Source organism: Coregonus clupeaformis, chromosome 6 (assembly GCF_020615455.1).
Source record: "Coregonus clupeaformis isolate EN_2021a chromosome 6, ASM2061545v1, whole genome shotgun sequence".
Taxonomy (NCBI): Eukaryota; Metazoa; Chordata; class Actinopteri; order Salmoniformes; family Salmonidae; genus Coregonus; species Coregonus clupeaformis.
Genome location: NC_059197.1, coordinates 3491470 through 3552417, shown reverse-complemented (window position 1 = coordinate 3552417; position 60948 = coordinate 3491470). Strand labels below are relative to the sequence as shown.

At 43.9% G+C, this 60948-nt stretch overlaps 2 protein-coding genes and 1 non-coding gene across 3 annotated transcripts; 2 read left to right on the top strand and 1 right to left on the bottom strand.

The window, feature by feature from the left end:
- Positions 1-734: 734 nt before the first annotated feature.
- trnae-uuc lies at positions 735-809 on the top strand. Its single transcript has one exon. It is a non-coding gene; the product is annotated as a tRNA-Glu (tRNA).
- Positions 810-4700: 3891 nt separating this feature from the next.
- Positions 4701-15318, top strand: LOC121568436 (guanylate cyclase soluble subunit beta-2-like). The gene is made up of 14 exons (XM_041878975.1): positions 4701-4789; positions 6669-6763; positions 7204-7364; positions 7631-7730; positions 7883-8112; positions 8666-8788; positions 10792-11008; positions 11215-11535; positions 12290-12438; positions 12621-12767; positions 13128-13282; positions 13592-13800; positions 14142-14273; positions 14537-15318. The coding sequence occupies exons 1-14, from the start codon at positions 4701-4703 to the stop codon at positions 14728-14730; spliced, it is 2322 nt and encodes a 773-aa protein (XP_041734909.1). The 3' UTR covers positions 14731-15318.
- A 946-nt stretch (positions 15319-16264) lies between these two features.
- On the bottom strand, positions 16265-18301 carry LOC121568226. The gene is made up of 3 exons (XM_041878780.2): positions 17904-18301; positions 17478-17736; positions 16265-17362 (listed from the first exon to the last, which is right to left on the bottom strand). The coding sequence occupies exons 1-3, from the start codon at positions 18229-18231 to the stop codon at positions 17248-17250; spliced, it is 702 nt and encodes a 233-aa protein (XP_041734714.1). The 5' UTR covers positions 18232-18301; the 3' UTR covers positions 16265-17247.
- Between the last annotated feature and the right edge of the window lie 42647 nt (positions 18302-60948).

Genomic DNA, 60948 nt, shown 5'->3' with positions numbered 1-60948 from the left:
CCATCTCTGTACCCCACACATACAAGTATCTGTAAGGTCCCACAATCGAGCAGTGAATTTCAAACACAGATTCAACCACAAAGACCAGGGAGGTTTTTTAATGCCTCGCAAAGAAAGGCACCGATTGATAGATGTGTAAAAAAATTAATAAAATAAAAAACTTTGAGCATGGTGAACTTATTAATTAGGCTTTGGATGGTGTATCAATAAACCCAGTCACTACAAAGATACAGGCGTCCTTCCTAACTCAGTTGCCGGAGAGGAAGGAAACTGCTCAGGGGTTTCACCACGAGGCCAATGGTGCCTTTAAAACAGTTACAGAGTTTAATGGAGGTGATATGAGAAACTGAAGATGGATCAACAACATTGTAGTTACTCGACAATACTAACCTAAATGACAGAGTGGAAAGAAGGAAGTCTGTACAGAATAAAATATATTCCAAAACATGCATCCTGTATGTAACAAGTAACTAAGTAATACTGCAAAAAAAATTGATTTAATAAAAGGAAACATTCAGCCAACGCATGGTAAGGAATCAAATATCTCAATACATTATTTCACTGAACTATCCTATTACATTTAAAGAGTTACTACCTGAAGGCCCAGTAAAGGTGCCGCCAAACAAAGACGTGTGAAAATAGTCTGAAGCACTGGAAGCATTTAAACATCATACATGTAACATTTCTACGTTTAAATCATACATGTACAATTTTTATAAAAATCCACTATATAGTCCCCTGTAGCTCAGTTGGTAGAGCATGGCGCTTTCAACGCCAGGGTTGTGGGTTCGTTTCCCACGGGGGGCCAGTATGAAAATGTATGCACTCACTAACTGTAAGTTGCTCTGGAAAAGAGCGTCTGCTAAATGACTAAAATGTAAATGTAGAAAAACGGGCGGTCTGGCCATCTCCCTGTTTTATGATTAGTTCATGTTTGTGAGGTTGACAACATTCACAGTACAACACTTCGTTAAAACAAAAATATAAACATAACATGTAAAGTGTTGGTACATGTTTCATGAGCTGAAACAAAAGATCCCAGTCATTTTCCATACTCATAAAAAGCTTATTCCTCTCAAATGTTGTGCACAAATTTGTGTACATCCCTTTTAGTGAGCATTTCTCATTTGCCAAGATAATCCATCCACCTGACAGATGTGGCATATCAAGAATCTGATTAAACAGCATGATCATTGCACAGGTCCACCTTGTGCTGGGGACAATAAAAGGCCACTTTTGTTCAGTATATTTCCTTTAACACCCTGTGTTGTGTACTTATTCTTTTAACATTGATAATTTCTAAGCTATTTTGAGACCTTAAGGAGCATCAGGTAGGCAGGCCTACTGCTGGAATGTCTACCAATGGCATGTCCATCCTTTGGTTAAAAAATATACTGGTCACTCAAAACATTTATAAAGTATTTATAAAGCATAAATAGCCCACACTTTAGATGAGGCCACGCAAAAATACTTAACTAATGATTAGTAAATAGTTTATAAGGACCTATATTAAAAATCTGAATGGAGTAATGATTAGTAATGATGAATAAAATATTTACTAGTCCATTATAAATGTTTTATTACGTGGAGTTACTATAAATTGCTACCCAATTGAGTACCTTACTGTGATTGTTTTGATTTAAAAGGGCCAAAAAGAAACAAAAATAGCTTCTTAGCAAAGAGCAATTTCTCATCAAGAATTTTGCTAGCTAGGACTATCTGGGAGTGGTCTGAGTGGGGAGGGGAAAACTGAAAACTGGTAGAGAGGTTTGGAAATCTCTTTCTTATTGGTCTATTAACGAATTTACCGCTTGGCGATGTCACCAGGCAGGCCAAAGTTCCATCCCACCAAAACAGGCTGAAATTTCAGGTGGTCTTTTCAAACAGCTCTTACACTAAAAAGGCATTATCATAATTGAACTGTTTCACAGATTTATTCCAACCTCATAGTGTGGAAATATATACAGTATAATATATACTTCACTGGGCCTTTAAGAATATCATTATTTTGTTGTTCTGTGTGTGTGTGTGTGTGTGTGTGTGTGTGTGTGTGTGTGTGTGTGTGTGTGTGTGTGTGTGTGTGTGTGTGTGTGTGTGTGTGTGTGTGTGTGTGTGTGCATGCGTATGTGTGTGTGTGTGTGTGTTGGCGGTGGTGGGAAGGGGGTAATGAGGTGGGATCATGTAGATTAATCTAATGATAGCCTATTGATATTGTGCATTATATTGAAATCACACTCAACCATGATACCGGGGCCCTCTGTCCACCAACATGATTTTCTGACAACAACATCGACGTGAAGATATGCCTTTTTAACTTTTCATTAAAAGTCACTTATGAACTTTTTTTGTTGCTGTTTGTACTACACTGTTAGTGAGCATTTCTCCTTTGCCAAGATAATCCATACACCTGACAGGTGTGGCATATCAAGAAGCTTATTAAACAGCATGATCATTACACAGGTGTACCTTGTGCTGGGGACAATAAAATGCCACTCTAAAATGTGCCGTTTTGTCACACAACAAAATGCAACAGATGTCTCAAGTTTTGAGGGAACATACAATTGGCATGCTGACTGCAAGAATGTTAACCAGAGCTGTTGCTAGATAATTGAATGTTAATTTCTCTTCCATAAGCTGCCTCCAAAGTCGTTTTAGAGAATTTGGCAGTACATCCAAACGGCCTCAGAACCGCAGACCACGTGTAACCACGCCAGCCCAGGACATCCGGCTTCTACACCTGCAGGATCGTCTGAGACCAGCTACCCTGACAGCTGATGAAACTACGGGTTTGCACAACCAAAGAATTTCTGCACAAACTGTCAGAAACCATCTCAGGGAAGCTCATCTGCGTGCTCATCGTCCTCACCAGGGTCTTGACCTGACTGCAGTTCGGCATCATAACCAACTAAAGTGGGCAAATGCTCACCTTCGATGAACACTGGCACGTTGGAGAAGTGTGCTCTTCATGGATTCATCCCGTTTTCAACTGTACCGGGCAGATGGCAGACAGCTTGTATGGCATTGTGTGGGCGAGCTGTTTGCTGATGTCAACGTTGTGAACAGAGTGCCCCATGGTGGCGGTAGGGTAATGGTATGGGCAGGAATAAGCTATGGACAACGAATACAATTGCATTTTATCGATGGCAATTTGAAAGCACAGAGATACCGTGAGGAGATCCTGAGGCCCATTGTCATGCCATTCATCCGCCGCCATCACCTCATGTTTCAGCATGATAATGCACGGCCCCATGTCTCAAGGATCTGTACACAATTCCTGGAAGCTGAAAATGTCCCAGTTCTTCCATGGCCTGCATACTCACCAGACATGTCACCCATTGAGCATGTTTGGGATGCTCTGGATCGACGAGTACGACAGTCTGTTCCAGTTCCCTCCAATATCTAGCAACTTCGCACAGCCATTGAAGAGGACTGGGACAACATTCCACAGGCCACAATCAACAGCCTGATCAACTCTATGCAAAGGAGATGTGTCGCTCTGCATGAGGCAAATGGTGGTCCCACCAGATACTGAATGGTTTTCTGATCCATGCCCCTACCTTTTTTTAAGGTATATGTGAACAATGCATATGTGTATTCACGGTCATGTGAAATCCACAGATTAGGGCCTAATGAATTTATTTAAATTGACTGATTTCCTTATATGAACTGTAACTCAGTAACGTCTTTGAAATTGATGCATGTTGTGTTTATATTTTTGTTCAGTATATTTGATTGTTTGCATTTATTGTCTTTAAAAAAATATATATTATTTGTTATTATAATTATTCTTGCTTTTTGTGTGTGTGTGTGTGTGTGAAAAGTTTGTGATGCTAAATGTTTTTATCTATCTGCCTAGGGACTACAGATTAAAACTAGGCAGCTGGCTAAATCCAGCACATTTACAGAAATGTTCATTCATAATGTAGGCCTAAATTGTCCCTGTCAAATAAATAAATGAGTCGTTTTATTTCAAATATGTAATCTAAACCATTTGTTGGACGTCACATTGGTAGCCTAATGTGAATTAGACCTTCTGCACCTAGATGCCCCTGCGTGTACGGAGTTGAGATCAGCACATCTATCGCCAGAACAGCGCCTTTAACACTCCTCGGGACCGCACCGCGCACCAACGCTCACATCGCCAACAGCTGGAGATTGGTGAACGGCTTTCTTCAGTCACTATTCGATGCGCAGCGGCAGAAGTGATGGAATAAGGAGCTGAAGCTTTTGTGTATATACAGGATATAGGCCGAGGCATATCACTTTAATGAAATATATTCAGGCAGGCTGTCGACGGAGATAATGTTGTGCGTTAGAGTATGTGGTCCCGATGTCTCCAGAGATGTGTTTCAACTTGGGGTCGTGTTCGTGCAAGGATAAATTTGGAATAAAGGTTTGTTAACAAAGTGTCGGCAGAATCCATACCAAAAGAGATGGTAAGTTGTGTTTGTCGACCCATAAATTAACTCATAATGATAGATTGTCTAAACTGATATGTTACAGTATAGGCAAGCATATGTTATATAGGCTACTGGACTGAATTAATCGAAACTATGATTCAATGTGTTTCCAGAAGTAGGCCTACTCATTAGGCTTATTAGGCTACTTTGACGATTCAATAGGCTATGTCACTCTTACATATATAAATATAGCCTATCTTCAATGAATGGCATCAAAACAGAAATGCTGCTGAGTTTACAATGCTCTCTCTGCAGTATGGATTTATCAACACCTGTTTGAAGTCGCTGGTTGTTGACAAGTTTGGCGAGGAGACATGGATGAAGCTCAGGTAACAATGTTATTAATTAACAGCGGACTCACTAACATCATATTAGACTACATGGATGTCTCTTGATAATTGAATAATTGTAATAATATGTTGCGTAATTCCAGAAGGTGGCGTTAAAGGCTAGCGTTGAGCTCGGCCGCTCTCGCAGCGTGGACCTACAGTGGGGGAAAAAAGTATTTAGTCAGCCACCAATTGTGCAAGTTCTCCCACTTAAAAAGATGAGAGAGGCCTGTAATTTTCATCATAGGTACACGTCAACTATGACAGACAAATTGAGAAAAAAAATCCAGAAAATCACATTGTAGGATTTTTTATTAATTTATTTGCAAATTATGGTGGAAAATAAGTATTTGGTCACCTACAAACAAGCAAGATTTCTGGCTCTCACAGACCTGTAACTTCTTCTTTAAGAGGCTCCTCTGTCCTCCACTCGTTACCTGTATTAATGGCACCTGTTTGAACTTGTTATCAGTATAAAAGACACCTGTCCACAACCTCAAACAGTCACACTCCAAACTCCACTATGGCCAAGACCAAAGAGCTGTCAAAGGACACCAGAAACAAAATTGTAGACCTGCACCAGGCTGGGAAGACTGAATCTGCAATAGGTAAGCAGCTTGGTTTGAAGAAATCAAATGTGGGAGCAATTATTAGGAAATGGAAGACATACAAGACCACTGATAATCTCCCTCGATCTGGGGCTCCACGCAAGATCTCACACCGTGGGGTCAAAATGATCACAAGAACGGTGAGCAAAAATCCCAGAACCACACGGGGGGACCTAGTGAATGACCTGCAGAGAGCTGGGACCAAAGTAACAAAGCCTACCATCAGTAACACACTACGCCGCCAGGGACTCAAATCCTGCAGTGCAGGACGTGTCCCCCTGCTTAAGCCAGTACATGTCCAGGCCCGTCTGAAGTTTGCTAGAGTGCATTTGGATGATCCAGAAGAGGATTGGGAGAATGTCATATGGTCAGATGAAACCAAAATAGAACTTTTTGGTAAAAACTCAACTCGTCGTGTTTGGAGGACAAAGAATGCTGAGTTGCATCCAAAGAACACCATACCTACTGTGAAGCATGGGGGTGGAAACATCATGCTTTGGGGCTGTTTTTCTGCAAAGGGACCAGGACGACTGATCCGTGTAAAGGAAAGAATGAATGGGGCCATGTATCGTGAGATTTTGAGTGAAAACCTCCTTCCATCAGCAAGGGCATTGAAGATGAAACGTGGCTGGGGCTTTCAGCATGACAATGATCCCAAACACACCGCCCGGGCAACGAAGGAGTGGCTTCGTAAGAAGCATTTCAAGGTCCTAGAGTGGCCTAGCCAGTCTCCAGATCTCAACCCCATAGAAAATCTTTGGAGGGAGTTGAAAGTCAGTGTTGCCCAGCGACAGCCCCAAAACATCACTGCTCTAGAGGAGATCTGCATGGAGGAATGGGCCAAAATACCAGCAACAGTGTGTGAAAACCTTGTGAAGACTTACAGAAAACGTTTGACCTGTGTCATTGCCAACAAAGGGTATATAACAAAGTATTGAGAAACTTTTGTTATTGACCAAATACTTATTTTCCACCATAATTTGCAAATCAATTCATTAAAAATCCTACAATGTGATTTTCTGGATTTTTTTTCCTCATTTTGTCTGTCATAGTTGACGTGTACCTATGATGAAAATTACAGGCCTCTCTCGTCTTTTTAAGTGGGAGAACTTGCACAATTGGTGGCTGACTAAATACTTTTTCCCCCCACTGTATAGGCTAGCTAATTGATGGATTCATTCACTGCTTTCTGTTTATTGGTCATCAATGGGATGTGTAACCTGCTGAAATTAGCTCATCATCATCATCATCATCATCATAATTATATGCAGAGATGAGGCCGGGGTTCAAGATACCTTCTTGACATATGAAGTGTACAAAGACGACATCACCATGCAACTGGTGGCTGCGGCCTGCAAGCTACTGGGTAGGCTAATTTACCATTCTTTGATAAATAACCTGCGACATCATATATCAATGTAGCTCTGGACCAGGTCGCGCACTAACAATCTGCACCGGAGCTAATATCAATGCTGAGAGGTGTTATAATAGGGTACAATTCCATGCCAATCACGGTTACTTCCAGATTATGAATTATAATTCAAATCATGGATTGAGAAATAGCTACGAAAAGTTAGGAATCATTTTAGAATAGTGAATTTCTTGCACTGCATGGCTTGAGTTTAAATGGAATATTGAAACTCTGTTGCTGAGAGGCAAAATACATGACCAAAATGATGATACAAATTAAATGTATAAATATTACAAGATAGATCAAAATGTGTTTAGTGTGATTTTTTACGTAAAGGCGTACATGTTGGTATTAGCCGATGTATTCATTAGGACTACTTTCTTTTATTTTCGAAGATGTTAAACCAGAGGTGGTGTTGAGACAATTTGGGGAATACTTCTTTGACTTTTGTAAACGATCTGGATACGACCACATGTTACGGACTCTAGGAGGGAACCTATTCGAGTTTATCGAGAATCTGGATGCACTGCACAGCTACCTCGCCCTTTCTTACAAGGTATAATGTGTGTGTGTGTGGGGTGTGTGTGTGGGGGGGGGTTCAAAGGATTGGGTTAAGAACGCTGGCACGGTGCCCTGGTTAGTAGGCCTAGTCTTCTTCTGACAACAGCACTGATAAGGCCTATATTATATAACAAATCCGTAGCCTACTCTATTGATATAGGTCTAGATGTGATAATCGATCTATAAATAGTTGACAATGGATACATGTCATATTTTGGACAGAAAAAAATTGTGTCAAATGATTTGGAAATATGCTTGCAGGAGATGAATGCGCCGTCATTTCGAGCGGAGAGGAACGGTGACGGTACAATGTTTCTTCACTATTACTCCGACCGCCGAGGCCTATGCCAAATTGTCCCCGGTAATTATTCCTGAATGCTGATAGATACAATTATTGACGTTAAGAACAAATTTGTTAACAACTTAATACACTCAATATAGTGAGATGTTAGCGTGCGTAAAAGTAGGGCCTTTGTGCATAAAAGTGAAACGACTGTTTCCCCATTTCCACAGGTATCATTGAAGCTGTAGCAAAAGACTTCTTCAACAGCGAGATAACGATGGAAATCGTCAACCAAATAGAGGAAGTAGAAAGGACAGGAAAGAAGGAGCATGTAGTCTTCCTCGTCACTCAGAAACCGACATTTTCGAATGCAGTTTGCAGTAACAAGCTGTCACAGACGCCGCCATGTTTGCCCAGAGGCCCCAGGCGCAATGCAATGCACTGGAACCCAAACAAGGAGGTAAAATCCGTGTCAGTACAGCAGATGACCCTCAAATCATTGGGTGCGTCACAAATGGCACCCTATTCCCTTGATAGTAAACCACTTTTGACCAGGGCCCATAGGTAATAGGGTGCTATTTGTGGGGACACATACATAGGCTACAGAAACAAGCAGATGCCATCTCTGATGATCTCCAAATAATTGTCCCAAAACTATCTCAATAACCCAACACAACACAGCCAATTTTCCATATGGTTTGAAGGTGAACCTTTTTATGCAATTTAACCATAACATGAATTTCCTCCAATGTGTCCCTCGCCCCATCCATCAGGACATACAGAAATCATTGCAGAGGAAACATCAATCTCAGGGATTTTCCATGTGTAGGAACCACTGGGAGACTGTGAGGGGGTTGGTCCAACTTGGGAAGGGTAAAGCCCAAACATCTCTTATCATTCCTTTTCTAATGGATTGGCTCATTCTGCCTCAGATATCGATAAAGCCAGTCAATTCCATCTTCCTTGTCTTGATATCTCTAATCTTGATATCCTTGTCTTGGTATCACTAATAGATGTTTACTTCACTTATAGGCAAACTCTTGAGAGGATTTGAGCCAGTCTACCCGAAGAACCTTTGCATCGACCTGAAGACATTTTGCAATGCCTTTCCCTTCCATATAGTGTTCGATGAGGAGGTACAAAAATATTATCTCCCAGATTCCCTCTTGGTATTGAGTGCACTGTAAAAAAATAAATACTATTTGGATCAACCTAAAAAAAAAAAGTCAACTGGTTACAAGTACATTTGTTAGGTTTTGTCAGAAGCGTAGAGAAGAGTAGGCAGGAGGCAGTTGCAGGTTTAGAACTACTGAATTTATTAAAGCACCATAGCTTAAAGCGGGACGAAACCCACAGTGCAAAATATAAAGTACTCAGGAAATAGTAGGCGAGATTCCTCTCAGGAAAACAAGCAACATACTGTATACAATGACCGACAAAGACAAATGACAGAGGAAGCATATATATACAGTGATAGAGTGGGGATTGGAACCAGGTGTGTGTAATGATGACGAGACAAGTCCGGGGTTGATGAGTGAAGGGCGTTTGCCAGCAGCAGGTTCGGCAGTAGCTAGAAGGCCGGCGACGCCGAATGCCTGAGCTGGACAGGAAGGGGAGCCAAAGCGAAGGCTGGTGTGACAGGTTTCTCAATTGAAAAAAACGACACTTGTTGAAACCAAATATATCATTCAATGCCAACTGTTATACTGCATTATTAACAAACCCTTATTTCAAGTTGCAATTTATTTCTTTCAACACTTAACAAACTTTTCCCCTTTGGTTAAGCAGATTAAATAACATAAATACAAACTAATATATATGGCTACAACCCAATTTTTTATTATGTACCAAGTTGATTTTTCACTTTGGAGTTACCTATCCACATTTCTTCAATTGGGTTACAAGCAATTACATCAGTTTCCAGTTAATCAAGATATTAAGTTGGTCCTGAAAATGAAATAATGACTCCAAACACTTTCTTTACATTAGAATTTCACATGAACTGGTTACCAATATTGTAACCAAATGGTGACCATCTCATCAATTGAAACATTTCCAGGCTCTTTAGAATCACAGTACTTACAGAGATATCATTTAAAGAGAAATGTCAAAATTGTTCAACTTCATATTCATCATCTCCAGCACCACCCCAACATATGTGAAAATGGCACATTTGTATGTTTTGTAGTAAAAAAAGATAGAGGAAGATAAGTGTTTCCAATGACATCATCAGTGTGCATCATGCGATTTTAACCAATCATGAGTAGGCATTGCCTACTAATTGCCTATTAATTGTCTACTAATTGGTTGATGATGTCATTGGAAACACTTACCTTCTTCTATCTTTTTTACTACCAAACATAGAAATGCGCCATTTTCACACATGTTGATGTTGGGGTGGTGCTGGAGATGATGAATATGAAGTTGAAATTGTTTTACATTTCCCTTTAAGATTCAGTGCTGGCAGTGAACATATAATCATAAAAAAACAGAACACATTACCTGGAATGACATTCACTCTCACAGGTGGCCAAAAATAACAAACTGAAAAGTAGGCCATGCCTCCAACTCTTCTGATAGGCTGCCACTGCTACATTGCACCCACCGCTATGCAATGCAAATGCACATGTGATGTTGAAAGCAATTTAGAAGCTTTCATTCAATAAAAAAAATCACATCGATCTGTCAAATTCTTTATTTGATTCATACATATTGAATAGAATAGGTTGAAGGAACCAAAGTGTAATTATGGATCATACCAATCAAAAAAAGCACTTCCGATGAACAACAGCGCCGTCCCACTTTTTACAGTGTGCTTTAGTAATGACAGATAAGCACTGGGATGGTTTCCCGGACACAGATTAGGCCTAGTCATGGACTAAAAAGCATTCTCAATGGAGAATCTAAATTAGAAGTGCTTCTTAGTCCAGGACTAGGCTTAATCTGTGTCCAGCAACTGGCCCTTTGTGTAGATATGGTGAATTGTAATCTTCATACATGGAGTGAGGCTGCTGAAGTGCACTACTTTTGACCAGAGCCCTATTGACCCTCGTTAAAAGTAGTGCACTACAGTATATAAGGAATAGGGTGCCATTTGGGACGCAACCTGAATCTCTGCTCCCTGGTCCAACCCCTGCAGCTGATGGTGAGACAGGCGGGGGTGAACATCCAGAAGATCGTCCCCGGGCTTCAGACCACGAGCATTCACCTGGACCAGTACTTCAGTATCGTCCACCCCGAGGTCACCTTCACCATCTCCAGCATCAGGAAGTTCATCAACAGCCACTTTGTCCTGCAGACGCGACGCGACATGATGCCCGAAGCCTGGAGGGATAGACCCATGCTGGAGCTCAGAGGTGGAATGAATGTACAGATGAATGAATGAATGAACGGTTGAAGTAATGAAAGAATGGATGGGTGAACGGATGAATGCATGATGAATAAAGGAAGGAAGAAATACATGAATGGTTATTTGTTGTTGTGTCATGCCACTTATGCAACCTATCCCACTATAACCATTTGACAGAAACACCCCCCGTACCCCTTACTCCCCTGTTCCCAGGCCAGATGTTGTGGATGGAGTCTCTGCAGTGCATGCTGTACCAGGCCTCCCCTTTGCTGCGGAGCCTCCACGAGCTGGAGGAGCGGCGCATGCACATCTCTGACATCGCCCCTCATGACGTCACGCGGGACCTCATCCTGCTCAACCAGCAGCGGCTGGCTGAGATGGAGCTCTCCAACCAGCTGGAGAGGAAGAAGGAGGAGCTCCGACACCTGTCCCAGCATCTGGAGGAGGAGAGGACCAAGACGGAGAACCTGCTGTACGCCATGCTGCCCAAACACGTGGCCAACCAGCTGAAGGAGGGGAAGAGAGTGGAAGCAGGTGAATGACACAGGGAGAGGAGAGGTGGCGAGAGTAGAATAGAAGAGAGGAAAGGTGCGGAGAGGCGAGTTGAGGAAAGGAGAGGTGGGGAGAGGAGATGAGAGTAGGGGAGAGAAGGGGAGGGGAGGTGAGGAGAAGAGGGGAGAAGATTAGAGGAATAAAGAGGAGTGGAAAGGAAAGAATTGGTGAGAGGATTGGTGGTGTGTGAAATGCCCTAGTGGGGCCAAAAACTTGTCTGCCAATACCAGTATACAGTAGCCTATGCCTCCCTTGCTCTGACACACAACAGACAGTAGAGATGTACAGAATGGAATTGGGATTTTTGAAGGATATTTCCCTGCCTTGCTGCAGTGTATTACATATTTAATGAAGGCATGAACTACAGATTTAGACAGCACCACAACAGAGCCAGCGGCTCCCAGACACATCTGTCTTTGAAGCACAGAACACAGACAGACAGACAAACAAACAGATAGACACAGACAGACGGACACAGAGAGCCAGAAAGACGAACACGCACGCACGACGCACACGCACACAATTCTTGTGCATGAACAGCACACACACATGCGTGCACACACACACACAAAATTAGTTGATATGAATCAACAGGCCAGCTACATAGTGGATAAGTATTAAGCAGAATAACTTGTTTTCACTATTGTTCTCGACATTGCAAAAGGACTCAAACAGTGCTATATTTATGGAAATGGCCATATGGTCGGTGGTGGTTGTGGTTCTGTTTGCTCTAAAGGAGAGTTCAAGGAGTGCACCATCCTCTTCAGTGACGTGGTCACCTTCACCAACATCTGCTCGGAGTGTGAGCCCATCCAGATCGTCAACATGCTCAACTCCATGTACCTCAAGTTTGACCGGCTCACCACAGTACACACAGTTTACAAGGTAACAAAATATTACATTTGTCAGATAGGCTAAACATAATAAATATAACATATTTATCATTCATAATTTAAACATTATTCTACATATCCATATATTCATTCATCTGGACCAGGCAGCCTGGAATAGCTATTCCAGTACTTATCTCACCAATATCAATCTGCCTGTGGTTGTGTCTGCATCAGGTGGAGACCATAGGTGATGCCTACATGGTGGTAGGTGGCGTGCCCATCCCAGTGTCCAGCCATGCTGAGAGGGTGGCCAACTTTTCCCTGGGCATGATCATAGCAGCTAGGGAGGTTATCAACCCCATCACAGGGGGGCCTATCCAGGTGAGACCCACAGATCGCTGGTGTATTTGAATGCTGAATTGATTCTTCCCTATATTTTTGTAACAGCATTGTTCCATTGATCCAAATCCAAAGGGTTGTATTTCCCCGCCCTTGTCTTTCTTTTTGAGCTGATCTTTCTCAGTTCTCCTGCTAGTTTATAATCACAATACAATACCTCTCTCTGTGTCTGAGGCTGGTCTAGTGGGTAACTCAGCCGTTAGCAGCACATAAATGTCAACCCCCAGCGTGGATATGAATCCTTCCACTACTCAATGCTCATTTCCACCTATTTCTGTCTCAATAAAGTAAAAATATCCCACAAAATATATTTAAAAAACAACCAATACCTCTCTGCTGTAGATCCGGGTGGGTGTACACAGCGGGCCGGTTCTAGCTGGTGTGGTGGGGGAGAAGATGCCTCGGTACTGCCTGTTTGGAGACACAGTAAACACGGCGTCTCGCATGGAGAGCCACGGCCTCCCCAACAAGATCCACCTCAGCCCCAGTGTTTACCTGTAAGACCTCAGCTCATGTCACATGACTGAACTGCAGGAAATCAAATCAATCAAGCAATCGATCAAGAATGCAAGCAAGCAATTTTATTTATAAAGCCCTTTTTATATCAACTGTTGTCAAAAAGTGCTTGATGATTGGTTGATTGGTTGGTTGGTTGGTTGGTTAGTTGGTTGGTTGATGGATTGATTTATTAATTGAGTGCTTGGTTGGTTGAGCCCATAGGGCTCTGGTCAAAAGTAGTGCACTATATAAGGAAAACGGTGCCATTTGGGATGCAGGCTTTGTTTTCATATGTCTTCCTCCTCCAGGATTCTGAAAGACAAGGGCTTCATGCTCCAAGAGCGAGGGGAGATCGATGTGAAGGGGAAGGGCAGGATGTCCACCTACTTCCTGAAAGGGAACCTGAACGCCACGGAGCACCAGATCATGGGCCGCTCAGTTAAGGAGGCCGACTCGGGCCGTGCGTCTGTCCAGTCGGCACGGGACTGCAGCACAGAGGCAGCCCTGTATAGACCGGGTAAACAAGGTTCTCCTGTCTGTCTGTCTGTCTGCCTCTCAACTACTCTCTTTAAAAATACACACCTTTATAAATATACAGTACACCTGAGGAACTTTCTTAGACGTGTGTCTCACCTTGTTGCATCTTATTTGTGTGTCTAATTCTTTGACTTTGAGGGAGCTCAGCCTAGTGTGCATTATCTCACCAGGTTTTCTGTTCCCCGATATTTATGGCGCATTTAGCCATAATCACCACAGAGACAAACACTAACCCCATTCTAGTTTCCCTCACTTGGCTGTGGTCGATTATTAATGCCTCACTCTAACGCTAGACCTCTTTGTTGGAATCTAATCCCACAGCCATCCAGAGGGTGCAGAGTGAGGACAGGAACCCCGCAGTGCCCATGGAGTATGGAGACAGCCTGACCGACCCGCCGCCCTCAGTTCAGCTCACTGACCCCCAGCCACAAGCCAGAGCCAAGGGCCTCACAGGTGCCTCCTCCTGTTTCTTTTATTCCATCATTCTTTCTTTCTTTCATTCTTTCTTTTTATTTAATGATATTCTTGAATATGTACATTTTATTTAAGTATTATATTCTTAATATCTTATATTCTTCATCTTATTCTAAGATGATCTTTAAGTCATAGGTAAAAGACTGCTCCTCCATTTCTTTTAGATTTCTCCTATTGGTTACCTCCATTACCTCCCACTCAGCCTGCAGTATTGACTCTCGGGAGGTGTGTGTGTTTCACAGGTAAACCTCGGGACTCAGAGAGCTACGGCAGTCTTCACAGTGACACCAAGTCAGTGGAGGGAGGTGTCCCCAACCCAGACCACCAGCTGACCGTAGCAACCTTGTCCCAGAGTCCCAGTCCCATAGAGGCTGAGGCTCCTCCTTCCACTCACAGGAACAAACACATCCGGACCAGTTTCTGTGTGGTCCTCTGAACTGTTGAAATACTATCCAGACCAGTCACTGTAGCCCCGTTTATACCTGGTGCTAACACATACTTTATCCTGATCTTGTCCTCATTCTGATTGTGCCCACATTTTCGCCGTTGCATCTACACATGATAAGAGACACATATTAAAATGTGTCTCTTATCCTTGTGACCAGATTTCCTGGTCCCTCCTGGTATGCAAATTATTTGACAGATATTATTTCAAAATAATATTTTTTTGGTTCATTTTAAGACACATTGATAAATCAATGGTGCCAACTGTCAATGATTTTAGAGGGCGGGATAGTGATGATTTAATATGTTTTACTGTCCAGATCCGCCTACACTAAGATATCCAGACACAATGCATCCCTAACTACCTCCGGAGATTGTCAGGAACATCAGATCACAATTAGATCACAATACATCTTCTAATCGTCTACACCTGTCTAAAAAGGTGGGCACAATTCGAATGTGGACAAGATCAGGCAAAGGACGCATGTTAGCACCAGGTATAAACTGAGCTTAAGTGACCCACCCATTCAATTGGACCACAACCGCTGGAATATAGGAAAATAAATTAAAGTGGACTCTCTCTGCTGATGAGCCTATACTCCGTGAGCCTACAGTGTTTTATAAACATAGAAATTACAGTGTCTATGGTCATCTTGATAATGTTAGCATTTTATGTGATCTCTCCCACGGAGCACTGCCATCTATGTGATATGTAGAAGTCAACTGTAACCAGACTGGTACCTCTGGTCCAGGGCATTAGTGTGCGTAGGTAACTCATTGTCGTTGTGCGATGGGACCAGAGCTACCAGACTGCAGGGTGAATGTATACCAGACCTGTGTTCAAATAATATTTAGGGTATTTCAATTACTTTCAAAGACATTTCAAAGTAAGTATTTGGATATTGTTTATTTCAAAACACAAGTAGTTGAATATTGGAATGAATCTGGAAATACAATTGGAAAGTATTGGCATGTATTTTAAAAATATTCAAATACACAGATATTGAAATACTCCAATTATTTGAACCCAAGTCTGTTTTGTCCTAGGGGTTTTTTAAATAATGCATTTGGAAATTTGTATTTGAAAATAGTTTAGGCTATTTATGGGACGTTATTTGAAAATACTTTCAAATACTTCAAATAGAAGTAGCTGATTTGGCCATATAAAAAAAAAATACTAAAATACACAGAAAATAAGTATTTAAATAACAAATACTTATATATGTATTCGAACACAGGTCTGACGTAAACATATGCGTAGGCCTATATATGTATATAGATTTATATATACACATATATATATATATATATATTTATATTTATATATATATATATATATATATATATATATATATATATATATATATATATATATATATATAGAATATATATGAGTAATGGACATACTAAGGTTGTCCATTTACATACATATAATTTGTATTTCCTGATGAAGTATTTGACAGTCCTCTGCCAATATTATATTGTCTATGGAGTTTGAATGCGTAAAAAAATTAATGTAGCCTCCTATTAATGTTTTTTTGAATGGTTGAAGACTGTTTAAGCCTAAAATATTAAAATACCCAAGCAATAAGATAACATTTAATATTATGAAAAAGTCAATAATGTGTGTAAATATTATATCTAGAAAAAAAATGCACAAACCTTAACATAACATTTATAATAAGACTGAAATACTTAATCAAGACAAAATGATATATCAAGTTAGACAAAATAAGTAAGTAGCTTATTGACTATTTCCAAATGATATATTGTATGATATAGGCCTACTGTTCATTTCAGCAGAACCAAATCAGATAAAATGAACTTGCAATTAATTTACTTAATTTACTGTACATGAATGCCAAGGAAAAGAAGGGACAATATTAATTTGAGAGAATAAAATAACATCTGTAATAAGGAACACCCTTGTTCTAATTAATTTGTTTTCTCTCTGTCTTGACCCAATACAAAATATTGATAGGCCAATTTATTTTTTCTCAAAGCCACCCTACAGTACATGGTGTGCATTAAGAAAAACAGGTGAATAAGTGATTACCCTGAAATTCACCAAGAGGCTGCATGCCCATTGCGTTGAAAAAAAAGAGACCACACTGTCACTAAAACGATCGTCACCTGCAGCGTTCTCAAGGTTCCGATTGACATGATGGGCTGCAGGGCTGGACATCTGATCCGTGGAGGGAGTGTTGTGTTGGTGTTGCAACAGAGGGAGGGCTGGCGGCTTATCACTGATGACCGGGCGTTGGATCACCTCGGCCGGATGGAAACTACACCTGTAACCGGAGTCCCCGTGTGTGGAGTTCGGGTCAGGTTCGATAAAATCAATCTTCTGGCTGACCTAAAAAACAATGTAGCTGACATACTGACCTAGATACTGTTTGTGTGATAGGCCTATTTATGTAGGCCTAACTCCCTGCTCTTCACAGATTGATGGGCTATAGAATAGATATTGTCCCGCCAAAGAGTCCATCTGTCGCCATCCATCTTCACCTCACGAATCTGTCTCCGCAATCGCATCCAGATCTGTCAGATGGTTGGCCAGAACTGGTCGGTTGGTGTAGATGTTATCCACGGGCAGAAGAAATGTGACCGTCTTTACCTTGGTCCTGCAAAATAATATGGAATTAATAGCAACCTAAGCGATATTCTACATTTAGTTTTAAATTAGGTTATCTAAAAGTTCTGGTGAGGTTGGATGAGAAGGCCCACTGGGCCACTCACCTGTTTTTGTGCACATATTCTTGGAGCAAGAACCTATTGGTTAACGTCTTTGCAGTGGTGCTGATCTCGTCTCGCGTGGAATTCCCGAAGATGGATGGGGCCCTTCCGTGGACTTCCTCATGAAGTCGACCCCAACTTGAGTTGCTTCCCTTCGCAACCTCTCCATCCTTCGACACCCTATCTTCGCTCTCACTCTTCCTGATCACACTTGGCATGTTGGAGGCGATTGAGTATCTCCGGACGGTCATTACAATGTTCTCTGTGAAATCAATAAACAAAGTTGATCAGATTATTTTGTTCAAACTAGGCCTAGCTTTAAATAGCCTAATTTCAAACAATGTTGATACGTTAAAATTGTTTGCTTTATCTTGCTGTTAAAAACGAAAAATGCAGTTACAACATAATAGCCTAATAGTGCGACTTTACCCTTGTACTGCTGCTCGAGTGCGGGCGCGGACGCATTCCGTCTCAGGTTCATGTGGGATGGGTTGTCGTCAGCCCCGGTCCTGGGCTGGCCTGCCGGTGAATACGGATTCGGTTCCCCTGGCTCAGTCCCAATCGTCGGCTGACCGAATTCCCCCCGTAGCACACTGTTCTCCGTCTCGAGCTTCTTGATTTCGTTGCGCATCTCCATGATCACTTGCGCGAGGCTCCGGCTGCTCTCCATGGTGCTGGAATTCCGCTGCCAGAACCACGGCTTCCCATACAACCGCGACTCGTGCAAGAGGAGCTCGCTTTGCTGCGGTTTTAACATGCTGCCTGGTCTAGCTCTCTGCAGGTCTCTGTCTGCGTCTCTCAATCTCAATCTAGATCTTTTCCAAAGAAGATTATGTCGCCTTTCACCACTTATACAGCTGAAAGGGCTCGGGTGATCAGGCATTTGGACACAAGCAATGTTTTATTAATTGGCGCGCGGTGTCGTATTTCAGGAAAAGCATGCTGCGGAATGAACAATGGACAAGGAGGTGAAATCCTTGGTCCGAACATTTCAGCAAAGCAGGTAGGCTATAATAACATGTAATAAAGTTGTCTTGAATTAAACGTAGGCTAGGCCATTGTGTGAATCTGATAATGAGGCAGATTACAATTGTACCCTGGGGTAAATGATCCAGCATCCAGGACCCACAACACCTAAAATATTCATTAGATCTGTCAACAAATAGCAAAGATTAATCTAGGGTGGCAAAACAAACTGCAGACACGTTATAGTTGCTCTCATTTATTGTATGAAACGCATCAATAAAAATGTGTCATAAATGGACGAGAATGTTCTATTAGGCTACTATAGGTTTTGATGGGTTTAGGTCGAATGACATCAGGTTAACTTATCTTTTACCAGAGAGACTGCAGCCACCAGGACCAGACGAAACATTACACGTTTACACACTGCAGCACGTGCACAGCAATGTAGACACATGCTCATGTGACATCGCTCACAACAGGTCAGATTGGTTGTCACAGTTTGGTTGCGTCCCATTGTGATAATAAATATGAAACAAAAAATACATGGTTATCACTCACATTCATTAATAGTCTAAAAAGTAGCCCAGACTGTTGTCTCTTCCCAATTATATATGACATATGAATTGTCATTTTTTAAAAACTCTTTTATATATTCCTTGACTCCCTATTCGCCAGTCTCTAATTAACTATCTGCTACGTGACTTCTTAATTTGTTTGTACATCACTGATGAAGGCATAAGGCCGAAACGTATGCTCTGTTTATTTTGGTTTTTATCAGCACCTTGCACTTTCACTTTTTGTATTCTTTTGAGCATGGATTAAATTAATTATATTATTTTTTCATTTCGCCCCTCCTTGGGTTATTCCTCTTCATGGTTTTGAGTGCTAGTACTTTTTAAACTCTACATGTCTGTAACAAAGCCATTTTGTGGGGAAAAACTCATTCCGATTGGCTGGGCCTGGCTACCCTGTGGGTGGGCCTGGCTCCAAGTGGGTGGGTCTATGCCCTCCCAGGCCCAGTCATGTGAAATCTATAAATTAGGGTCTAATTTATTTATTTCAATTGACTGATTTCCTTATATGAACTGTAACTCAGTACAATTGTTGAAATTGTTGCATGTTGCGTCTATATGTTTTGTTCAGCATATTTGCTATTTTCTCATCCAATGTGAGAAAAGTGCACTGATCTTTAATTGCATGGTCCCAGCCATTAACAGGTAGCGGTAGCGGTGCGTGGATAAATTCACTGGGGAAGCCAGAAAAAAAAGCCATATTATAACCTATGTGGTGTGATAATTGCGTTGTTTGCTCTATAACCTGTTAATTCATATGCCTTGCGACCGTGATATATAGGCCTAAGGCCGAGACAATAAGAAGACACAGCGGCAGAATAAATTCAACCACACCTTTGTTTTATCACAAAACCAGATAGCAACCTCTGTCCGGTTTAGTCCACAAAGCATATTGCATGTAACATACATTAGCATTCTACTAGCTACATACTGAACTTCCATCCTCTCATGCCAAGGGCACAACAATTTATGAATTAATGGTTGGATCAGAATCGCCATTATAATCATTGACCAGTACGGAGAATTAAGTAAAACCGCAAGTCCAAATCTGTATCTCCATCCATGGCTAATTTAGGAAAGGGACAACTTTAGCTAGCTAGCAAGCCACCGGAGGACAACAACAACACAACGAGATGCAACAATTCAAGTTGTTTCTGTCAATGATGTATGCTCTCAATACTTTTTGATAGGAGTGACGCCAAAATCCAAGCTGGCTTCCCATGACACTTTGTTTTGGTGCACCAGGACCATTCACAGTTGAGCTCGCTCAGTTTAGCTCAATGCTGATTGGCAATTTTTTAAATACTTTTTCTTTATCAAGGGAGGCCAAATGCTTACTGGCTTCCCTTGCATTCCATTCAATGCTACTGGCGGCAACAATGTCATACTCGTTTGGACCAGACAGCATCAGATAGATGGCCTACATGTACAGATAGAAGGGCGCTGTTTTGCTCGCTCAAATGCTTTCTCCAGTAAAATACATTCAGCCTCTTGAGAATTGAAGGAAAATTATGTATTTATTATTTGTTTCTTGGAATATCTTTGGGGGAAGCCTGGCTTCCCTTGGCATCCATGAATACACGCCACTGGTGAGAGGATTGTTTTTTGTTGTAGGTTACATTTTTCTTTGAAACAGATCGACAGGTCAATATTGGGGGTTTCTAATCTTACTACCACTATTGTCAGCTTCCTGCTTCTCCTGTTTGTCTCCTGGCCTCTAGAGGTCAGCTGTGTTCCCCTCTGCCTTTGTTCTTCCTCATGTGTCCTCATTAGTTTGATCCAGGTCACCTGTGCCTTGTTTTCCCTTTAGTATTTTAGCTGTGTGTTTTCCCCTTGTTTCTCACTTGGTTATTGCGTCCTGACTATGTGTCTCCTGCTTTGTCCCACCGTGTCAGTCCTAGTAAGTTGTTCGAAGTTATCTTTAGTTTGTTTTTCTCCCCTCGTGGAGTTGTTTTGTTTTGCCTCCTGTTTTGGAACATTAAATCTACTTGCCTGGAGTATTGCCTTGGGTGTTTCATTTGGGTCCTACAACATCTCCTCTGTGGCTAAGGGGTAGTACCCCCAGCTCTACACATCTGAGACCGGAGTTCTAGCCCGGCTTGTGACAGAATAACCAAGACAATCATGGACCCAGAAACACTCAGTTCCCAGGACCTGTTGGCGGTGATCACTCGACATGAGGCTTCTTTCCAGCGCCATGAAGCCGTTCTCAGCCGACAAGAGGAGCTGATGGCTAGTCATTCTCAACTCTTGGCCGAAATGATGAGTGCCCTTCGCCAGCTCTTTGAACGCCTCCCTGGTCCTCTCCCTTCCCCCAGGTCACCCCCAGTGACGACAGGCCTTCTCGGTTGGCGGAGCCCCGACTACCACCTCCCAAGCCCTTTTCTGGGGATCCAAGCTCTTGCCAGGGTTTCCTCACCCAATGCTCCCTCACCTTCGAGCTCCAACCCTCAAGTTTTCCCACAGACCGTTCCAAGATTGCCTACATCATTACCCTTCTTTCAGAAAAGGCGCTCGCCTGGGCTTCTGCGGTGTGGCAGTCCCAGGAGGCCTGTTGTGACTCCCACGCTGCATTTGTAGAAGAGTTCAAGCGGGTGTTCGATCATCCTGTCAGTGGGCGGGAGGCTTCCAAGCGCCTACTGTCTCTCCGTCAGGGCCCCCGAAGCACGGCAGATTTTGCCATTGATTTCCGGACCATAGCAGCAAGGAGCGGATGGAATGATGAAGCGCTGAGGGTCTGCTTTCAGGGAGGGTTATCTGAGCCCCTTCAAGATGAGTTAGCCACCCGAGAACCAGCTGGAGATCTCGAGTCCCTCATAGCCTTGGCCATCCGCCTGGACAATCGTCTAAGAGAGCGGAGAACGGCTCGCCGTCAGGTGTCTCAGTCCCAAGTTCCTCTGAGCAGCTCTGTTTCTCCTGTTTGGACTCCGTCATTCAGAGCTGCCCCGGCTCCTGAACTGCCCCAGGATTCCCCGGAGAGCATGCAGTTAGGCCGTTCCAGGCTTTCTCCCAACGAAAGGGAACGTCGCATGAGGGAGCCGTCGGTGCCTCTACTGCGGGGTTGCCGGCCATTTCCGCTCCACTTGCCCCGAGCTTTGGGAAACGCCTGTCCCCGCCCAGCTACAGGAGGGTTGTGATGGGGAAAATTAGAGCTCCTCCTACTAACGCGGTCCTAGCTATTCCAGCCACTCTGTCCTGGGAGGGCCACCAGCATCGGGTCCAGGCTATGATCGATTCCGGTGCCGCAGGTGATTTTATGGATGTAACCTTGGCTAAGGAACTTAAGATCCCTACCCAACTACTTCCTCAACCCCATGAAGTTACAGCCTTAGATGGCAGACCTCTGGAACCAGGAAAGGTTACTGAGGCGACTCAGTCCCTGCGACTTACCATCTCTCAACACCAGCAGGAGGAGACCTTCTATCTCATTGACTCTCCCGAGTATCCTATTATCCTGGGTCACCCTTGGCTATGCAGACATAATCCCCAGATCGACTGGCCTACTGGCACCATTCTAAGCTGGGGTCCCACTTGCCAACTCACCTGCATGCTTCAGAGTCCCTCAGCCCCTAGTACCCAGTTTCAAGAGTCTGTTGACGTCTCCCGAGTCCCCAGTGTTTACCATCGGTTCAAGGCAGTGTTCAGCAAGGCCCGGGCTACTGCCTTACCGCCTCATCGCACGTATGACTGTGCCATTGATCTACTCCCTGGGTGCTGCCCTCCTAGAGGTCGGATCTTTTCCTTGTCCTCCCCGAGCACGCAGCTATGGACACCTACATTAAGGAGTCCTTGGCAGCCGGCCTCATCTATGCCTCTACTTCCCGGCTGGGGCGGGCTTTTTTGTTGAAAAGAAAGACGGGGGTCTTAGGCCTTGTATTGATTACAGGGGACTCAACAAGATCACGGTTCGGAATCGATACCCCCTTCCTCTCATGGCCACTGCTTTTGAGCTGCTTCAAGGGGCTTCCATTTTTACTAAGCTGGATCTCCGCAATGCTTACCATCTCGTGCGGATCCGGCCAGGAGACGAATGGAAGACGGCGTTCAACACGCCCACGGGGCACTATGAATATCGGGTGATGCCGTTCGGGCTCACCAATGCCCCCGCAGTATTCCAAGCCCTGATTAATGATGTTCTCCGGGATATGCTTAATCTGTTCGTCTTCGTGTACCTGGACGATATCCTCATCTTCTCGAGGTCACTGAAGGAGCATGAGGGGCATGTTAGCCGGGTTCTCCAGAGGCTCCTTGACAATCACCTCTACGTTAAGCCTGAGAAGTGTGAATTTCATGTTTCTCAGACTCAGTTTCTCGGGTTTATTGTCACTCCCGGGCACCTAGAGATGGATCCCAAGAAGGTCAAGGCGGTCCACGATTGGCCCACACCTGCCACGGTCAAGGAGGTTCAACGGTTCATTGGCTTTTCTAACTTCTATCGGAAGTTCATCAAGAATTTCAGCTCGGTGGTAGCCCCCTTGACGACGCTTACCAAGGGAGGAGGGACCAAGATTCACTGGGGTCCGGAAGCAGCAGGGGCCTTCGAGGATCTCAAGCGCCGCTTCACTTCTGCTCCGATTCTGGTGACCCCTGACCCAGAAAGACCTTTCGTGGTGGAGGTGGACGCCTCAGAAGTGGGGGGTAGGAGCCGTCCTGTCACAGAGGGGTGCGGATGGGAGATTACACCCTTGTGCCTTCATGTCTCGCCGCCTGTCTGAGGCCGAGCGCAACTACCACGTGGGGGGATCTAGAGTTGCTTGCGGTAAAACTGGCCTTGGAGGAGTGGCGCCATTGGCTTGAGGGGGGCTCAGCACCCTTTCCAGGTTCTCACAGACCACAAGAACCTGGAATATCTCCAACAGGCTAAGCGGATGAACCCTCGGCAAGCACGATGGTCTCTTTTCTTTAATCGATTCCAGTTCCTCCTGACTTACCGACCTGGCACCAAGAACGTCAAGCCGGATGCTCTGTCTCGAGTCTATTCTCCCGAGGTACAAGAGAAGCCCTTGGCATCGATTATTCCGAGGTCTAGGATCGTCGCACCTCTTCAGTGGGAACTAGAAAGAGGGGTACGAGAAGCTCTTGTCCAGGAGCCCGATCCAGGCGGTGGTCCTGCCGGTCGCCTGTACGTTCCTCTCTCTGTTCGGGCCCGCGTCTTGCAGTGGGGTCATGAGTCGCCCTTGACATGCCATCCAGGCAGTGCTCGCACACTGGAGTTCCTCCGACGGCGGTTTTGGTGGCCGTCCATCAAGAAGGACGTGCAGGTCTATGTTGAGGCCTGCCCTGTGTGCAACCAGGGAAAGTCGACACGCCAGCGACCCCAGGGACTGCTCCATCCCTTACCTGTTCCTCGAAGGCCATGGTCACACCTTTCTCTGGACTTTGTTACGGGACTTCCTCTATCCCAGGGCAACACCGTCATCCTAGTGGTGGTAGACCGGTTCTCTAAGGCTGCCCGGTTTATTCCCCTGCCCAAGCTGCCCTCGGCTAAGGAGACTGCTGAGCTCCTCATGAACCATGTCTTCCGGATATTTGGTATTCCCCTGGACGTGGTCTCTGACCGAGGTCCCCAATTCTCGTCCCGGTTTTGGGGGGCCTTCTGCAGGCTTGTTGGGGCCACAGCCAGCCTATCGTCGGGGTTCCATCCAGAGTCTAATGGCCAAACGGAACGGATTAATCAGGATCTGGAGACCACCCTGCGGTGTATGGCGGCCAGTAATCCCACGTCTTGGGCCACCTATATCATTTGGGCTGAATATGCCCACAACACCCTCCAGTCCTCAGCCACCGGATTGTCCCCATTCGAATGCCAGTTCGGTTACAACCCTCCATTATTTCCAGAGGAGGAGGCGCAGGTTGGTGTTCCCTCGGCCCAGCGCTTTGTCCAACGCTGTAGGCGGACCTGGAAGAAGGCCAGGCGTGCCCTCCTTCGGACCTCCCAGAGATACCAAAGTCAGGCTAATCGCCACCGCCGGACGGCCCTAGTTTCCGAGCTGGTCAGAGAGTTTGGTTGGCCACTAAGAACCTGCCCCTCCGGGTCGAATCCAAGAAGCTTTCCCAGAGATACATCGGCCCTTTCCGCATTGCTAGAAAGGTTAACCCTGTGTCTTATCGTTTGGTTCTCCCTCGCTCCCTTCGTATTAACCCCACTTTCCATGTTTCACTTATTAAACCTGTCTTGTCTTCTCCCTTTGCCCCCCCACGCAGACCCCCGCCACCTCCCAGGATTATTGACGGCCAGCCAGCCTACACAGTCCGCCGGATACTGGACTCCCGGAGGGTCCAGAACTCTCTGCAGTATCTGGTGGACTGGGAGGGCTACGGGCCAGAGGAGCGCTCCTGGGTTCCAGCCAGGGACATCCTGGATCCAGGGTTGGTCCGAGATTTTCGCACCCTGAGGCCAGGGTGTTCTGGAAGGAACGTCAGGAGTCGTTCCTAGAGGAGGGGGTCCTGTCAGCTTCCTGCTTCTCCTGTTTGTCTCCTGGCCTCTAGAGGTCAGCTGTGTTCCCCCTCTGCCTTTGTTCTTCCTCATGTGTCCTCATTAGTTTGATCCAGGTCACCTGTGCCTTGTTTTCCCTTTAGTATTTTAGCTGTGTGTTTTCCCCTTGTTTCTCACTTGGTTATTGCGTCCTGACTATGTGTCTCCTGCTTTGTCCCACCGTGTCAGTCCTAGTAAGTTGTTCGAAGTTATCTTTAGTTTGTTTTTTCTCCCTCGTGGAGTTGTTTTGTTTTGCCTCCTGTTTTGGAACATTAAATCTACTTGCCTGGAGTATTGCCTTGGGTGTTTCATTTGGGTCCTACAACATCTCCTCTGTGGCTAAGGGGTAGTACCCCCAGCTCTACACATCTGAGACCGGAGTTCTAGCCCGGCTTGTGACAACTATGGTATCAGATATTCTAGAATTTTGGCTACATCATGGACACAAGCTGGTTGAAGCAGTCTCCATGTTATTTTAACTTAGGCTATTGGACTTGCAACCAAAAATGCATATTGAATTCATTTTAATTGATAACAAATCAAATAATCAAACCGATACCCAGTGGGATGATGACACACAAACGCTCCAATGCAATTATTGTGCAATCAGGAGTAAAACGCAGCAAGCGCATCATCTATTTAATCAAACTTTAATCAAATCTTTCAGCATAACCATATTTAATTGAAAATATAAATTTTGTTTGTTTTTCAGCCATGCAGCAAAAAATCTCGGAGGAGGGAAGGAAAGGTAGGATAGCCTAAACAATGCTGAGTTAAATGACAAAGCTGTAATGAGCTAGACTATCACATATTGGCCTATGCCTATAAGATAGGGTGCCTTTAGAAAGTATTCACACCCCTTGACTTTTTCCACATTTTGTTGTGTTACAGACAAAATTTAAAATTGATTAAATTGAGATTTTGTGTCACTGGCCTACACACAATACCCGATGATGTCAAAGTGGAATTATGTTTTTAGAAATGTTTACAAATTAATAAAAAATGAAAAGCTGAAATGTCATGAGTCAATCAGTATTCAACCCCTTTGTTATGGCAAGCCTAAATAAGTTCAGGAGTAAAAATGTACTTAACAAGTCACACAATAAGTGGCATGGACTCACTCTGTGTGCAATAATAGTGTTTAACATGATTTTTGAATGACTACCTCATCTCTGTTCCACACACATACAATTATCTGTAAGATCCCTCAGTCGAGCAGTGAATTTCAAACACAGATTCAACCACAAAGATCAGTGAGGTTTTCCAATCCCTCACAAAGAAGGGCACCTATTGGTAGATGGGTAAAAAATTAAAAAAGCAGACTTTGAATATCCCTTTGAGCATGGTGAAGTTATTAATTACACTTTGGATGGTGTATCAATACACCCAGTCACTACAAAGGTGCAGGTGTCCTTCTTAACAGTTGAATGGCTGTGATAGGAGAAAACTGAGGATGGATCAACAAAAGTGTAGTTACTTCACAATACTAACCTAATTGACAGAGTGAAAAGAAGGAAGCCTATACAGAATACAAATATTCCAAACATGGTGGTGGCTGCATCATGTTATGGGTATGCTTGTCATCGGCAAGGACTACAGAGTTTTTTTTAGGATACAAATAAATGGAATGGAGCTAAGCACAGGAAAAATCCTAGAGGAAAACCTGGTTCAGTCTGCTTTCCAACACAACAGACACAGAGAGACAAATTCACCTTTCAGCAGGACAATACCCTAAAACACAAGACCAAATCTACACTGGAGTTGCTTACCAAGACGACGTTGAATATTCGTGGCCTAGTTGAACTTACAATGGCTAGCCCCAAGTCATTATATTTGTTTCTTGTGCTTTATGCTATTTGCCTCATGCTCGGTTGTCTCCACCAAGTCTGTCCCCAAACAATTTGATTTGCTGGTATTAAGCATTAAACTTTCAAATAGCTCTTTGTTGACTGTTGCTGGGTGTTATCGTCCACCATCAGCACAGTCTTGTACCTGTCATGCCCTGGCATTGAGAGGCCGGTTGTCTTTAGTTGGTTTGGTCAGGGCGTGAGGATCTATGTTAGAATTTCTATGTTTAGGATCTAGATGTGTAATTCTAGGTTTGGCCAGGTGTGATTCCCAATCAGAGGCAGCTGTTGCTCGTTGTCTCTGATTGGGGATCATACTTAAGTAGCCTGTTTGCCTACCTTAGTTGTGGGATCTTGTTCCGTTGTAGGCTTGTATGTGTTTAGCCTGAGGACTTCACGTTGTTTCTTGTTTTGTTTATGTTTATTGAGTTAAATAAACATGTATGCTTTTCACGCTGCACCTTGGTCTGACCCGTCTCTCAACGATTGTGACAGTACCCTACTTGTCCTAAGCTCTCTCCTGGCCCCTTACACTAAGTCTGAATTTGTCCTGCTAGGTGACCTACACTGGGACATGCTTAAACCACCTGACCAAGTCCTAAAGCAATGGGAGTCCCTTATTACCAATCCCAGAAACACCCAGAAAAGGCTACTCTCCTTGATGTTATCCTCACAAATAATCCTGATAGGAATCAGTCTGGTGTTTTCTGTAATGACCTTAGTGATCACTGTTTTACAGCCTGTGTTCGTAACGGCTGCTCAGTGAAACGACCTGTCCTGATTTGTCATAGATGCTTGCTAAAAAACTTGAGCAAGCCTTCCTTCATGACCTGGCCTCTGTAAATTGGTATAGAATCAGCTTGATCTCCTCTGTCGAAGACGCTTGGACCTTCTTTTTTAATATTTTCAGTGGTATTGTTAACAAACACGGCCCCATAAAGAAAATGAGAATTAAAAACAGGTTCAGCCCCTGGTTCGACCGTGATCTGGCAGAGTTACTCCACCTCAAGAATTCAATTTGGCAAAAGGCTCGGCACACGCATATTTAGGCTGACTGGCTCTCGTTCAGGCAAATGAGAAATAAGTGCACTCTGGCTATCCGGAAGGCCAAAGTTAGTTACTTAAAGGTTCTCTCTCTGTGGGTCTAACCCCAAGAAGTTCTGGAAAACGGTTAAAGACCTGGAGAATAAACCCTCCTCCTCACAGCTGCCCATATCCCTTAATGTTGATGATGTGGTTGTTACTGACAAGGAGCACATGGCTGAGCTCTTTAATCACATCACCACTTCATTAAGTCAGGATTCCTATTTGAATCCTGACTTAAGCCATGCTTCATTGCCCATCCAACCTTTCCTCATCTCCCACACCTTCCAATGCGACTAGCTCCGATGCTCCCCCCTACGTTTTCCCCTGCCCCGCTACAAAGTTTATCCCTGCAGGCAGTCACTGAGTCTGAGGTGCTAATGGAGCTCCTTCAACTTAACCCCAAAAAAACATCTGGGTCAGATGGTCTAGATCCTTTCTTCTTTAAGGTTTAACTCCCTATCATCGCCAAGCCTGTCTCTGAACTTTTTAACCTGTCTCTCCTCTCTGGGGAGGTTCCCATTGCTTGGAAGGCAGCCACGGTGCATCCTTTATTTAAAGGGAGAGATCAAGCTGATCCTAACTGTTATAGGCCAATTTCTATTTTGCCCTGTTTAACGAAAGTGTTGGAAAAACTTGTCAATAATCAACTGACTGGCTTTCTTGATGTCTATAGTATTCTCTCTGGTATGCGATCTGGTTTCCGCTCAGGTTATGGATGTGTCACTGCAACCTTAAAGGTCATAAATGATGTCACCATTGCCCTTGATTCTAAGCAATGTTGTGCTGCTATTTTTATTGACTTGGCCAAAGCTTTTGATACGGTAGACCATTCCATTCTTGTGGGCTGGCTAAGGAGTATTGGTGTCTCTGAGGGGTCTTTGGCCTGGTTTGCTAACTACCTCTCTCAAAGAGTGCAGTGTATAAAGTCAGAACATCTGCTGTCTCAGCCACTGCCTGTCACCAACGGAGTACCCAAATGCTCGATCCTAGGCCCCACGCTCTACTCAATTTACATCAACAACACAGCTCAGGCAGTAGGAAGCTCTCTCATCCATTTATATGCAGATGATACAGTCTTATACTCTGCTGGCCCCTCCCCAGATTTTGTGTGAAACGCTCTACAACAAAGCTTTCTTAGTGTCCAACAAGCTTTCTCTGCCCTTAACCTCTACTGGATGGGTGTCCCGAAATCGGGACAGCTGTTGCTCAAAACGGATAATGTGACTACAATGACGTTGTAAACAAAAGCACATTTTCACGGACATATACATGGCAGAAAGCTTAAATTATTGTTAATCTAACTGCAGTGTCCAATTTACAGTAGGTATTACAGCGAAAAAATACCATGCTATTGTTTGACAACTTGCAACAGGAGGACTTTTGTTAGGCTGTCATTGTAAATAAGAATTTGTTCTTAACTGACTTGCCTAGTTAAATAAAGGTTAAATAAAAAATACAAATACAAATACAGTTTGGACTTAAATTGGTTTGAAAATCTATGGCAAGACTTGAAAATGGCTGTCTAGCAATGATCAACAACCAACTTGACAGAGCTTGAAGAATTAAAAAAATAATAATGTACAAATATTGTACAATCCAGGTGTGCAAAGCTCTTAGAGACTTACCCAGAAAGACTCACAGCTGTAATTGCTGCCAAAGGTGATTCTAACATGTATTGACTCAGGGTTGTGAATACTTATATGAATTAGATATTTCTGTATTTCATTTTCAAAAAATGTGCTAAAATATCTAAAAACATGTTTTCACTTTGTCATTATGGGGTATTGTGTGTAGATGGGTGAGCATCTTTATTAATCCATTTGGAAATCAGACTGTAAAACAACAAAATATGGAATAAGTCAAGGGTTAAAACAGCTTTAAGAAATGTGATTGGAATTTGTACAAATGTTGAATGACTAGGGGAATTTGTGAGAGGGAAGCCTGTAATATACCCTACAAATTTGTTTTTCCAGCAAGCAGCACAGGAAGCGTCTATGCAGGGCATAGTGATGGACACCAAGTCTGAAGAAGTGAAAGTATGACTATGTTCAAAGTAAAGGTAATAACTACTACAACGTGCATTGTAAAATAGTTTGGTGGTAAACTATATTGACAAACACCAGGACAGCGTAGGCCTAATGTAATTTGATTGTCACTTCAATGAGAGAATGTAATAAATGTTTTTAAGATATAATTGTAACGTATCTGCACCCAAGGACAGAAAGCAGCTACTGAACTGTGTCGGTCTTGATAGGTCTCTAAGAATGTGTGGTTTAGAGACGCCCCTCTAGTCAAGACAATGGTGAGGACAGAGCAGGCTGCTTCTGATGCTTCTCCAACGGCTGAAAAAAAGCCAAGGTTTGAGCGTATCAAGGAAAGGATGGAAGAAGAGAGGAAAGCTGAGCACGAGCACTTGATAGGAAAAATTCAGGATTTGGAGATGAGTGTGAAATGGGAGCAGAATAAGTCTGCGGACAAACAGAAAGCGCTTAAGGAATTTCTGTCCTGAATTAGACAGGTCTAAAGAAGAGAGGATGGATTTGGGATTTAATAAACATTGGCAAGGCAATTTTAGTTATTGTTGATTATTTTATTTCTAGAGGTCCTTTCCTTCTAAAGTAGCCTTTAAGTGTTGCTTCTCACGGGGACTTGTTGTGCTCTGCCATTGAGACAGGTGCCACTGGTCACAACTATAAATGTAACTAATAACAACCAACCTAAAGCAAAAACAAATATATTGTATTTGCATATAAAGCCTCAATCATTCATTTTACGGTAGTATTTTTGTCACGCCCTGACTCAGGGGACTCGTATATGTTGAGTCAGGGTGTGTATATTCTTTGTGGTGTTTTCTATGTTTCGATCTATTATGTGTATTTCTATGTTGGCCGGTGTGGTTCCCAATCAGAGGCAGCTGTAGCTCGTTGTCTCTGATTGGGGATCATACTTAGGCAGCCTATTGGCACTAGTGGGTTGTGCGATCTTGTTCCATATAAGGTATGTTGTGTGTTCTACCTTGGACTTCACGTTTCGTTTCTTGTTTTGTCGTGTGTTTATTTAGTTTAATAAACATGTACGTATATCACGCTGCGCCTTGGTCTGACCCGTCCTTCAACGAACGTGAACATTTTACAGGCATGAACTGCTGTTCACTCAAATGTTCAGTCAGAGAGAATATTACAAAGGCAATCAGTGGCGGACTGGGACAAAAATTCAGCCTTGGCATTTCAGCCACACCGGCCCACATATCTGCAGGAATGTCTACCAATGGCATGCCCTTTTTTTTGGTGATAAATTACACTGGTAAAGCAAAATATTTATAAAGTATAAATAGCACTCACTTTGGATTAGGGACTGCAAAAATACTTTACTAATGATTAGTAAATGGTTTATTACAGACACTTAAAATAAAGCGTTACCCATCCTACTTGTGAATGAATAAACACATATATTATACAGAGAAGAAAATCACAGAATAAATGCCTTATAGATGACTATTGGCTTTTATAATTCCTTATAACAGCCTAACTACATATTTCAAATGAGTGCTTGTCAAGTGTTTCCCCCTTCCCACTTAGCTAAGTGTTTAAATATTAGGCTATATATAATTCAATAGAAGAAAACAGAGAGAGAAGGAGAGAGAGAGACTGCCAGTTCCTTAATGTTTTGGCTGTATAATACAGCCAATGGCTACATTAAGGAAATGGCAGTCTCTCTCTCTCCCTCGCTCTCTGTTTTCTTCTATTGAATTCAATATGCAAACTTCTGTGTTTGTCATAGAATGATGCCGGGACTAGTTTATGTGGGTACATATAGATTTCCACTGTTGTGCTTCGTTTGACAGGGCGTAGTCGTATCTTTCTGCCAAGAAGTGATGGGCCTTTTGACGAATGAAATAAGCGGGAGATAGGCGGGACTTTCCAGCCTTCAGTGGCGATGCAATGTAGTCAGAGTCACTTGTTACTACATCTCATATACCCACTCGCTGGGCTGAAGAGACTGAGATTCAGAAGCTAATAAACATTGTTAAAACAATTAAAATACACAGACAGTCCCCGAATGGACCTTTATTGTAATACATGATGACTTGTGTTTAGTGAAAAGCACTGTATAAATGTCTAGTAGAGGGCTATTGCCTTACCTATGTGTTATAAAAGCTATTATAAACTGGCTGGGTCGAGCCCTGAATGCTGATTGGCTGACACGTGGTATATCAGACCGTATACCATAGGTATGACAAAACATTTATTTTTACTGCTCTAATTACGTTGGTAACCAGTTTATAATAGCAATAAGGCACCTCTGGGGTTTGTGGTATATGGCCAATATACCATGGCTAAGGGCTGTGTCCAGGCACTCCGCGTTGAGTCGTGCATAAGAACAGCCCTTAGCCATGGTATATTGGCCATATACCACACCTCCTCGGGCCTTATTGCTTAAATCTAACGACTTGTTAGGCCATATTGCAAGTAGCCTAGTGTCTAAATGATCCCCCTTCCCTAATTACAATATACAGCCAAAATATTAGTCCCGACTGGCATCAGCATGATGTGTCAGTGTGAGTGAGTGTGTCTTTCTCTGTTTTCTTCCTGCCTCGACTGCTCCACAGCAGCTGATCTGTCATTTCTCACAGACACAGCACTCGGACCAGTAGAACAAGAACTTTTAGCAAATGAGTCAGTTCATTTCACACATTTACCTTTCTGTTTTTCTGTTCGGAGTGACTGACAGAGAGTCAGAGCGGGTCTCACTCTCTTTGATGATGCACGTTTGACTTTGAATGTGAATTTTGCCACCTCAGCCAATCAGAAAACCGGGCAGGCCTATCTTGGTAGGGGGGCCGGCCGTTGCCGGCCGTTACTGGTCAGCTAAATGCTGAACAAACAATGTGGTAAAAGCAGAACAAAAGCGACATATTGACACAGAAATGTGTATGTGTGTGTTTGTTTGTGTGTGCACTTTTTTGAATATACAGTACCAGTCAAAAGTTTGGACACACCTACTCATTCAAGGGTTGTTCTTTATTTTTTACTATTTTCTACATTGTAGAATAATAGTGAAGACATCAAAACTATGAAATAACACATATGGAATCAGGTAGTAACCAAAAAAGTGTTAAACAAATCAAAATATATTTTATATTTGAGATTCTTCAAAAAGCCACCCTTTGCCTTGATGACAGCTATGCACACTCTTGGCATTCTCTCAACCAGCTTCACCTGGCCATGAAGGCCTGATTCACACAGTCCCCTCTGAATAGTTGATGTTGAGATGTGTCTGTGACTTGAACTCTGTGAAGTATTTATTTGGGCTGGTTACTCTAATCAACTTATCCTCTGCAGCAGAGGTAACTCTGGGTCTTCCATTCCTATGGCGGTCCTCATGAGAGCCAGTTTCATCATAGCGCTTGATGTTTTTTGCGACTGCACTTGAAGAAACTTTAAAAGTTCTTGAAATGTTCAGTTTTGACTGACCTTCTGTCACTACTTCCGCCGAGGCTGCCTCCCCTCCTTGTTCGGGCAGGTTTCGGCGTTCGTCGTCACTGGCTTACTAGCTGCTGCCGATCCATTTATCATCACTCCACTTGTCTTGTCTAATTAATCACACACACCTGGTCCTTATCCTCAATTAGTCATTGTATAAGTGTTCCCTCTGCTTCCTTGTCTGTGTGGGTGATTGTTTGTTGTGAGCTGTGTGTAGCTCGGTTGAGCTACCCTTACCTTGTTGTTGCCAGGGTAGATATTTCCCCTGTGCCTGAGTGTTGTTGTCACATGCTTGCGCAACTGTTTATCGATGGAATAAACTCTTTGGATGCGTATTACTCTCCTGCGCCTGACTCCTTCTATCACACGCATCACACCTTCATGTCTTAAAGTAATGATGGACTGTCGTTTCTCTTTGCTTATTTGAGCTGTTCTTGCCATAATATGGACATAATTAAGGGCTATCTTCTGTATACCCCCCCTACCTTGTCACAACACAACTGATTGGCTCAAACACATTAAGAAGGAAAGAAATTCCACAAATTAACTTTTAAGAAGGCCCACCTGTTAATTGAAATGCATTCCAGGTGACTACCTGATGAATCTGGTTGAGAGAATGCCAAGAGTGTGCAAAGCTGTCATCAAGGCAAAGGGTGGCTATTTGAAGAATCTCAAATATAAAATATATTTTGATTTGTTTAACACTTTTTTGGTTACTACAATGTCATCTATAAATCACTGCTAGGCAAATCCCTGCCTTATCTTAGCTCATTGGTCACCATAGCAACACCCACCCGTATTATGCGCTCCAGCAGGTATATCTCACTGGTCATCCCCAAAGCCAACACCTCCTTTGGCCGCCATTCCTTCCAGTTCTCTGCTGCCAATGACTGGAACGAACTGCAAAAATCTCTGAAGCTGGAGACTCTTATCTCCCTCACTAACTTTAAGCATCAGTTGTCAGAGCATCTTACCGATCAATGCACCTGTACACAGCCCATCTGAAATTAGCCCACCCAACCACCTCATCGCCACATTGTTATTTATTTTGCTCATTTGCACCCCAGTATCTCTATTTGCACATCATCTCTTGGACATCTATTCATTCCAGTGTTAATACTAATTGTAATTATTTTGCACTATGGCCTATTTATTGCCTTACCTCCATAACTTGCTACATTTGCACACACTGTATATATATTTTCTGTTGTATTTTTGACTTTATGTTTTGTTTTACCCCATATGTAACTCTGTGTTGTTGTTTTTATCGCACTGCTTTGCTTTATCTTGGCCAGGTCGCAGTTGTAAATGAGAACTTAATTTTTTTTTTTTTATCACAATGTAGAAAATTTTAAAAAAATAAAGAAAAACCCTTGAATGAGTAGGTGTGTCCAAACTTTTGACTGGTAGTGTAGATGTAGGCCTATTTCTGATATTGTTGCATGCACTGACTGCAGAGCCCTATGGGCCCAAGTCAAAAGTAGTGCACTGTAAAGGGAATAGGGTACCATTTGGGATCCAATCCTGATCTCTTTTCTTTGCTCAATTTTCCCTTTCCACAACACCAGTAATTAACTCTACCCTAGGTTTTGTTGTTGTCGTGACGACGGATGGCCAAGCCATCACCATTTGTCACTACAAATTATTTCTTAGTCATTATTTACTGTAAACAGATATTACCACGAAAAAGAGGCAAAAGCATAGCTTGAGTGCCAGTCTTTCTATGCTTTGCAAACTCCTTGTTTGGCTTGACAATGTTTGATAAACCACACTGAACTAAAATATAAACGCAACATGTAAAGTGTTGGTCCCATGTTTTTTATTTCATGAGATGAAATAAAAGATCCCAGAAATGTTCCATATGCACAAAAAGCTTATTCCTCTCAAATGTTGTGCACAAATTTGTTAGGGAGCATTTATCCTTTGCCAAGATAATCCAACCACCTGACAGGTGTGGCATATCAAGAAACTGATTAAACAGCATGATCATTACACAGGTGCACCTTAAGTTGGGGACAATAAAAGGCCACTCTAAAATGTGCAGTTTTGTCACGCAACACAATGCCACAGATGTCTCAAGTTTTGAAGGAGCGTGCAATTGGCATGCTGACTGCAGGAATGTCCACCAGAGCTTTTGCCAGAGAATTGAATGTTAATTTCTCTACCATAAGCCACCTCCAATGTTGTTTTAGAGAATTTGGCAGTACGTCCAACCGGCCTCACAACCGCAGACCACGTGTATGGTGTCTTGTAGGCGAGCAGTTTGCTGATGTCAACGTTGTGAAGAGAGTGCCCCATGGGCAGGCATAAGCTACGGACAAAGAACACAATTGCATTTTATCAATGGCAATTTTAATACACAGAGATACCGTGATGACATCCTGAGGACCATTGTCGTGCCATTCATCCGCCGCCATCACCTTTGAAATTGTTGCATGTTGCGTTAATATTTTTGTTCAGTATAAGTTTGGCTAGACAATGACAGCAATGGAGTAGACAAGACCACAAACAGATCTGGGACCAGGCTAGCAAAAGAGCTGTTCATCACCTGAGTGGCAAATGCAAAGGTTGGATATTGAGTGAATATGAATGGTAGCTCACTGCCTGGCAACTTGTCTCTATCAAGTCTGCCGTTGGTCCAAAATGTTCACAAGCTCTCACTATTCTTCTCTTATTTACTTCAGCTTTTTTGTCCAATCAAGATAATGGCAATTGGCCTATATGATAAATAAATTGACTGGCCATGTTTGGTCAAAACAAACCCAGCAATGAAAGTGAGTGGCTAGATCCATCCAATCATCTAATCAGAGGCTGTTGTCAGGTGGGTGTAATTAGGGTCCTTGTATGGGCTGGGGGGGCGTTGCTATTATGTTCTTATGATGTTCTATTATGTTGTACTAATAGTCCAGTTCTATGGCCCTGGCCTTTGAATATGCATGTCCCAACTATATAAAGCCAGGGGTCAGGGGTCAGCCCAATGATTACAGACAGCATACGCCAAAATACATAAAAAATGAAACTGGGCTTTTGATAAAAACAAGAAAACAAATCCTAGTGATAAACATCAAATAAAAGCACACTGCAAAACACACAAAGGAGAAAATTACAGGTAATTACACTAATATGCATAGTCTCTGAATCACGGTTTCCCCGCGCAGTGATAGAAGTTGTGTGGTCAGGTATTGTAATGTGGGTCATGTGGTCAGTAGCTCAAACAACCAGTGAGAAATCATGAGCATGGTAACTGCTCATTTGATTTATCTATTGATCGTTACAAGAAACATTGAGGTTTAACAATGGTAACAAACCATATAACACAAATCATGCAGTACTGAAATTGTGCAAAACAACATACTGTATCAGACAAAGTACTACTACACCAGCCATACATAGCAGTATAATGATTTTCATTAATATGATCGTTAGTTCGTTTACAAGCTGGCTGATAAAGTGTTGTGTGGCTCCAGCCACAGCTGCGTCCCAAATGGCACCCTATTCTCTACTACTTTAGGGCTCTGATCAAAGGTAAAGCACTATATAGGGAATAGGGTGCAATTTGGGACTCACCCCAGTTCTTGGATTCTGCTGGCTCAGAGCAATCCAACCCCCCTGCCTGTTCCTGCAGAGTCCAGGCCAGTGTGTGAATCATACATGAGCCTGTCTGTGTGGGAGAGAAACCCAATCACTTTTACACAGACTGACTGACTGCCACTCAGATCTATGGACACAGGAGACAAGGAGGGGAGGAAGGGAGGGAAGGATTTTGTGACACCCCTCTGACTCATCTTCAGCCTCTCTCTCCCTCCATCCACCCCACTCAGGGCCCATGTCGCTAAGCCACGGGGACACTTAACCCTGTTTTCATGTGTGCTGCTCGAGCACGAGGCTTACCATTAATAAGTAAAGAGGCACTCTGCTCCTCGCCTCTCCATGGGCAGTAATTATACTTCCAGTGAGATGGAAAATATTAGGTCTGTGTCCCAAATGGCACCCTATTCCCTATATATTTTAAAAAGTTGTGGAATATATAGGGAATATGGTGCCCTTTGGGACACAGTCTAGGACTGGACTCTGTTACTTTAAGACTAAATGTATCATAGATAATCGAAAATGAACAGTTTATAATTTGAGAGTCAAATTACTATAATGGCTAGGTGTATCACATTCAGACTTTCACATTACATGTCTTCAGATATAGTTCGTTTCATGACTCCAGTTCGCCCTATCTTGGATTAAAGCATTGCTCCGGAAATGAGCCCGGACAACAAATAGAGATGACCACTGAATAATTGAGGACTCATCTTCATATTGTTGCTGAAGTATTAGTCTGGCGGATACATTTTTTAAGTGCCTGGCACACTGATCCAGTGGTGACATCCCTAAGGATGATCCTTATCTTCCCTTTGAGCCTGGCAAACATTGACAGAGACAGACAAATAGACGGAAGGACAGAAAGACAGGTGGACAGACAGACAGGCAGGCAGACAGAAAAGACAGACAGACAGACAGACAGACACACACACAGATGAGAGTGACACAGTATCAAACCCACATACGTAGAGAGAAAGAAAGAGAGAGAGAGAGAATCAAAGGAAATAGGCATATTGCTGTCTGTCCACCCAACGTGTCGGCTCCAGTGTGAAACAGAGAGCTGAGCTTTAATGTGAATGAAAACTTGAGGGATGATAAAACAAATGTGTCTGGCAAGGAACACTGAGGCCAGGATTCAATCCGATGGTGCTCTGTCGACAATGCATATTTTAAAGACAGTGCTCCTGCGTTTGCGGAGACCGCATTCAAAGTAAACACTGCATATGTCAGCTCAATTGGAAATTACCTTTAAATAGTGCATCGGCAAAGCACGATGACAGAACATGATCAGATTAAATCCTGGCCTGAGTTAATATTACACACACACAGACACACACACACATACTTAATCTACACCATTTTTCATCTTTGTAGTTATATTTAACAATACGAGTTAATTCAAGCTTTAAACACACATTTTTTAAGCCCTTTAACAATGTCATTAGGTGTGGAGTGAGGAAAGACAGTACAGGAGAAAGAAGGAGAGAGCGAGCAATGGAGTGGGCCGTCGGGATCTCTGTAGAATGGCTCAGTTGATTTGTGGTCAATTAACAATTTCTTTGTGGATTTTGGGCTTATTGTCTTGCTGGAAGATCCACTTGCGGCCAAGTTTCAGTCTCCTGGCAGAGGCAACCAGGTCTTTGGCTAAAGTGTCCTGGTACTGAGACTTCCGGCGACGATGTGGTGAGGAGCAGCAGCTAACTAAAGAGGCTGTGTAGCTCCAACTATATTTTAACTAATTATTCAACGCCTAGTTACACATTTTGTTAACTAATTGTCCAAAATATCGGTTACATTAAAAAATTACTTAGAAACACACCAAAACAGACACTTTTGACGAAAACCACGAAAATGTCGTCTCTACCTGCAGCTGCTGCTAGCAAGGAAAATGGCGGAGAATAACAGCCTGATGACCCAGTTCTAAATGAGATTCGCAAAATGAACAAAAATCTCGAAGAGAAAATTGCGAAAGTGAGCGAAGATGTGGAAGAAATAAAACATACAGTGGCACTGAAAACAAAAGTGGACACTCGTGACAACCAAGTTACAAACGCAGAAGAGAGGATGAATGGAGGACAAGAACACCCGTCTAAACGACACTGTTGAAAAAATGGAGACTGTGATCAAGAAACTCGAAGAACGACTTCAATACCAGGAGAATTACAGTCGGAGAAACACACTTTGGATCAGAGGGGTTTCCGAAATCCACATAAATACAGGAGATTGTGTGAAAACATTTTACGCAACCTATTTGAAAACACACCGGAGGATGTTAACAACATGACCATTGAGAAAACACATCGGACACCGACGACACTGCGCCCAGGACCAGCCCCACGCAACCCCCGGCCTATCCTGGTGAAATTCTTACGATACACCTACAGGGAGAAGGTCCGGCTCAGAGCTAAAGAGCTCATGACTTTTCACTGGAAAGGGTCAAAGGTGGAGTTTTTCCCTGACTTTTCCAAGGAGGTTCAGGACAAGAGAAATGCGTTCACGGAGGTGAGGCATATGTGCATGAAACGGGGACTGAAATAATTGTTGCAATATCCCGCCGTGTTCTGGGTTACTGCGTCGTTTCACAGACCCAAAGGAGGCAAAGAAGTGTGTCATGGACGTCAATGAGGCCAAACAAATTGAAGGCTATGGAAGATCCGCATGGTGGCAGTGGTTCATCACGGATGGACAACCATTTTTCTTTAAGGTGATAGAACCTCCCATATTGTGAGTAACAGTCTCATTGAGTGTTTATGCTACAAATGCTGCATATAATTTATCTTTCTGGTTTACAGTTGACATCATTATAGTACTAGATTAAGCAGGAATATAGTCCAAGCATATAATTCTGTATTATGGTTATAGTGGGGATAAACATATATATTATTTTAAGTTTTCACTCCAATAACAGCAATAGTTGGTCAATATAGGCCATAACAGGCTTGTTTGTGCCTAAACCGGTCTCCCTTTTGTGTTTGACTTCACCTTACATCCCTGTCTTTTGGAATTAGACAGTTCATGTATCAGTCTACATGAGAAAGGTCATCTCTTCTCTTTGCGAGAATAATGTTCAGCCTGTCTTTATGTTCAATGTTTTTGGTTAATCTACAGTTGAAGTCGGAAGTTTACATACACCTTAGTCAAATACATTTAAACTCAGTCTTTCACAATTCCTGACATTTAATCCTAGTAAAAATTATTAGGTCAGTTAGGATCACCACTTTATTTTAAGAATGTGAAATGTCAGAATAATAGTAGAGAGAATTATTTATTTCAGCTTTATTTCTTTCATCACATTCCCAGTGGGTCAGAAGTTTACATACACTCAATTAGTATTTGGTAGCATTGCCTTTAAATTGTTTAACTTGGGTCAAACGTTTCGGGTAGCCTTCCACAAGCTTCCCACAATAAGTTGGGTGAATTTTGGCCCATTCCTCCTGACAGAGCAGGTGTAACTGAGTCAGGTTTGTAGGCCTCCTTGCTAGCACATGCTTTTTCAGTTCTGCCCACACATTTTCTATAGGACTGAGGTCAGCGCTTTGTGATGGCCACTCCAATACCTTGACTTTGTTGTCCTTAAGCCATTTTCCAACAACTTTGGAAGTATGCTTGGGGTCATTGTCCATTTGGAAGACCCATTTGCGAACAAGCTTTAACTTCCTGAATGAAGTGTTGAGATGTTGCTTCAATATATCCACATAATTTTCCTTCCTCATGATGCCATCTATTTTGTGAAGTGCACCAGTCCCTCCTGCAGTAAAGCACCCCCACAGCATGATGCTACCACCCCCGTGCTTCACAGTTGAGATGTTGTTCTTCGGCTTGCAAGTACACCCTTTTTCCTCCAAACATAATGATGGTCATTATGGCCAAACAGTTCTATTTTTGTTTCATCAGACCAGAGGACATTTCTCCAAAAAGTACGATCTTTGTCCCCATGTGCAGTTGCAAACCGTAGTCTGGCTTTTTTATGGCGGTTTTGGAGCAGTGGCTTCTTCCTTGCTGAGCAGCCTTTCAGGTTATGTCAATATAGGACTCGTTTTACTGTGGATATAGATACTTTTGTACCTGTTTCCTCCAGCATCTTCACAAGGTCCTTTGCTGTTGTTCAGGGATTGATTTGCACTTTTCGCACTAAAGTACGCTCATCTCTAAGAGACAGAATGCGTCTCCTTCGTGAGCGGTATTATGGCTGCGTGGTCCCATGGTGTTTGTACTTGCGTACTATTGTTTGTACAGATGAACGTGGTACCTTCAGGCGTTTGGAAATACGATATTCTTTGAAACAAACAACAATAGTGCAAAACATGTCTGGGATTCTTTTAAAGCTTACATACGCGGAGTAATGATACAACGATCAGCTACTTTTAAGAAACTAGATAAACAGAAAATTGAGAAACTTGAAACAGAGCTCAAAACGCTGGAGAGGGAATATTGGTCCAATCCTAACAACATTTCTCTGGTAAATCTGACAAAAACCAAATACGAGCTGAATACTTTATTCAGTAAAAAAGCTGAATATTCACTGTACAGGCTGAAGCAGAGATGGTACGAATCAGGTGAAAGGCAGGAACTGTTGGCCAGTCAATTGAAATCTAGAGAAACAGATCGGCAAGTATGTGGAATCAGAAATAAGACGGGCAAGCTGATTACCAATCATAAAGAAATAAACAATATATTTAGAGACTTCTATCAGGAACTTTATACTTCAGACGGTCCTTTAGATATGCAGAAAGCAGAGACATTCTTTCAGAAGTTGAACCTTCCTAAACTAACAGAGGAAGACAGGAATTGGCTCGACCACCCTATTACTTTGGAGGAATTTACTGAAACTATAAGACAAGCACCCAGTGGTAAAACTCCAGGGTTGGATGGGATAGCCAGTGATTTCAATAAAAGGTTTGCGGAGCAGCTTAGCCCAGAAATATTGAAAACATATAACACATTGATTGACACAGGTGAGCTCCCACCTTCTATGAGTGATGCAGTAATCACCCTAATCCTCAAAAAGGGAAAGGATCCCCATGAGTATGGGAGCTACCGTTCAATTTATTTGATAACTTGTGATTGAAAGTTGTTTACAAAACTTCTGGCTATGAGGGTAAATCAAATCATTAAGAAAATCATAAATCCAGACCAGGTGGGATTTGTAAAAGGCAGAACTTCATCTGAAAATCTTAGACGCCTATTGCATGTCATCTGGAAGGCAAAAGATTTGGATACTTCAGTGGCAGCCTTATCCCTAGATGCAGAGAAAGCCTTTGATAGGGTGGGCTGGGACTACCTGCATTATACAATAAATACATTTGGATTTGGACAGTGCTTTCAGAATATTATTAAACGTATGTACAATACCGCAAATCCATAGTAGTCACTAACGTACTACGATCATCTCCATTTTCAGTAGGACGAGGCACGAGACAAGGTGACTGTCCCTCGCCCCTTCTATTTATTCTAGCATTAGAACCATTAGCCGAAGCCTTTAGGCTGCATCAGTCAATCAAAGGGGTTACTACGGGAGGTAGGGAGAATAAACGACTGCAGACGACATATTACTATTAATGTCAGACCCCCAACTCTTCATACCGCCTTTACTGGACCTTGTAAATGCATTCTCAGAGATATCGGGCTATAAAGTAAACTGGACCAAATCTGAAGTAATGCCCCTTTCAAAACATTGTCTGAGAAATAACAATGGGTCCCTAAAAACTTGAGGTACCTGGGGATCGCTTGAAATCCTGGTCTAGAGAACATGATTTCTGAAAACCTTGACCCACTATTGTGTTACAGGAGGGGGTCACAGTTCCGGAGCGACCCACTAGATGTCATCCTCCGACAACCTTAGGCACCTCCTCACTCACAGTCTGGACTATTCAGTATCCTATTGGTGTCACTTGTGTCTACCTGTTCACCTGTGTATTTATGCCCTCACTTCCCTGTGTTCCCTTGCTCAGTTTTCTCTGTTAGTTTCTCTATGTCCAGCAGTACTACTCAGTGTCTGATCGGAGACCTATGTACAGGTACTTGAGAAGTGTTCTCCCTGTTTCGTTATTTGTTTCAGTCGTAGGTAGTATTTCATATTTTGGCTGTCAGCCGGTTTTTGGATACTTATTTGCTCCGCCTTTCTTTTATAGTGATAAGTCCGTTATTTTGTATTTTGGCTTCGGGACCACCAGTAAAGATCCTTGTTTCACCATCTCTGCCTACTGTATATCCCCCTACCTCTATGGAAGCACAGTTCCCGCTCAGCCCAGTCAAAGCTATTCGCTGCTCTGGCACCCCAATGGTAGAACAAGCACCCCCACGACGCCAGGACAGCGGAGTCACTGACCACCTTCCGGAGACACTTGAAACCCTACCTCTTTAAGGAATATCTGGAATAGTATAAAAGTAATCCTTCTACCCCCCCCCATAAAAAAAAGTGGTTGTCCCACTGGCTATCATAAATTGAATGCACCAATTTGTAAGTCGCTCGGGATAAGAGCGTCTGCTAAATGACGTAAATGTAAAATGTAATCCTGCACCGCACCTGGGTCACACCTCACACCAACCCTTACATATTGAACAAAATTCAACTCCAGTTTAAGAGCTGGGATAAGCTACAAATCTCATTCTGGGGTAGGATATAGGTTATAAAGATGGTCATAGCTCCTAAACTGAATTACATCATCAGCATGTTACCACTATCCATACCTGTCTATACTTTTAAATCCATAGACAACATTATTACTGAGTTTATTTGGGCCGGTAAAAGGGCCAAGATGAAACTAGCGAGATTACAGGCAAAGACTGAGAAGGGAAGATTAAAGCTCCCTAACATGCAATTATATCAAGAAGCCTTTGTAGCTGCCCAAATAGGCTCTCTCTTTATTGAAAACTCAAATAGGCCAATTTGGATGGACATGGAAGAGGAACTTAATGCCCCATTCGGAGCATCAGATTATTTGAGTCAACAAAAATTGGGACAGCAGAATCCAATAATGTCCCATACTAAAAATATATGGAGCCAGATTCATAAGAGAGAGAGATCTTCATCTTTCTTGTCAAGCTCTGCTTCATTATGGAACAACCCTAAATTGAAAATCGGGGGACACATGGTTTTCTGGAATGATTGGTATAGAAAGGGAATAAAGAACATTGGTTGTCTGTATCAAGGAAACAATTTTACCTCTTTTGAAGAACTAAGGTCCAAGTATAATTTACAGAAACAAGACTTTTGGAGGTATCTCCAGCTTAAGGTAGGACAAAACAACAACAAATTCCCAGTACATTCCGATATAAGTGTTAAGATAGAAATCCTATGCAAATTACCACATACCGCAGGGCTAATATACTGTATATCCACCTTATAGGTGCATTTGTAAGGGTCTAAAGGCCGTATGGGTAAAAGACTTGGAGGTAACATTTGGAGAGGAGGAATGGAATATAATAGTACAACAGATGCTCCTCCCTATGAGAGATGCCCGATCCAAGCTGATTCAATTGAAAGGGTTCAATAGGATTTATTGGACTCCTCCGAGGTTGAACAGAATGGGTTTGATAGAATCCAAACTATGCTGGAGATGTCAGTCAAGGACATGTTCTGTAACTGTCCAAGCTTGCATACCTTTTGGTAGAAGGTAATGGAAAAGATTGGGGATATTCTGGATACCACAATACTTGCAAATCCTGCTATGTTATTACTGAATATCACTAAGGATATTGATAGACTGAGAAGCCCATGTTTAAATTGGCTAAAAGTTGCTCTAACCACAGCCAAAATAGTCATATTGAGACACTGGAGGGAGAAGGACCCTCCCTCATATAAGGAATGGTATGTAGCCTTGGCAGAAACAACTTCATACGAAAGATTGATTTATAAAATGAATGGTAAACTCGATACCTTTTCTGACATGTGGGGACATTTTCTCTCAGAGATAGAAAGTGAAAACAATATGTAATGATCTGATAGACTACAGACATACATAGACGACTGGTAGGGGTAGGTTTTTATTAGTTTATTTATTTATTTATTATCATTATTATTATTATTATTATTTATATTTTTTTGGTTTGTTTGTTTAGTTTTTCCTTTTGTTGTAATAGTTGTTATGGGGGGAGGGGGGAGGGTGAAAAATTACAAGTTTGTTTTCTTTTCCATCTCTATTGTGTGGGCGGTGCGTTTGGGGGGTGTTCACGCCCCCTTGACTTTTTCCGCATTTTGATGCGTTGCAGCCTTATTCTGGAATGGATTAGGTTGTTTTTTATTTGAAACCTATAAAAGGGCAATAGGAAGGCAATAGCCAGCCATATCCAGAGAATGTCAAGAGTTGCAATGAGGGGAGGAGGGGAGGAGGGTACACCAGGTCAGTGCTGGTTGACTCACAGCTAAAAGGCACTTTCATCAAAAGGCAGCCTGACCTCTTTCATCCATCCACCTGCTTTGAAGCCGATGTTCACAGTGCACAGCTTTTCTTAAGACTGCTGCCCATCACCGGCAAAATCAAACAGGACACCGACAAATTTCCCTTTCAAAGGAAAAGAGGTCAATAGAGACAAACACAGCAAAGGAGGAAAAGTGTCCAAATCACTTCAGTTCATAGATTTTATACATCACATCATTTTTCAACTTTCACATATGGAAAGTATTGTGTAAGTACTAGCCTCTCTTGCCAGATTCAGGGCGCTCCGCACACTCCAGCGGCTGTGAGAAGAGACTGTACAGTGAGGGAAAAAAGTATTTGATCCCCTGCTGATTTTGTACGTTTGCCCACTGACAAAGAAATAATCAGTCTATAATTTTAATGGTAGGTTTATTTGAACAGTGAGAGACAGAATAACAACAAAGGTGAGATCTTGCATGGAGCCCCAGGCCGAGGGAGGTTGACAGTTATTTTGTGTTTCTTCCATTTGCGAATAATCGCACCAACTGTTGTCACCTTCTCACCAAGCTGCTTGGCGATGGTCTTGTAGCCCATTCCAGCCTTGTGTAGGTCTACAATCTTGTCCCTGACATCCTTGGAGAGCTCTTTGGTCTTGGCCATGGTGGAGAGTTTGGAATCTGATTGATTGATTGCTTCTGTGGACATGTGTCTTTTATACAGGTAACAAACTGAGATCAGGAGCACTCCCTTTAAGAGTGTGCTCCTAATCTCAGCTCGTTACCTGTATAAAAGACACCTGGGAGCCAGAAATCTTTCTGTTTGAGAGGGGGTCAAATACTTATTTCCCTCATTAAAATGCAAATCAATTTATAACATTTTTGACATGTTCAAATAAACCTACCATTAACATTATAGACGGATCATTTCTTTGTCAGTGGGCAAAAGTACAAAATCAGCAGTGGATCAAATACTTTTTTCCCTCACTGTATACAAGTACACTGACTTTCTTATTTTTTTATTTATTTTTATTTCACCTTTATTTAACAAGGTAAGCCAGTTGAGAACAAGTTCTCATTTACAACTGCGACCTGGCCAAGATAAAGCAAAGCAGTGCAATAAAAACATCAACAACACAGAGTTACATGCCCACTTGTCAGCCAATCAGCAGGGGAGAGTGGGGTAAGGAGAGCCATTTTTTACATTCAATGTCACTCCGTCAAGGGAAATATAGTATTCTTTCTAACAAAGATATCTACATAGATTGTGTATTCCTGGAAATAATGTGAATTCATGTAAACATTACAGTTTTGAAAACATAGCTTGTCCAAAAAATGGGGTAAGTTGAGCCGCGGGACAGGGTAAGTTAAGCTACTGTCCCGTCTCCTCCCGTTTCTCCCCTCCGCTGCTCTGATTCGCTGCTCTACTGAGCCACCAGTCTGAGCGCACCACCTCGGCAACACTGGAAGGGAAACCCAACGCACCCTAATCACTTCCAGCGCACCTGCACTTCATCATCTCATCACCACCCCTATTTAGCCCTGGACTGTTCTGGATGATGTTGTGTGTGATTGTTAAGCTTCGTATCGTTTACTCTTTGTTATTTCTCTTGCTCATTGTTAAGTAAACCTTAACCTTGTTAATTCCTGCGTCTGCGTCCTGCCTCTTCATATACTCAGTATGCGTCACAGAATCACACACCAAACGAAAATGGATGCAGCAGGAGTTTCCCAGTGCCTGGACCAGCACCAGCAGCAGCTTGCCCAGTTGAACGCCGCCATGCAGGAAGTACTCCAAACTCTCCATAATCTGCCCAGCGCTCCGGTTCCACCTCAGGGAGCGGCGAGTGCCACCAATCCACTGTTCCCGTGCTATCACCCACTCCTGCGGGAACCCTCGCCCTACCGGAGCGCTATGACGGTAAAACTACTGAATGTAGCGGCTTCCTGCTACAGGTTTCCCTTTATCTAGCGATTCAGCCTGGGGCATATCCATCTGACGAAGCCAGGATTGCGCTTCTTAAAGGAAAGGTGCTGGATTGGGCCACAGCAGTCAGGGAAGGAGAGGATGAAGTTACGCTTCCCTACCCCACCTTCCACGCCAGGTTCAGGGCGGTGTTTGATCATCCCACGGAGGGAAAGGACGGGGGTGAGCGTCTCCTCCATCTACAACAGAGAGAGGGGCCCGCGTCCGAGTAAGCTCTGAGCTTTCGCACGGTGGCGGCGTCTTCCGGCTGGAGTGAGCGTGCTCTGCGCACAGCCTTCAGGAGAGGCTTACAGGAGGACATCAAGACGGAACTCGCATGTCGGGACGACTAGATGGACCTTGACAACCCTCATCACCACGTCCATCCGCCTTGACGACATGTTCAGAGAGAGACAGTGTTCCCAACACCTCCCGGAGCCTCGACGCTCACCCCATCTGAGCTATGGAAGCCGCCCTGCTTCCGAGTCCTCACCCATGGAGGTGGGCAGCGCCCCCTACACCACCACGGACCACATATCTCCAGGCGGCTCCCTATCTAGGCGGTATGACTCCCGTCGCCGCTCCGTGAGTGTTACGTCAGCTCCTGTCACAAAACCATTGTTTTTAGTTCCCATAACGGTGACTGGTTATTCCTTCCATTTCCTGATCTACTCGGCTACGTTCGAGGAGCACATCAGGGACGTCCGAGCTGACCTACTCTGCCTCCGGGAACACAGCCTGTTGGTGAAGGGGGAGAAATGTGAACAGGCCATCTCCTTCCTGGGATACCGGATCAGTCCTCAGGGGGCGTTCATGGAAGGAGTGAAGACGGACGCCGTCAGGTCATGGCCAGTTCCCACCACCATCAAGGGGCCTACAGAGCTTCCTGGGCTTCGCTAATGTCTACCGGCGTTTCATCAGGTCCTTCAGCTCCATAGACGCCCCGCTCACCTCTCTCTTTAAGGGTGAGCCTCAGAAGCTGGCCTGGAACCCTGAGGCTGACGCTGCCTTCAAGAGGCTGAAGGAGAGGTTCACCACAGCGCCCATCCAAAAACACCCAGATCCATCTCGTCCTTTCATCCTGGAGGCGGAGGCATCGGAGGAGGGACGTGGGTGCGGTCTTCTCCCAGCGGCACTGTAAGCCAGAGAAAATGTATCCCTGTGCCTTTTTCTCTAAAAACGCTTACCCCCGCAGAGAGGAACTATGGAGTTGGAGACAGGGAGCTGTTGGCGGTGGTCCTCGCTCTGGAGGAATGGAGACACTGGCTGGAGGGCGCAGTCCATCCATTCCGGATTCTTACTGACGACCAGAATTTGGAGCACATACGGGCAGTGAAACGGATACACTCTCGTCAAGCCAGGTGGGCCCAATTTCTCACTCGCTTCCAATTCATTCTGTCCTACCACCCAGGATCCCAGAATGTGAAGGCCGACGCACTCTCCAGGATGCACCATACCGGAGAGAGGAAGGATCTGGGGGGTCCTATCCTGCCATCGTCTCTCATCGTTGCTCTGTCGATTTGGAGTACTGCGTCAGCCGCCTGCCTCGAGGACCGTTGCTCCCCGGCGCTCGATTCACCGGTCTACTGAGCCACCGGTCTGAGCGCACCACCTCGGCAACACCGGAAGGGAAACCCAACGCACCCTAATCACCTCCAGCGCACCTGCACCTCATCTCATCACCACCCCTATTTAGCCCTGGACTGTTCTGTATGATGTTGTGTGTGATTGTTTAGCTTCATGTCGTTTACTCTATCTTTGTTATTTCTGTTGCTCATTGTTAAGTAAACCTTGACCTTGTTAATTCCTGCGTCTGCATCCTGCCTCTTCGTAAACTCAGTACATGTCACAGCCACCTACAAATATACTGAATTAAATATTACCAATACGGTGAGCTGCACACAGTGGACTGCCTCCTCGGCTACACCGGCTCAGTGCTAACAGTATAAATCTGGTTCTTAGGCACAATAGCTGTAGGATCAGCGGTGGCATTCAGGGCAGTTAGAGGGACATAAATTAGGTTACTTATATTGTGACTACCGACGCGCCTGATGTAATGTACATTTGCTGAAGCATTTTGACAACTCTGCGTCACAATGGTAGGGATTACCTGAGCTGGGCTTGGGTCATTGCTAAGTCATTGTCTCAATGCAGCCTTATAATGGTGTGAAAGGATCCAAGAACCCAAATGATTTGGGTGGATCCCATCCTCCTTATAAAACGTGTTTTGTTTCCAAAAGGTATCGAAATTGTCAACAAAAGTTACACCCATTGAGCTGCAATAATCACGTAGCCAGTTGTGAAGAGCAAGAATCCTGCTAAAGCGTTCAATGCCACGATTCAGAGGGCACATGGCCAGATATGATGGGTTTTTTGTTAGTGTCTAGCAGAGAGTCAATCAGCGCTTTAAAATCCAGTTTAAACTGTTCAGAGCTGCCCTTCATAATGTCATTAAAACCCACATGGACTACGATATAATCTATTTCCATGTCCTGACATAGTACAGTCGTGGTCAAAAGTTTTGAGAATTACACAAATATACATTTTCACAGTCTGCTGCGTCAGTTTTTATGATGGCAATTTGCATATACTCCAGAATGTTATGAAGAGTGATCAGATGACTTGCAATTAATTGCAAAGTCCCTCTTTAACATGAAAATGAACTTAATCCCCCAAAAACAGTTCCGCTGCATTTCAGTCCGGCCACAAAAGGACCAGCTGACGTCATGTCAGTGATTCTCTCGTTAACACAGGTGAGAGTGTTGACGAGGACAAGGCTGGAGATCACTCTGTCATACTGATTGAGTTAGAATAACAGACTGGAAGCTTTAAAAGGAGGGTGGTGCTTGAAATCATTGTTCCTCCTCTGTTAACCATGGTTACCTGCAAGAAAACACGTGCCATCATCATTGCTTTGCACAAAAAGGGATTCACAGGCAAGGATATTGCTGCTAGTAAGATTGCACCTAAATCAACCATTTATCGGATCATCAAGAACTTCAAGGAGAGAGGTTCAATTGTTGTGAAGAACGCTTCAGGGCGCCCAAGAAAGTCCAGCAAGCTCCAGGACCGTCTCCTAAAGTTGATTCAGCTGCAGGATCGGGGCATCACCAGTGCAGAGCTTGCTCAGGAATGGCAGCAGGCAAGTGTCAGTGGGTCGAAGACTTTTGGAGGATGGCCTGGTGTCAAGAAGGGCAGCGAGGAAGCCACTTCTCTCCTGGAAAAACATCAGGGACAGACTGATATTCTGCAAAAGGTACAGGGATTGGACTGCTGAGGGCTGGGGTAAAGTCATTTTCTCTGATGAATTCCCTTTCCGATTGTTTGGGGCATCCGGAAAAAAGCTTGTCCGGAGAAGACAAGGTGAGCGCTACCATCAGTCCTGTGTCATGCCAACAGTAAAGCATCCTGAGACCATTCATGTGTGGGTTTGCTTCTCAGCCAAGGGAGTGGGCTCACTCACAATTTTGCCTAAGAACACAGCCATGAATAAAGAATGGCACCAACACATCCTCCGAGAGCAACTTCTCCCAACCATCCAGAACAGTTTGGTGACGAACAATGCCTTTTTCCAGCATGATGGAGCACCTTGTCATAAGGCAAAAGGGATAACTAAGTGGCTCGGGGAACAAAACATTGACATTTTGGGTCCATGGCCAGGAAACTCCCCAGACCTTAATCCCATTGAGAACTTGTGGTCAATCCTCAAGAGGCGGGTGGACAAACAAAAACCCACAAATTCTGACAAACTCTGTGGCCCAGAAGTTAATTGACAGCATACCAGGGCGGATTGCAGAGGTCTTGAAAAAGAAGGGTCAACACTGCAAATATTGACTCTTTGCATAAACTTAAAGTAATTGTCAATAAAAGCCTTTGACACTTATGGAATGCTTGTAATTATACTTCAGTATACCATAGTAACATCTGACAAAAATATCTAAAAACACTGAAGCAACAAATTTTGTGAAGACCAATACTTGTGTCATTCTCAAAACTTTTGACCACGGGAGCAGCTTAGTAATGTAATTTACTCGAGCTCCGGGATAGGACATTGTTTTTGCACCAGGAACAGTCACATTTCTTACCATGGAGCTGCCCAAAATCACGGCTGCGAGAAGGACGAGGAAATTCGCCCACTCCCACGCTTCACAGGATGCAGGCCTCCAACAGATGGAGAAGCCCCGCTCGATCCAGAGCAGGGACGGAAGGTTGCCGACGTCGACTTCGAAATCTTAGTAGTAGGCACTGCGGCCGCAGACACCCCCAGCGACGAAGGTGCAGGAAGATCAGTCTCCAGTACGGCGAAACTATTTGTTGTTTGTATCCGCTCCGGGCCTCTCGTTGGGAGTGTAGACTGCTTTGCGGGAGGACGCTGTCTTCGGCTTCCACAGCTCGTGACATGCGACCATTGTTGATTGCCTTTCTCCTCATGCTGTGCTCCTTCGACGGCGCTATCAGATGGTGGAGCTACGGGCAACACCGGCCAGTCGGATAACGACAAACGACAAGGCAGCGATGTATCCAACAAGCGCAAACGCCGTCCAGCCACCGGCGTAGAAAATGTAAACATCCCACTCTGCGTTTTCCCTAGTTTCTTACGTAGGCTGGCAACCTGCGTTATCAAGGAAGCCACCTCAAGCCTACAATCCTCGGCAATTAAACAATTGCTGCATCCCGAAGCAAAGCGTAATAGATACAGCTCCTACAGCGCTGGAACCGTTCATTTAGTTCTCCAGACAAAGAAGGCTCCATTGCCAAACTCATCAGGTGCCAACTTCGTTAGCTTGTTAAGCTGGCTTCAACCTGTCTCTTGATGGCTAGCAGCTTAGCTAGGTTAGCGGCTCTTTCAAGCAGACTTTAACCTGTCAGTTAAGCGAGATTCCGGAACAAAAGATAGTGGTCCTAGCTGGTAAAAGCTAACCGCGATCCGGAATCCATGCAAAAACACGTTTGGTATTTATGTTTAACATAGATTGGTTATGTTTTAGTTTAAATAGCAAACCAAGTGTTTCCAGCATACAGTGTTCAGCAGCGTACTCTGATGACGTCTTACGCCATTACAGTATATGTGAGGTATTGGCTAGAACCAGTAAAGGCAGCCTTACGACACTTGGGTAGCGGAATTACTTTGGCCCTCTTCCAGGCCTGAGGACAAAGCCTTTCCTCCAGGCTCAGATTAAAGATATGACAGATAGGAGTGGCTATAGAGTCAGCTACCATCCTCTGTAGCTTTCCATCTGTTGTCAATGCCAGGAGGTTTGTCATTATTCATCCACCTCTCCCACACTAACTTTACAAAATATCGCCACTGCATCCAATGGGTACAGATATATATATATATTTTATTTATTTATTTATTTTCACCTTTATTTAACCAGGTAAGCCAGTTGAGAACAAGTTCTCATTTACAACTGCGACCTGGCCAAGATAAAGCAAAGCAGTGCGATAAAAACAACAACACAGAGTTACATATGGGGTAAAACAAAACATAAAGTCAAAAATACAACAGAAAATATATATACAGTGTGTGCAAATGTAGCAAGTTATGGAGGTAAGGCAATAAATAGGCTATAGTGCAAAATAATTACAATTAGTATTAACACTGGAATGATAGATGTGCAAGAGATGATGTGCAAATAGAGATACTGGGGTGCAAATGAGCAAAATAAATAACAATATGGGGATGAGGTAGTTGGGTGGGCTAATTTCAGATGGGCTGTGTACAGGTGCATTGATCGGTAAGGTGCTCTGATGCTTAAAGTTAGTGAGGGAGACAAGAGTCTCCAGCTTCAGAGATTTTTGCAATTCGTTCCAGTCATTGGCAGCAGAGAACTGGAAGGAATGGCGGCCAAAGGAGGTGTTGGCTTTGGGGATGACCAGTGAGATATACCTGCTGGAGCGCATACTACGGGTGGGTGTTGCTATGGTGACCAATGAGCTAAAATAAGGTGGGGATTTGCCTAGCAGTGATTTATAGATGGCCTGGAGCCAGTGGGTTTGGCGACGAATATGTAGTGAGGACCAGCCAACAAGAGCGTACAGGTCACAGTGGTGGGTAGTATATGGGGCTTTGGTGACAAAACGGATGGCACTGTGATAGACTACATCCAATTTGCTGAGTAGAGTGTTGGAGGCTATTTTGTAAATGACATCGCCGAAGTCAAGGATCGGTAGGATAGTCAGTTTTACGAGATAAAGCTTTAGAACAAAGTTCTATGGTATTAGCAAAAATTTGATCAATACATGTGGATGATCTTGTTCCTTTAGTGTTTGTAAACACCCTGGTAGGTTGATTAATAACCTGAACTAGATTACAGGCTCTGGTTACAGTGAGAAGCTTCCTCTTGAGCGGACAGCTTGATGAAAACCAGTCAATATTCAGGTCCCCAAGAAAGTAGACCTCTCTGTTTACATCACATACACTATCAAGCATTTCACACATATTATTTAGATACTGACTGTTAGCACTCGGTGGCCTATAGCAACACCCCAAAAGAAAAGGCTTTAGATGTGCCAGGTGAACCTGCAACCACAACACTTCAATAACACTTGACATAAGATCTTCTCTAAGCATTACATGGATATGGCTCTGAATACACTGCATTCGGATAGTATTCAGACCTGTCACGCCCTGACCTTTAATGTCTGTTGTTTCTTGTTAGTTTGGTCAGGGTGTGAATGTTGATAGGTTCTAGAATGTGTATTTCTATGTTGGCCGGGTGTGGTTCCCAATCAGAGGCAGCTGTCGATCGTTGTCTCTGATTGGGGATCATACTTAGGCAGCCATGTTGCCTACCTATGTTGTGGGATCTTGTTTCTGTGTGTTTGGCTTGTTTGATGTTAGCCTTTAGAACTTCACGTTACATTGCTTTTGTTGTTTTGTTCGGTGTTTATTCAATAAACGAACATGTACGCATACCATGCTGCACCTTGGTCCAATCCTGTACTCAACGAACGTGACAGAAGATCCCACCACCAACGGACCAAGCAGCGTACCCAGGAGGAGCAAATACCCTGGACACAGGTGGGGAAGACACTTTGGTCTTGGGAGGAGATATTTGCTGGTAAAGGACCCTGGGCGAAGGTAGAAGCCCAGGTAGGAGAGGATCAACGGCAACGCCAACGGTGCCAACGACGAAGAAAGCCCGAGAGACAGCCACAATAAATGTTTTTTGGGGGGCACACAGGGTGGTTGGCGGAGCCAGGGGTTAGACCAGAGCCAACTACCCGCACTCGCCGCTAAGGAGCGTGTGTTCATTGAGGAACCAAGTTATGCGGAGATACGCACTGTGTCGCCAGTGCACCTTCACAGCCCAGTGCGTCCTGTGCCAGTGCCCCCGCACGTGCCGTGCGAAAGTGGGCATCCAGCCAGGACGGGGTTGTGCCAGCTTTACACTCCAGACCTCCAGTGCGCCTCCACGGTCCAGTGTGTCCTGCTCCGGTTTTACGCACTGTGTCACAAGTGCGCCTCCCCAGCCCGGTACGGCCCGCGTACCTGCCCTCACACCAAACCAGTGGTGCGTGTCACCAGCCCGGTACGCCCGTACCTGCTCCCGCACCAAACTAGTGGTGCGTGTATCCAGTCCGGTGCAGCCCGTACCTGCTCCTCGCACCAAACCAGTGGTGCGTGTCGCCAGCCCGGTACGCCCCGTACCTGCTCCCCGCACTAAACCAGTGGTGCGTGTCGCCAGCCCGGTACGCCCCGTACCTGCTCCCCGCACTAAACCAGTGGTGCGTGTCGCCAGCCCGGTACGCCCCGTACCTGCTCCCCGCACTAAACCAGTGGTGCGTGTCGCCAGCCCTGTACGCCCCGTACCTGCTCCTCGCACCAAACCAGTGGTGCGTGTCGCCAGCCCAGTACGCCCCGTGCCTGCTCCTCGCACCAGACCAGTGGTGCGTGTTCCCAGTCCGGCACGGCCCGTGCCTGCTCCTCGCACCAAACCAGTGGTGCGTGTCTTCAGTCCGGTACGGCCCGTTCCTGCTCCTCGCAAGTCCAGCTCCAGTCAGCTGCTCCACTCCAGTGCCAGAGTAGTCCGCTCCACCGGTGCCTAGTCCAGCTCCGGTCAGCTGCTCCAGTCCGGAGCCAGAGCAGTCCGCTCCACCGGGGTCCAGGTCAGCTCCGGTCAGTGGCTCCACTCCAGAACCAGACGTCAACCCCTCTCCAGGGTCGGGGCCTCCCACACCAGGGTCCAGACAGGGCTTGGTGCATCGCGGGGGGATTACCGGTCCAGGCCCAGACGTCAGCCCCTCTCCAGGGTCGGGGCCTCCCACACCAGGGTCCAGACAGCGCTTGGTGCATCGTGGGAGGACTGAGAGGGGAAGCATCGCGCCGAGGTCCAGACCGGACCAGGGGAGCAACGGGGAGGCAGAAAGGGAGAGGATGTCACGCCCGGAGACGGAACCGAGGCTGAATGCCCACCCGGACCTTCCCCTAATGAGTCAGGTTGGTGCGGCCGGAGTACGCACCTTTGGGGGGTACTGTCACGCCCTGACCTTTAATGCCTGTTGTTTCTTGTTAGTTTGGTCAGGGTGTGAATGTTGATAGGTTCTAGAATGTGTATTTCTATGTTGGCCGGGTGTGGTTGCCAATCAGAGGCAGCTGTCGATCGTTGTCTCTGATTGGGGATCATACTTAGGCAGCCATGTTGCCTACCTATGTTGTGGGATCTTGTTTCTGTGTGTTTGGCTTGTTTGATGTTAGCCTTTAGAACTTCACGCACGTTGCTTTTGTTGTTTTGTTGGGTGTTTATTCAAGAAACGAACATGTACGCATACCACGCTGCACCTTGGTCCAATCCTGTACTCAACGAATGTGACAAGACCCCTTGACTTTTTCCACATTTTGTTACGTTACAGCCTTATTCTAAAATGGATTAAATATTATTTGTTTTTATCAATCTACACAAAATACCACATAATGACAAAGCAAAAACAGGTTTTTAGAAATGTTGGCACATTTATACAAAATAAAAACAGAAATACCTTATTTACATCAGTATTCAGAACCTTTGCTATGAGACTTGAAAATGAGTTCAGGTGCTTCCTGTTTCCATTGATCATCCTTGAGATGTTTCTACAACTTGATTGGAGTCCACCTGTGTTAAATTCAATTGATTGGACATGATTTGGAAAGGCACACACCTGTCTATATAAGGTCCCACAGTTGAGAGTGCATGTCAGAGCAAAAACCAAGCCATGAGGTTGAAGGAATTGTCTGTAGAGCTCCGAGACAGGATTGTGCCGAGGCACAGATCTGGGGAAGGGTACCAAAACGTTTCTGCAGCATAGAAGTTCCACAAGAACACAGTGGCCTCCATCATTCTTAAATGGAAGAAGTTTGAAACCACCAAGACTCTTCTTAGAGCTGGCCGCCAGGCCAAACTGAGCAATCGGGGGAGAAGGGTCTTGGTCAGGGAGGTGACCAAGAAACCGATGGTCCAGAGTTCCTCTGTGGAAATGGGAGAACCTTCTAGAAGGACAACCATCTATGCAGCACTCCACCAATCATGCCTTTAAGGTAGAGTGGCCAGACAGAAGCCACTCCTCAGTAAAAGGCACATGACAGCCCGCTAGGAGTTTGCCAAAAGGCACCTAAAGGACTCTCAGACTATGAGAAACAAGATTCTCTGGTCTGGTGAAACCAAGAATGAACTCTTTGGCCTCAACGCAAAGCATCACGTCTGAAGGAAATCTGGCACCATCCCTACGGTGAAGCATGGTGGTGGCAGCATCATGCTGTGGGAATGTTTTTCAGTTGCAGGGACTGGGAGACTAGTCAGGATCGAGGGAAAGGTTAAAGGAGAGAGATCCTTGATGAAAACCTACCCCAGAGCGCTCAGGACCTCAGACTGGGGCGAAGGTTCACCTTCCAACAGTACAACGACCATAAGCACACAGCCAAGACAAGACAGGAGTGGCTTTGGGATAAGTCTCTGAATGTCCTTGAGTGGCCCAGCCAGAGCCTGGACTTGAACCCGATCAAACATCTTTGGAGAGACCTAAAAATAGCTGTGCTGCAATGCTCCCCATCCAACCTGACAGAGCTTGAGAGGTTCTGCAGATAAGAACGGGAGAAACCCCCAAGTACAGGTGTGCCAAGCTTGTAGCATAATACCCAAGAAGACTTAAGGCTGTAATTGCTGCCAAAGGTGCTTCAACAAAGTACTGAGTAAAGGGTCTGAATACTTACAGTACCAGTCAAAAGTTTGGACAGACCTACTCATTCCACGGTTTTTCTTTATTTTTACTATTTTCTACATTGTAGAATAATAGTGAAGACATCAAAACTATGAAATAACACATATGGAATCATGTAGTCACCAAAAAAGTGTTAAACAAATCTAAATATATTTTAGATTTGAGATTCTTCAAAGTAGCCACCCTTTGCCTTGACAGCTTTGCACACTCTTGGCATTCTCTCAACCAGTTTCATCAGGTAGTCACCTGGAATGCATTTCAATTAACAGGTGTGCCTTCTTAAAAGTTATTTTGTGGAATTTCTTTCCTTCTTAATGCGTTTGAGCCAATCAGTTGTGTTGTGACAAGGTAGGGGTGGTATACAGAAGATAGCCCTATTTGGTAAAAGACCAAGTCCATATTATGGCAAGAACAGCTCAAATAAGCAAAGAGAAACGACAGTCCCCATCATTATTTAAGACATGAAAGTCAGTCAATCCGGAAAATTTCACACTAGGTGTGTGTGATTAATTAGACAAGACAAGTGGAGTGATGATAAATGGATCGGCAGCAGCTAGTAAGCCGGTGACGACGAACGCCGAAACCTGCCCGAACATGGAGGGGAGGCAGCCTCGGCGGAAGTCGTGACAGAAGGTCAGTCAAAACGGAACATTTCAAGAACTTTTAAAGTTTCTTCAAGTGCGGTCGCAAAAACTATCAAGCCCTATGATGAAACTGGCTGTCATGAGCACCGCCACAGGAAAGGAAGACCCAGAGTTACCTCTGCTGCAGAGGATAAGGTCATTAGAGTTAACTGCACCTCAGATTGCAGCCCAAATAAATACTTCACAGTTATAAATGCTTCACAGAGTTCAAGTAACAGACACATCTCAACATCAACTGTTCGGAGGAGACTGCGTGAATCAGGCCTTCATGTTCGAATTGCTGCAAAGAAACCACAATTAAAGGACACCAATAATAAGAAGAGACTTGCTTGAGCCAAGAAACATGAGCAATGGACTTTAGAGTCCAAATTTGAGATTTTTGGTTCTAACCACCGTGTCTTTGTGAGACTCAGAGTAGATGAACGAATGATCTCCGCATGTGTGGTTCCCACCGTGAAGCATGGAGGAGGAGGTGTGATTGTGTGGGGGGTTCTTTGCTGGTGACACTGTCAGTGATTTATTTAGAATTCAAGGCACACTTAACCAGCATGGCTACCACAGCATTCTGCAGCGATACGCCATCCCATCTGGTTTGGGCTTAGTCATTTGTTTTTCAACAGGACAATGACCCAACATACCTCCAGGTGGTGTAAGGGCTATTTTACCAAGAAGGAGAGTGATGGAGTGCTGCATCAGATGACCTGGCCTCCACAATCACCCGACCTCAACCCAATTGAGATGGTTTGGGACGAGTTGGACCGCAGAGTGAAGGAAAAGCAGCCAACAAGTGCTCAGCGTATGTGGGAACTCTTTCAAGACTGTTGGAAAAGCATTCCTCATGAAGCTGGTTGAGAGAATGCCAAGAGTGTGCAAAGCTGTCATCAAGGAAAAGGGTGGATACTTTGAAGAATCTAAAATATATTTTGATTTGTTTAACACTTTTTTGGTTACTACATGATTCCATGTGTGTTATTTCATAGTTTTGATGTCTTCGCTATTATTCTATAATGTTGAAAATAGTAAAAATAAAGAAAAAGCCTTGAATGAGTAGGTGTGTCCAAACCTTTGACTGGTACTGTATGTAAATATGACATTTCAGTTTATTTTCTGATTTTTTTGCACACATTTCTAAAAACATGTTTTTGCTTTGTCATTATGGGGTATTGTGTGTAGATTGATGAGGGGGAAAAAAACAATTTAATCCATTTTAGAATAAGGCTGTAACGTAACAAAATGTGGAAAAGTCAAGGTGTCTGAATACTTTCTGAATGCACTCCCCCATAAGCATACAGCAGCACCTCCCCCATAAGCATTCCTGTCTCTTCTATAGATGTTATATCCTTGTATTGCTACTGCTGTATCATCAAATGAATTATCTAAGTGAGTCTCAGAAATGGCTAATATATGAATGTTATCTGATGTTAGCAAGTTACTGATTTCATTAACCTTATTTCTAAGGCTACATATATTAATATGGACTATTTTCAGCCTTTCCTGGGTAGCTTTTCAGAGATAGACATAATATGGAAAAGAGAAAACAAAGCAAGAGAAAAAAAGAAAAATTTAGCATTCCATTAATCAGTGGGTGTGTGTAAGTGTGTGTGTGTGTGTAATGTGGGGTTGAAGCTACGAACCCATAGGCTCTCTCATCCCTTCCAGGCTTTTGGGAGGGAAGGTGGACAATGAGCCTGTCCTAGCTGATGTAAGCAATCCCCACACACTCTGTTAGCTTTCATGGCTGGGATAAGTTCTTTCCTCTTCTGGCGCACAGCTTCAGGATAGTTTTCATTGAGGAAGATATACGTTCCTCTCAAGTTCTTGGCTCTTCCAGAACAGCTACCTTGTCCTTGAACCTCAGAAACTTGACCACTATCGGATTGGGCTTGTCACCTGGGCCGGTGTTGGGTTTTCCAGTCCTGTGGGCACGCTCCACCTCAATCTACCTGTAGATTGTCATGGTCTTTGTCATGGTAACAACAGTAGGTTATGCTGTTAAGGCTAGGGCTCATTTCAAGGTTTTACTGCTAACCTACAAAGCATTACATGGGCTTGCTCCTACCTATCTCTCCGATTTGGTCCTGCCGTACATACCTACACATACGCTATGGTCACAAGATGCAGGCCTCCTATTGTCCTTAGAATTTCTAAGCAAACAGCTGGAGGCAGGGCTTTGTCCTATAGAGCTCAATTTTTATGGAATGGTCTGCCTATCCCATGTGAGAGACGCAGACTCGGTCTCGACCTTTAAGTCTTTACTGAAGACTCATCTCTTCAGTAGGTCCTATGATTGA

Bases quoted from the DNA above. Each gene is read 5' to 3' on its own strand.
- LOC121568436 (XM_041878975.1), top strand. From the start codon at position 4,701: ATGCTCTCTCTGCAGTATGGATTTATCAACACCTGTTTGAAGTCGCTG. The intron at 12,439-12,620 runs GTAACAAAATAT...TGTCTGCATCAG, and splicing joins CAGTACACACAGTTTACAAG to GTGGAGACCATAGGTGATGC. The intron at 12,768-13,127 runs GTGAGACCCACA...TCTCTGCTGTAG, and splicing joins TCACAGGGGGGCCTATCCAG to ATCCGGGTGGGTGTACACAG.
- LOC121568226 (XM_041878780.2), bottom strand. From the start codon at position 18,231: ATGTTAAAACCGCAGCAAAGCGAGCTCCTCTTGCACGAGTCGCGGTTG. The intron at 17,737-17,903 runs GTAAAGTCGCAC...TTGATTTCACAG, and splicing joins ACTCGAGCAGCAGTACAAGG to AGAACATTGTAATGACCGTC. The intron at 17,363-17,477 runs GTGAGTGGCCCA...ATTATTTTGCAG, and splicing joins GAATATGTGCACAAAAACAG to GACCAAGGTAAAGACGGTCA.